The sequence below is a fragment of the Corylus avellana genome, chromosome 3 (genome assembly GCF_965113065.1).
Source record: "Corylus avellana chromosome 3, dhCorAvel1.hap1.2, whole genome shotgun sequence".
Lineage (NCBI taxonomy): Eukaryota > Viridiplantae > Streptophyta > Magnoliopsida > Fagales > Betulaceae > Corylus > Corylus avellana.
The window spans coordinates 34,595,150-34,665,345 of record NC_142492.1 but is presented as its reverse complement, the minus strand read 5'-3'; the positions used below and the strand labels follow the sequence as shown (position 1 = coordinate 34,665,345).

The window sequence follows — 70,196 nt, the reverse complement described above, 5'->3', positions numbered from 1 at the left end:
CTTATAAACAATGAAATACCAGAGTGCATATAAAAACCTAAAACATATAAAATCTGATATAAGGAAAATGTAATTATAACCGATAGACAAGACACTGTTTCTCTTCCTCCTTTTTCTTCTTTCTTTTCAGTTAGGGGTCTTAATCTCTTCTAGAAAGAGCAAAACAAATGAGAATCATGAACAATTATACAATTCTGCAAATGCTTCAATAAAACTTATGCAAATAGTTCACAACCTAAAACATGTACCAGGACTTCAGATTATTCACCTGTGCCTGTTCTACATAATGCCAACCTTTGAAAAGCTCTCATGGTAACTAAAAAAGAAAGGGAAGGTAGAGAAGCAATTATAAAATGGAAAAGAAAAAGAAAAGGAAAAGGAAAATAAAGCTCTAGACCTCCTTCTAAGGAAGTATCTATAACTCTAAATTTAAACGGGAAATTTCCTCAAAAAAGGAGGGCAGAGATTACCCACGAGCCAGAATCCCATCACAACTGTAAATTCTATCCAGAAAGGACTCCACACATCATAGCCGTATCGCCTACACCGGACAACTCAGCATCCCATCACAGCACAATTATACACAAAACTGCCGCATTGCTTTGTGGCTAGCAGGTCCCATTGTGGTGGGCCTTCATTAGGGACCCAAGAATTAAGCTCAATCATCCCTTCACCTAAAGCCCTAGGTCCACCAATAACAATTAACCGTTGTCCACAAGCCCTAAATGCTAATCCCCAACCATTCATTGAGACTGCCTGCTCAGGCAATCTCCCAACTGTGACCCATAAGTTCCTCTCTTTGTCATATCTCCTCACCTCCTTTTGTGCATAATCTGCTGCATACAGCACATTATTTACAACAGCGACTAGAGGAGGTGCCTCAGCTGCAGCAGGTGCCTCATTCACCCCAGCCTCTCCATTTCGTATAAGGAACATGTCAGGTATCACATTCCATTTCTTCTTTTTCAGATCATACACCTCACCACATGTAAGCGATTTTGAGTTGCCAACTCCAATCCCACCAATAACATAAAATTTCCCATCCATAAATACCCCAGAGCACATTTTTCTCGCTTTGTTCATGTTTGGAAGGGTCACCCAAGTCCCTGTTTCTGAATTATAAAGCTCAGCCGAGTCCAAGATATTGCCACGTGGGTCACAACCGCCAGCTAGAATTGCGATTTCCCCAAGGCTGGCAGAACCAAACAAGCACCTGGACGTATTCATCCTCATGCCAGATGACCACGTGTTTGTCAAAATGCTATATCTATAAATAACGTGGGAAGTTATTTCCTTCCCAAAAACAAGAAGTTCGGTTCCAACAGCCAACGACTCCTTGTCCGACCACATGAAGCATTCATTTGAAGGCATTCTAGGCAAATGCATCCAACGGCGGTGACTTGGATCAAATGCCTCCCATTCAAGGAGGCTGCAAGAGAAGTAAACCCAATGCTCAATGATACCCATTTGCTGTCTGAGCCTATACAACTCTCCACTCCGAATCAGAGACCGAAAGCTTTGATTCAGTGAAGCGATTGAGCCATAATCAGACCTAGAGCAGCGCATTAGACAGTTAATTGAGATGTCCCTACCCAGTTGGTGAATAAGTGAACCTGAGTCTGACTGATGCCCTGTGTGCTGCTGGTCATCTGGTTGATCAGCTGGGACAAGGAAAATATCAGGGAAACCCGTAACTGGTCCCTCTACCTCATGAGTATCTGATAGGTTGCATGACTTTTTCAGAGGAATTTCTTCTCCATCTTCCAATCGGCGCTTGCTGTTTGAGAGAGTGTTGCATGAAGTTTTCGGTGGAAGTTCTTCTCCATCTCCCAATTGGCAGTTGCTGTTTGAGAGCACGTTGCATGACTTCTTCAATGAAATTTCTTCTCCATCTTCCAATCGGCAATTGCTGTTTGAGAGCTCAATCACACGGAAAGTATTATAAATCCACTTGCTCTCTTGCTCACATGAGCTCGGCAAGTCCCTCGACACAAGATAGGACGGACCCTCCAACATGTTGTCGGAAATTTCAAATCCGACCACCCAAAAGAACGCCTTCTTTATTACCATCAAAACCAAATGAAAGACCAATCAGTCAATAAAAGGAAATTCATATTTCTCATTTACTCCAGACACAAAAACACCCATCAACTAAATATTTTTATCTTTGAAGAAAATCAAGAAAGCATTTATATCCATTGTTCATGAAAAAGAATATCCAGTAATAAGACCGGCAGATAGGGAATAAAATTAAAAAAAATTAAAAAGGTAATACAAATTCTTGAACCATCTCAATTTTTCTAAATTTGGCAACCTAAAAACCACATGCATGCAACTACAATAAATCCAAAACATATCCATGGCCATCATAGTGTGATACTGGTCCATAACACGCAAAAGAATCAGAATTTAAGCTAAAATACAGCACAATAAAGCTATAGAATAATTCAGCGCTGAAAATGAGAATTAACCATGACAGATCTCAGGTTAATACCAACATAGAACTCAAAAAAAGGAAAAAGGAAAAAAAATAAAAAAACAACACAAATTGATTCTGAATCACATGCCAGACTATACTCAAAATGCTACATACAATTTACCAAATCTGTAAGCATGGTGTTTGAACCTCCAGAAAGATAAACTCCAAAAAAACAGATCCATCTCAAATTTCCATTTACAGCTAACCCATAAATTTCTTTCCCTTTTCCTCACCAGAGATGGTATAAATGACAAACACCCGAAAAATTAAAACAACAAAAAAAAAAAAGCAGAGAGAAAGAGATAGAGCAAAAAGCTTACGAATTGGATAAGAAAATGTTACTTCTTCTCCTTCCTCTTGCTCCTCCACTCTCCAAATCACAACCCCAATTGCTCTCACCCTCGCTCAGATTCTCCCTCTCTCTCTCTCTCTCTCTCGGTTCTGGTTATATTCGCTGTGTGTGTGAGAGTGAGAGAAGTGAGAGAGAAAGCATTGCGTTAATATATTCAATTTATAGTGCGTAGAAATATATTTAAATTTCTTCTTCTTTTTTTTTCTTTTTTTTTTTTTTTTTAACAGAAAGGCAATTGAAGTGGGTCCAACGCGGGTAAGAAAGAGTCGCCGTTTGGGATTGCGGCCAAGCCGACCCGAAACGGCTAACGGCCGTTTCTGCACGTGTTTACAAAGTTTACCTGCACCGGACTGTCCTTTCTTTCTTACAACTTCGCTTTGTAGTTTTTCTCCACTTTTAATTTTTTTTTCTTTCCTCTTCTTCTTTCATTTTTTTGTTTTCTGTTTGTTGATAAAAAAAAGAAATTATAGTCCCCAACAGGTAACTCAATCGACTGAAACCACGTCTTATGAAGTGGATGTCACTAGTTCTAATATCACTCTCCCCTCTTATATAAACATGTCAAAAAAAGAAATTATAAAAAAGGAAACCCTAAATATTTGATATCTTTTTCTTTATCTTAATTTCAATGACAATTTCATTCGATATCTTACACCGAAAGAGTCGGAATAAAAAAAAAATTCTCACTCAAAACTATACATACGACTTTCATATCGCAAGTCTCTTAAGTTATAAAAAGAAATTTAATTACTTTGTTACGATTCTAGTATCTAAGATGGATTAAGTCTAATTTTAACCATGTGTATATAAACTATTGGGCATCATTCCTTTGCAAGCCCGTTTTTAAGGGTAAGTTCTACCCAAAGTTTGTATCATTTAGTATCAAAACTAGTCACCATGTCGAGGGGTTCGAGTCACGAAGGGGATGACCTATAGGCTAAATTAAAATACTGATAAGTAAGTAGAGCTACCAAAGGAAAAATGACTACCTTCGAATCAATGTCAATAGAGTGGGCCGGCGTGGACGTCAGCCACGAAAGCATGACAGTAAGTTACAATCTTAGTGTCATACATGGGTTAAGTCTAATTTTTACCATATGTATATAAACTCTTGGACACCCTTTCTTTACAAGCCAGTTTTTACGAGTAAATTCTACACAAAGTTTATATATACTTCTTCGTGAATGTATAAGATATATAAAGCCGAATACATTCTATTTTTAAAAAGGATTACTAATTCTTAAACTTTTTCAAAAAAAATTCTTTTATCAATGGTTATAAATGACCTATTTTTGTCCATCTTCAATGGAAATAGACCTAAAGGATAGACCCAACCCAAGCCTAACTCCCTACTGCTTTTGCCCCTAGAGTCTTTAATGTCAAATGCAATAAGCAGGTACATGCATAAGATGGGTCCTTTTTTTTTTGTTACCTTTATTTAAATTATTTTGATTTGGTCTTCTCATTTATATCCCCTTTTGTCTTTTCTTATCACCCACGTCAGCCAAAATGGTTTACAGTACTCCCCCCTTAACTCCCCATAAAAATACGTGGACATCTTTACTTTCATATACCAAAAATTTCAACAGCTTTACTTTCATCTACAAAAAAAATCAAGAACATATGTTTATCATTAAAACTCTCCAAGTATTGTATCATATTCTGTCACTTTAAAAGGCTTTTAAAATAGGGCCCACGTTAGGTGTAACAATTCGTATTCATATGTCGGGTTTGAGTCATGTTGAAGCAAGTGTAGAGAATTATTTAGTTTAATCTTAATTCGAACAATTTACTTAAATGGGTCAATCGAACTTCTCGATTAATCTTAACCTGTTAATTTTATATCAAGTTCATATCGAATTCACAGCTCACGTCAAAAAGTTGTCCAATACCCTTATGTCTCATGTATTTACACAACGTACAAAAAAAATTACCAACCCCAACTATCGTCGCACACAAATACTAAATGCAATTGCAATATAATATTTGCATAGTGTCCTTTTCTTTGTTAAATGCGCTATTAACACAGGTGTCCTTAAATGGATGTGGTGGGTTGGTGTATTGTGTATTTATTCTTTTCATTTATACCCTTTCATGTTTTATCTTTGAATCTTTTTTGGCAGCATTTGTTACCTTTATGTGTAATATAAGTTGCCCTTTTGTGCCCTAGTGAGCAAAGATTCTTCAACTTTGCTTCTCCAATAATCCTTCTAGCATCCACACCACCAAAGCAAAGAAATGCTGATGAACATAACCTTTTTCAATTACCATTTTTCTTTCCGGGCCGAAAAAATCGACTATTTTTTCACAATTTATTGGCGCGTATTAGTACGTAGTTGAAATTTAATTAGCATTACTTTTATGTGAAAACGATGTAAGCAACAGCAAACCTACCCATGGTGTGGGATATTGAATAGGATATATCAACCGTTGCCCAATCATGTTCATTAGTGATCAATAAAAAGATGGAGAGAGACGTGGCATAAGCCTAGGCAAACATATTGCTTCATTTTTTAGTCAAAAAATATAGAGTACAAGAACATGGATTTTTGTCGTGATAATGACAGTTGCTTTTATCAATGAGAATATTATTTTTATATATATATAGAATATATAAAGACTATCATCAAGAATAAAAAAGCATTCTTCCCTGATCTCCTTGTTAACATCTCCAAGTGCAACATCTGGAACCAGGGAAACCCTTTTTTCCAGGGCCTTGGCAATTGACTTTACTGAGATTTTAAACAAAATTGCGAAAAGTATTACTTTTGAAAAAATGGCATACACATTTTCAAACCGCATAGTGTTTTTAAAAACGCACTAGCTTTTAAAATCGAATTATAATTTTACTCAACGCTTAACTGTATTTTTAAAAATCACGTTTTTAATATTTTTGTGCAAAGTCACACTGCTTCTCTCTATATATAGAAATTAACCAAAGATAACTTCAAATCGACTAGTTGAGTATTCATATAATGCATTAGTTGTAAAACAAATCTAATCAGCATAAAGCTCGATCTAATTTTGCATTACCTATAATGTGAAGAAATTTATGAGTTGTACTAAAATTTGAATTAGGTTCGAGTAATGTTATTTTTCATACTCAATTTACGAATAAAAAAAATTAAAATTAAAACTAAGACAAGCTTCGTGAACCGGCATAAAATGAAATCAACTTGGTGCCCTGACAATTAACATGAGAGGGTTGGCTTGCGTCCAATCAAGTCTAATTATTGTCTCATGGAACCGGATTCGTGCTAGCAACTTGAGAGGCACACATGCACCGAACGGTGTCTTGTCAATTCGGGTCTAGTATTTCAGTGTGAATTTGTTGGTGATTGTTACAGCAGGCTAGGGCTTGCAAAAATACCAAAGAAATAATTAGCCCTCTTTCTTTCTTTCTTTCTTTCTAGGGTTTCAGGGATGATGGCCATGGCGTACATTCAAAGATTATTGAAAATGCTACTGAATTAACAAAGAACTTTTGATTTTGAATTAATATATGGAGGAATAATATATATAAAATACAATATTGTTTTTCAGCAAACATTATGAATGAAAAATTACTGTTAATTAAAGTCATATAAATTAATGGAATTTAATCTAGTTAATTAACAAGAAAAGAGAAGATGCGCTGCATGTGAAGATGATCACAAACGTCATTGCTTATATATGCTCCATTATGAATTACTATACTTGTCACAATTTTAAGCTTCCACTTATCGAATTTTTAAACAATCTTGGCCAATAATTATGTGATATAAATATTAATATATTGTTTAATAATTTGGCACCATTCTTGACTTTAAGTTGCCACTTGTCACAATTCTAAACTTTACTCTTGAAGGCTTTTTGATTTTATATATATATATATATAAAAGATACGATATATGATGTAGAACCAAGCTTTGGGTTAATTTGTTCTTGGATGAGTTCACAAAGGAAAATGTTAGGTGCTTTCTTAGTTTTCTCTTAGTGTCTTCCTAGTCTTACGTGAATATTATTTAATAAATACCAAGTGAAAGATATAAGAGCAACTTTCTTTTTTATTTTTAAAAAATAATATCCACTTAGGACTAGGAAAACATTAGAAAAACATCAGGAGAGCACCTAGCATTGTCCGTACACAAATTACCTAAGGTTTAACATTAATTATGCCTGCTTTGTTACCAATGATATGCCAATAGAAAAAGTGAATTTAACCATTTAACCAATATTTTAATGTTTTCTTTCAACAACTAAGGTTATATTTAACTAAAATAGAAATAAATCTTCGATTCGAACTCAAAACCCTTGCTTTAATATATATGCATATGCATTTTCCTTCGGCTTTTTCTTTTATTGTGGAACATGGTCTTATTGAAGAAGTTTTTCATTGTATTTCAGATATCATTTTTGTAGAGTGTTGTGCTTAAGTTAATTTATAATAATAGACTCACTCGATATTCTCTTAAAAGAAAAATCTACTTTTCCCGTCCGTATAAATGTTTGGTATATGCCATTATTTTTGAAGGGGGGAAAAGAAAAGAGAAGTTGTAATCAAGCATATATAAGTGCATTACTCACTCGACTAGACCTTTATATCCTTCCCACTAATTATGTTCTTGGAAAGTAACCCTTAGAACAACTTAGAAGGTACATATTCAGTTTGTTTGGAATCAGAAAGTGACAAGGCAAACTCGTAAATTCAAACACCTTAATAGTGATATCTTTCCTTTTGTTTTCTTGGCTTACCAATCATACTCATTTCTCATCATTATAAATAATTTAATCACTTAATTAGCTAGTACTTGTGGAGCTCTTTAACTAATTATTCCCCAAGTCTTAATTAATTAATTAATGATCTCCTATACAAATTAACATGAAAAACTTTTCATTGGATAGTAGTACTTATCTAGAAAAAGCATCATTTGGTATTTTTAAAATGTAATTGCTCAACCTCCACGGGGTTTGAAGCAACTACTTGTTCAATCGGCTGGGAAGATAGCTCGGGTTTGATTTCAGTTGAAATTGGATCGTTGAGATTGGTGCACGTGTGTCTCAATCTCAACGGATCCAAATTGGACCCGACCTGAATCCGTTTGACTATATTTTTGAGAACACAACAATATCTTAAATTTTATTAAGCTAATGGATCTCCAAATTTTGATATGAATAAGTTTCTATCCATTGCCATGCCTATCAATTGAAAGACTATTTATAAGTAAATGGAATATAAGAGACACATTTTTAATCTCCCCTAAGAGCTTAAATTGATAGAAAATGTGAATTTAATTATTTAGTTATTATTTTAACATTTTTCCTCGAGTGAACCAGACAACACATGAAATATTTTGATTGAAATGGAGGGTCGAATTCACGACTTCTATTTTGATACCATATCAAATTACCACGCACATGTACTAAAAACTTAAATTGATAGAAAAAAAATGTGAATTTTACTATTCAATTAATATTTTAACAAGTTCTTTAATGGCCCTCATATTACAAATAGGAATAATTTATTATGTTCAAAATTCTTTTAGCAATTAAAAAAAAAAAACACTTTGTTTAGCAATTATTTTTAAAAAATAATACTAACAAAATCTATGGCTAGCTCTGAGCACGCAACGTGATAAGGATTGGCTGCAATTCGTCAAGCCGTCTTTTGTGAGAAAACAAGTGTGGGGACCACTTGTTTTGGGCAACTGGAAACTTGGAAGTGCATGTTGAACTAATCTCGATCCCTGATTAAGAGTATTCATATATTCCTCAGCAAATTTTAGCTAAATTTCAACTAAAAAATTACATTTTTCTATTTTATTTATCAACTTTTTAAATCACCTATATCACATTTTATATTTTAGCTATCAATTTTCACAATTTTATTAAAATAAACTTTTTCCTTTTTTCACTTACACTATTTGCTGATCAGCTACACTATTCATTAAATTTGTTAAGTACAGTAGCAACTAATCACTTTTAGCTAATTAAAACGGCTAGTTGGATGAGATTATTATTATTATTATTTTCATTTTTACTATAAGACTAACCAAAATAAGCTGTAGCTAGCTAAACAAAAATAATCTGAAGTGGCTGATAGCTAGTTTGATTTTTAGTGCACAGCGTATGATAATCATTTATGCTTCAAAGTTAGTGTACCTAATTTCCTATGTTTGATGCAACAGAAAAGAATTGGAGCTTAACCTAATTTCCCAAATATGGAAATATTTGGTAGCTTCGTTTTATTTATTTATTTATATTTTATAGTTAAGTTGGTAGGACATGATTCATGATGATCCACATTTTTTGTTTCCCAAATCTCCCTGGTCCTTAAAAAAAATCATACAAATAATGTAAATTGTAAAGTGGCTTTAAGAAAGGAGCTTAATAATCTCTTTAAGTAATTTGACTATTTTCTCTAGACATCTCCGATTGTTAATTTTACATAAGTTTTTTTCATTTTGAGTAAGAGAAAATTCCTTCAACCTAGTCTAAAAAACTACCACGTGTTCCTTAACGACGTGATTTTTCAATAAAAGGAAAAACTTTAAAAAAACATTTATGAACTTTCACGCGTTTTAAAATTACCCTTGAAGTTCAAAAACTCTCAATTAAGGGTATCAAATTTTTTTTGCAACATCTTCGTAATTTTTTATTTATTTATTAAAAAATGGGTATTTTGAAAATTTCAACGAGATTTAACAGAAAATCCTAATATAAGAGATAACTGAAAGAAATTGAAAGTCCTATGCTCTTAATTGAGAGTTTTTAAACTTTGATAAGTAGTATCAAAACGAGTAAAAATTCATTGGGATTTGTGAAGTTTTTTCTTAATAAACCTGCTAAAAAAGTGCGTGACAATTTTGTATTATTATTATTATTTTTTTTAAATGAAAAAATTGAAAGAAATTTTTGTCCTTGCAAATTTGCCGAGTCCAAACGGAACCTTTAATGTCTCCAATGATTGTTTTGGAAGTATGCACATGTGGCTTTACGTGCAGGCTAGGGCATGAGGAAGTGTCCAATTGCAATTAATTAGGTCATTTCTAAGTGTGAAAAGGTAGAGTTCAAATCATTAAAGTTTATAATCAAAGCATCTAATTAATTAAAAAAGAAAGCAGCACTAAAAAGTGTTAGTGGAAGGGCGATGAACGATCAGCTTTGATTTTCAAGAGCATAAAAAACGAGGCCTTTGGACGGTGGAGATGGGTTCTATAGTTTCTTCTTATTCTGCCTTGATTTTTTTTTTTTTTAAGGTATATTTTCCTTTCTTGTGTTCCTCATAATGTTCTAGAATTAATCTATGAGAATCACGTACATTTTGGTTTGTTTGGTAATCTTTCTTCTTTCTTTTTTCTTACAAGACACTCAAAAAACAAACATCAAAATTCCTTTTATATTTATATCACATCACACCATAAACACCCCTTAAATGGGTTCTCAAACACCACCTTAAACACTTTTTAGTTTAATAGATTGAATTTGAAAGAAATTCATCCAAAGAAAAACTCAATCCCTTTTATAAAGCAGTGGAAATTGATCGATTTTGTGTTTTTAGCCCAATTGGGCTTCCTATATAGAGCAATCTAAAGATTTTATGTTTAATATATATATATATATATATATATATATGTATATATATATATATTTCTATTCAAAATAAGAAAAACTAGGGGATCGATAAAATTATAAAGGAGGGTTCTTCCTACTATGATGCGAATCAAAGGGAAAAAAAAATTAAAAATACTTCCAAACACAAGGTAAGAAAGTGGCTCATTTAGCAATCAATATGGTATGTAGCAAAATTAGCACATATATAGATTTTCAAAGCCTTCCAATATGAGATGAAAAGCAATTGATTCAGAGAGTCCTTATGAGACTTACTTACCTGAACCGGTCACAAACAATCTGCCCATCTGCTAGGACAGGTGAGTGCTACAAAAAAAATCTCTAAAATTCCAATAAATTGCTAAGAATTCAGATGTACATTAACACCTGCTTATTTTCAAAACAAAAGCAGGTTTTAGTACTATTGGGGTGTGCTATAGGGCAAACCTGCTTATTTCTTGAGATGAGGAGCCCAAACTTTGACAAGGAAGGCCGTTGTTGGGGTTGCTATAGGGACAGATATGTGGGCTTAATTAATTAATGACCAATTCTGAGCCATTTCAATCATTCAATCTACCATTTGACCTAAAGGAAATACACTAGTATCTCAATCTCATGCTCACATAACAAGCAATGTTATTCAAAGCCCAGGGCCCAAGATGGTCATCACCACTAATTCATAAGAAGGATAGGGCCACTTGGGAGAAATCGGTCTGTCAAAGTATGACCTAGTTATCTTTTTCCCCATTTAATTTTGTATTTATTAATTAGGTTACTCTTTCTCCTTGGCTGTCAAGAAATTAAATAGAATAGTAAAAAGATAATAATAATTCACCTGATAAAATTTATTGAAGAAGTGTGTATGTTTGTCAGTTATGAAATATTCTTGATGTCGTGCAATAGAATTGTATTATAGAGTAGCCCATGTGAGTTTGTAAGATTAGTCTATTTGAACTCCACATGTTCGAGTTGTTTGAGCACTTATCTGAACTAATAGGGCTCGAATAGACTTTCATATAAGAACTATTGCAATACAATAAGACAATCATGTTCGGTCAATATGTATTGTAAGGAGGTTGATAATGAAACCCTGAAGGGAAGCCTTGCCATTTAGTCAAAAACTTATTGAATCAAACAAGAGCCCCTTGGTTATAAGGGCTCGACTATATATATGTATCATATCTTATCAAGAATTGAAAATTTTTGCAATTTTTTCCTCCACATATTCTGTCATTCTCTTGCAACCACACAATGCATTTCAATCTAGGGGAGATGAATGTTCCCATATAAGCCATTAATGGAGTTTAATTTTTCACAAACTCTAAGAAGTATATACAAATTGAATATGAGATTCGAGAAAGCCAATCACATTGGATTGCCAGAGAGCATATTGTCAACTTGCATGCAGTTCATATATATATATATATATAGAAATGCAACTTGCAACAAATTTAATCGCCATAAATTAATGGGTTTATGCAGGTAACGTTAGGTTGAGATCCCAAAAGTACAGAAGTTGGAAGCACTACTTTTTGGATCAAACTTAATTAAAACTATATATATATATATATATATATATATATATCAACAGAGAGGCCACTTGTGCCCATAGGCTAGGGCAGAAGATACAATGTTTCCTCGTATGTGTCATTCCACTTGGTTGTTTGCAAACCACGGGGGTTTGAATACAAGATTTACGAGAGCCAATCATATTACATTGTCAGAAAGTATATATATTATCTACTTGTGGCTGTAATTGGGACAAATCCAATATCAGAAAGTCAGCTAGTTAGCTTGATTAACCCACATGATTGTAGTGGCATGGTTAAATAATTTTTAAAATATTTAGTTGAAATGAGAGGTGAATTGTCAAATAACTTCACGTACAATTCAAAAAAAAAATTCCTCATAATTAATTAAGTAGGATATGCAAATCTGTGCTGTGGTCGATGTGATCTAGCTAGACAAGAATTTTTCAAGAAATATTTTGTAATTTCTTTCATGATATTCAGTCTCACACCCGGCCCCTCAGAAAAAACCTATGAATTGCAAAGATCGATCGATGTTGAAGTCTTTTAGTCGTCGTACGTTGTCGCTTTGCATGGCTGAAATCGATCGGTGGAATCATCAATTAATGCATAGTGTTTGGAAATCAATGAAGTTTGATCATCCCAACCATTAATTTGTTCGTATTTGGCATATTTTTGTTTCCTCGATGCATGGAAGGAAGAGAAGATGCTCTGCATGCTTTTAAGTCCTACACGTGCAATGGATGATTATGATTAATTACTTCTACTCATCTACTTCTTTTAACTCTTTCAACCGCCAAATTAACTTATAATCTCCCTATAACCTCGGCCTATTATCCATTTCATTTAAAATGAAGAAAATCGAAGAAGATTTTTGTTTTTATTTTGTTTTAATACTAATATTAAATCACCAACTATCTAAAAAGCTTAAAATAATAAAAAATTGTAAACTTAACCATTTAACTAATATTTTAACAATGAAATATAATAGTCCATTAACCATATAATTCATGAATGTATTCCAATACTACTTTTTTAATTTTGCAATCATCCTTTATTTATTTAAATTATGAGGCTAAGTACTATCCTATAACGGGAATAAGATTTTATCCAGTTCATTATCATCCACTTCGTTATGTTGAAAGGGTACGTATTTTTATCTTATCACATTTTGAGTTGATAAAAATACTGTTATATTATAATGATATTTTTGTATTTTCACTTTTTGAGAAGATAAAAATATCTGATCCTTGAACTGAATAATGTTATATTGAAAGGGTATTTTTGTCTTTTTACTTTTTGAGATGATAAAAGTACCAGATCCTAATTCCAAGTAATACTACTTTTTACAGTCATTTATCATACAAATTTCACACTACTTATTTTCGAAAATGATTCTCTCCATTTCAAATCTTCTATCTCCTCCATTTAGTATATTTTGAAAGGTAGTACATTTGGTGTACTACCATCATTAAATTTTTTTTAGAACACTATCCTTCAAAATGCACTAAATAAAAAAAATAGATAAAATTTAAAATGGAGATCATCCTTTTTCACTTCTTAACTTGACACATTACCGTTAAGCGGTGTAAAATTTAAAGATAAATGAAGATATTAAAGAGTAGCTTTATTCTTGTGCAAATTTATAAACATGGTCGATATTTATTTAATTTTTTTTTTAACGTTGTTAACATTATCTGCTATTTTACGTCATGCGTTGCGATAGTATAGATGGTCTTGTCGGTTGACCTAGGTAGAGTTAAGCTGTAGGTTTGGCCTAGGATACGCATTATTAAACAACCGTCCGTATTTGGTCGGTGTCATTAAATTTGACGGTTAAAATTTATAAGCTGACCTTTCTAAATTCTTCATAACCCTCCTCCTTCGATCTTCACCGACCCAGGGAGCAAAACGGAAAGAGATTATATATATATATATATATGATCTGCAGATTCGAGGATTAATTAATTAATAAATAATTAAAGAAATAATGCGTGGGATTTACACCATTATTTAAAGAAAGTTTATGGTACAGAGTAGTGCAGAGTAGAGAAGAGAGGATCATGAGTGTGTATCTTTCTTGGAGTCAAAAAAGTATAAAAGTATAAAGAAATATGGCTTCCACGTGACTTTGACCTCACTCCTCGCTGTCCATTGGATCAGCCCTCATGTGCTCCGAGATGCACGCTGGTCACCACACCCATTCAAAACTCTTTTTCTTTTGTTTGCGCACACGACCGCCTGATTCGATCTTCTGGTTGTCGACTGAGCCAAACACCTATTCAGATTGCCCCATCGCCATGTGATTTATATTTCTTAACAAACTTTCAGGAGTTTTTTTGTAAAGCTAGCCCCATCAAGGAAAATTAAAAAAAAAAAAACTTTTATTTTCATCCAAACAAGATATAGCTCTAGCTATAGCCACTTGGAAAAAAATGATTAATCTCCATTAATGGCCGGGTGGTGCTGTTTATGGCTCTAGCCATGCATGAAGAGTCCATAGGTCTGTTTGTTAACCCTTGCATTGTAACTTTTTCCACGGCACTGTAGCTTCAACACAACAAGCGAAGCAAGTGGGCAACAGGCATGGCCTTCGGTCAAGCTACAGTGTCCTGGGTATTGGGGTTCGTGCTGGCATTTGCCAAACACCCTCATGCAGAATATTATGATTACATATTAATAATAGAAACAATAACGTTTATTATTCTGTCTGTCACGTCATTAAGCTGTATGATAGATTTTTTAGGAATTTCTAATCAACAAATCTATTTTTCAGTTCTCTATCATGCATGCAGAGTTTCTTTTGTTTTTGTTGTCAATCATTATATATATGCAAAAAAAAAAAAAAAATCTACATAGAATTACTAGTTAGTTGAAACTTTTTGGTTAAGAAAACTATTTTTTTTTTTTTTTTCATCCAGCTTAGTCTAGGGGATGACATTGACAAAGAGTTAATTTATTTAAAGTGATTAAATGTGAAGAAAAAAAGCTACATAATTAAATGAATGAACTTATAGTTAATTAATTAATTAAAACAAACTATAATATAGGGAATGTTGGGACAATGGATTCTTCCATCTTTTGACCATTAAAAAGCAATTGTGTTTGATTTAAGTCTAATTTGGTTAAAACCTTAATCAATATTTCTGTAGTACAACTAAGACTTATAGCCGTATAGCTAGGGACCACTAATTTTCTTATCATGGTTAATTAATTTATTCGAGCCCACTTGCACCTAAGGGGGGATTTTTAAACAAATAAATACAAGTCGATCTTCTGAAGTAAATTAAATATTTTTCAATGATAATTAATCATGTTTTTCTACTAACAAGAACCTTAATTAGAGTAGTTGGTGGGCGAATGTGGTTCAAGCCCTTCTTGGATTTAAATAATTAGGCAAGTTACCTTCTTCAAAATATAATAATTCATCTCTTTATTTTAATGCTTTTTTATGGATGAATGAGTTTGGCTCCAATGGGAGGGATTCATATTACACACATTTAATTATATATATATAATTGATGTTCTGGTTGTCCCTGTACTGTGCAATATAATTGACTGACAGAGTATCAGAAGACTATTTAAAATTAGGCCAATCACATCTAAGATTATATTTGTGAGTGCCATGTTAATCTGGCTACTTGCTTGTTTTAGTAATTAATTAGCAATTAAAAAATTAAACTACAGATTCCAAATCGGGTGCTCTTATAACATTACAGGAGAGCATGCAAAGAAGACAATGAAATATCATTTGTATACTCGATCTTAGTCTAAGAGGATTTGAGAGGATTTTTTAAATTAATGCTCATGAGCATTAACAGGTGGGCAGGCAAAAAAAGACAATTAAGAATCATGTGCACACTCTTTATGTGCCAATCAGATTGCAGAAGAAAGAGATAAATTAATTTAAAACTTTACCCCTTTTGAATTTAATTAACTACTAAAATTCAGCAAAAACACTATATATAGCAGCCATTGTTCTTATAAAGATTATTTATTAGATTTAAAAATAAAACTTTTATCATTGACAGCAAAATCTATATATATATATATATATATATATATATATTATTTCCCTTTTCGGAAAACTTGGAAGCTTTGTGAATAAGTGGATAAAGCTTAATTAAGGGTATGGCTCATAATTTTTTACACAAACCTATTATAAAATTAGTGGATTAGGGTTAAAAGGTTTGACTCGTTTAATTAATGAGTTGGGTTAAGGCTGACTTATACAATCTTATATTCATGTCTCGACACAACCCGCCGAACTTGACATGTAACACTTTTTTGTACACGACCCGCAAACTCGTTACAAACCCCAATACGAAATTAGCGGGCTTGGGTTGAAAGGTCTAACTTGTTTAATTAAATGGGTTGAGTTAATGTTAACTTATATATTCTTATATCCATGTCTCGACACTCGAGAACAAATTGCCGCCCCTACTTAATGGTTTGCTCAAGTACATACTAGTATACTACAAGGATTACTAGGCTTTTACAGCAAACTCCATCGCATATTTCCTATTACATTGAATTTCAAGTAAGAAAAAGGAATTTAGGAAATGGTTCAATTTGTAATGGGTGCAAAAAAGAAAAGAAAAGGGTATACTACTGTTCTTGTGGTCAGTCATGGAAAATGGAATTCAGATTTCAATTCTCACTGAATTTTGATCTAACCTTCCACAGCTTTCGTAAATGAATTGAAATCTTGAACCATAAACTGATTCATTCCTGATCTTATTAATCATCATTGGAATTTTCAAGACTTCGGACATCTACGAGAAAAAAGCAGAAAAATTCCACCCAATTTTTTGAACCCATGAAGCCTAGCTAGGTCATAATGATTATATATAATTAAGGTATAACCTTTTGCATGTGAAATAACCTTTTGCTGTAAATTCGTTGCAGTTAAATAAGCTATGTCCGTATGTTAGGTGGTCTTGGGCCTAACTCAACCCCAAAAGTTAGCTCCAGCCCCTTCCACAACCGATGTGGGATAACCTCAACAATTTCCCTCTCACACATCGGGCCCTGAGTCAGAGGCGCGACAACTTGTTTCTCCCGTGAACTGTTGGGCCGAGACTTGTTGGTAAACCTGAGCTCTGATACCAGAATTAGGTGGTCTTGGGCCTAACTCAACTCCAAAAGCTAGCTCAAGAAGTGAGGCTTTTCCTCACACTTATAAAGTGACCACCAGCCCCTTCCACAACCGATGGGGATAACCCCAACACCATATACATCTTTGTGCATGCCCACCCTTGAAGCTCAAGAAGTAAACAATTTTGTAGCACCTTAATTATCAATGACCAAGAACTTCATGATATAAATACAAAAAATAGTTGAGGCACTATAAATTTTATTATAGTTTATTTATAAATTCACGTTATGGTTCAAATCATCTTAAACGCTCATATATATTTTAGCCATTCAAAAAGTATAATTTTTTACGTACTTTAATGGCTATTTTTTCAATATATGCTCCAACAAATTTAATTTATAGTATCTTTTTAACTTTTTTTAAATATTAAACTTCATTTTTTTTCATTGTATATTTATAAAGAATCAAAACTGATGCAACTCTTAAAATTGTCTGTCAATTTTGTTTTCTTGTGTCCTTTCAAAATTGATACGACTCTTAAAATTATCATTAAATTTATGATAAATTAATATTAAATTTTGATTAAATGATAATTTTAAAAATACTTAAAAAAAATAATAATAATAATAGGGAACAATATTTACTCAATGATTAAGCCAAAAAAGGCAACAGTGAAAGTGGGTCAGTGTACACTTGGGCGTTATGAGGCCGCGTGGCTAGCCGTGCATCTAGTTAAAGGGCGGAACATGGTTTGTTTAGGCTTGACTGGTCAAACCCAAAATCTCACGTACGTAGCAACTTGCCTTGTCCCTATGGATTGATACATATTTCTAAGTTTTGAGTAAACATGATGATTTTTTTTTTTTCAATAACATTATTAAATTATCATTTATCTTAAAGTTTTAATTTAATATTTTAACACTCTAGTAGTAATTGTTCAAACTCTCTTTATTATAGTATAATATTCAATCAATTAACTCACTATTTGTCTTAAAAAAAAGAGTTTAATTAATTTGATAGAAAATCATTAACTTAATATTTTTTTTGCTATCATAAACTTAATATTTTAATAAAGACATGATTAAGGAAAAAACTAATAATAATAATTCCTAGGATTAGGATCTTGCAAGAAAATCAGTTGAACATGATAGAAAAAAATAAATAAAATAAATAACATGCTATTGCGTGTAGACACTGACACACACACACAAACATACACAAACGAAGAGAGATCGAGTGAACGAGAGAGAGAGAGAGAGAGAGAGAGAGACGGAATCAAGTTTATTGAGATACGCCATACTGTCATCCCGATGTGTTTCCCGAAGTTCTCTCCATCTCTCTCTCTCTATCTCTCAAAACCCTATTTAAATAGAGGCTTTGCCCACTTCTTTCTCCCATGCAATTGTCTTCTCCACTCCCCAACGCCCACTACTTTGAGTTATTGTGCACCTCTCTCTCTCTCTCTTTCTCTCTCTCTCTCTACTTCATCTTCAAAGCACCGCCATATCTCTTGTTTCATAACTTGTCTCTGACACTGCTAGTATATCGTTTCTCTTTGGAGTTACACTTCCTTTTGTTTTTCTGACATCCACACATTTCCTTCTCCTTTGTCTCCTCCACTTACAATTTTCTTCTCTCTAACTATTTTGTCACATATTCAACACATTCAAGATATGTCTAGCAGAAGGTCGCGGTCCAGGCAATCTGGTGGCTCAAGGATCACTGATGATCAGATCAACGAACTTGTTTCCAAGCTGCAGCAGCTCCTTCCTGAGATTCGCGATAGGCGCTCTGACAAGGTCATTTTTGGATTAAGATTTCTTAGAATTTTTTTAAAATTTGAGATTCTCAAATTCATAAATTACAGTCGTTCATCTTATTTAAGCGTATAAAATAAGCCATGTAGCTTTCTCATTAAATCTTAAAACATGCATGGCTTATTTTATACGCTTAAATGAGATGAACGGTTGAGATTTATGAATTTGAGAATCTCAAATTTAAAGAAAATTTTAGGGCATCTCAATCCGTCTTTCCATTTTTTCCTTCTTCCTATGGTTACTTAATTACCAAGTTAATTAATTAATTAACTAACTAATTAAGCATCCATTTTTGTGCAGGTTTCAGCAGCCAAGGTGTTGCAGGAGACTTGCAGCTATATCAGAAGCTTGCACAGAGAGGTTGATGATCTTAGTGAGCGGCTGTCTGAGCTGTTGCCAACCACAGACACTGCCCAAGCTGCTATAATTAGAAGCTTACTTATGCAATAGAGAGAGAGAGAGAGAGAGAGCTAATTAATTAATTAAGGGCAATTTAGGAGTTCACTTATGGCTACCTTTCATTTTCTTGTTTTGTACTTCTTCCTTTCTTGTTCTTTACAAGGCTACAATGTAGGGGTTGAGTACCATTAATTAGTCTTTTTGCAATGCTATGTTAAGACGTATAATAAAAAGGACTCCATTAATTAGTACTCATAGATCTTCCCATTCTGCTGATTTCGTAAGTTAATTTCATGGTCAGAACTTAAAGCCACGAGAATATTAGTTGAACCTTTTTAAGTAAAGCTTTCCTCTTTATCAAAATATTCAACTGAGAAAAATATTCGGAGTACTTCAATTCGTACAGCTTTGATTACAATTATCTTTTAAATTTCTTCGGCAGTCAACAAAATTTAACAAATAAATTTAATTGTAAACTTGTAATAAAAATTATAGACTTTATAGTACCTTTAACGCCACTCATCGATATCAATCAATCAATCTAGAGCATATTCTCTAATAACTTTGGGTTGGGAATTAGGATACATGCATGGTAGTATCATATTATAATTGCAATCTAATGATTACTTAATTACCCAAAAAGTTATAACAAGAAGAATAATATCCCCAGTTTTAATAGCTTTTGTTTCATTAGAATAAGTTGGAAAAAAAAAAAAAAAAAATTCTGATCAGAATCTATCAAATTTTACTTTAAAGAATCATGAGAATTTGTTGGATAATAAAAAACAAAAAAAGTAGACCAATATTTGACAATAGATCGATCTGTCAAACTATTGTATCTATCACACTCACCAATCACCATATATATATATATATATAGTTGGCAATATCACAAGCAATTAATAAGCAATTTACTGCGATGAATATTGCATAATTAAGAAAGAATTACAGTATTTCTTTTTTCTTTTTTACCGGAGGTAATATATTCTGATGAGATATTTTCAGTGAAGGTAAGGAAAATAAATCAGGCGGGCTCTCCTTCATGCTGGGAGTATGGGTAGGCCTGACTCACGCAATAAAAGCTGCGAGGAGATAGATAAGCAGCATTGACTTTTTTGCGCGGCCACCACACGGTAACAAATTTGCAATAAAGAAGAGAAAGAAATAATTTTTAGGCACGTGAAGCCATTGATTCTTTAAGGGCTTTCCTCCATCACTAGATTTGCATATTTTTGGGATCATAGTAAGTAGACGCACGATACATTTTTGACTTTTTGTAAATGTTTGACGTAATGAAATTGAGTGCAGGAGAAGAGGGTCAATCATGAATCATGATGATGAGATTAACTACGTACATGCAAGCAACTCATCATTGGTATAAAGTGATCCAAGGGAGCAAGAAAAATGAAATAATTTCTTTAGTCTATATATATATATATTTAAATATACTTATAATCAAACTTATTTTTACAAAAAAAATAGTTGAACATGCTTATGGGCATATGTAAAATGGGCTGGGCCCCCGAATAGAAATTGAAGTCGGGTTCAAGTTTGGAGCTCCCTCGACTAAGATCATGGGTTTTTCATGGGGCAAGAATTGGGCGACGAGATATGCTAGAGAGGCATTAATTAAGAACAGGGTCATGCTAGCTTGTCGAGTGGCAATTATTAATTGGCCCATTTGTACAGCTCAATTGAAAGCCCAATGTCCTTTTTGGCCTTCCATTTTCACAAGTTAAAATCGTTTTTTAAATAAAATTGCGAGAAATTTCTTGTTTACACATGTGAAAAAAATTCACATTCTCAAATATCAGGTAATAGATTCATTTTTAAAGGTCGAATCATAATTTTATTAAATGCTAATTATTGTATTTTTAAAATGAAAAAAAGTAAAATCAATTCATGTGATCTCACTGATTTATAATAAGCTTCTTGTGATTTTTAAATGTTTCGAGGGTTCTCTATAATATACAAAAATTACAAATTAGTCACTATTATCAAATTCCGTAAAAAAAAAGAAAAAAAAAAGACAGATTATGTTAGTGCGCTACGTCAGATCCAATGAAATTACAACACATGTTACACATAATAATAAAAAATAATAAAAAAAAAATGATTAACGTCAATATTTTTCTCATATCATCCTATAAATTCAATAGATCAATCATTAGATTTGTCGAGTCCACCATTAAATTTGTGTGGAGTCCACAAATCTAATGATTGATTTGTAAGATGAGATAAAAAAAATATGAGAAAAATATTGACGTGAATAATTTCTTTAAAAAATATATAAATATATAAAATATAATTGTTATGAACAGTATTTGGAGAGTGAAGAAATTTAAGTATAAGGCTTCTTGAGGGAGATCAAATGGATATTTTGAAGTAATAGTACCAACTTTACATTTATGTTTTGGTATAGTTTTATAATTGTTGTATCTTATTTTGATGATGTATTTCATTAATGGTTGTAAATTGGAAGAAATTGATAGATAATAGAAACTACAAGTATAACATAAACAACCTTGCTTTATTAAGGATTTGTTTAACTAATACATTTATTTTTTCTGATTATAAATTAATGAGTTTTATTAAGAATAAAGTTTATAAACATAATGTTGGCATCATGTGGACATCATGTTGGCATCATCATGCATTCTTCTAAAAAAAGTGTGTGTATATAATCTGTAATATTAATTCTCTGAGTTAAGTTACCCGCCCATTAGGAAGACTTTAGACTTTTTAGTATATGATGCATTACTTTTCATAAAGTAATTATAAAAGCTTGAGTTGGAGTTGTTCTACTTGATCATTACATGGGACCCCCATTAGGTTTCAATTCTTTGAAATTAATTGTCGTCAACTACTATCACCGACCTCACTCAAACAGAGAGCTGAAAAAGTTCATTTCAGACAGCTAGCTATTACACAGTTACAAGCTTATTACGTGGTGTAAAAAATCAAAAATTGCTCCAAAAACCGCCTCAAAAAGGCATAAAAACAGTCACGAAACCTTCACAAAAAAGATAGAGGCTCTTTATTGGTCTCGAGCTAGCGTTACCATAATTCATAATCCATAATCTGTAATCTATTTTGACCATGCAAAAATTTGTATTATTGAATTATATTAGGAGAATATCTCATAAATTAATGCATATGCATGAACTGCATGAAGTGATTAAAAAAAAAAAAAATGGATAAGTGTCAAGAAAAACAACAAAAGAATCCTACAATAAGGAGAGGATAAGCTAATTAATCCCATTTAAAGAATTCAAAACGTTCTTCAAATGATAATTAAAGTGGGTTTTAATAAGTAGCTTATAAAATATAAATTCAATATTAAAAAAAAAATCTTAAATTTATAAAATATAAATTCAATATAAATCATCCCAATCATTATCTTAAATCCATTTTAGAGTGTGACGTAAATTGTAAATTGCTTGAAAAGCGAGTAAAGTTTAGCCTCTTCCAAAAAACAAAAAAGAGTAAAGTTCAGCTGCAAACTAGTCCATAAACCTGCCTAGAGTACTAACAAGCATTGGTTGTTATTGAGAGAAGTCAGAGGTCGTACAGATCCACGTGGATCCTTGGGCCCGCTTCTGCAATTATTTCTCGTATTTGGGCACCCCGGTTCTCTCACAGGAATACCACTTAAAGGCTGATATGGGCACCCTATAGTCAAAAGTACCCTTCCCAAATACAATTTCTCTTCATTTTATCTATTTTTTTTTTAATATCTAAAATGGCTAATTAAAAGTTACTACTTTTTTAGTTTCAAAAATATCATACATATGACTATCTTTTTTTATTTTTTATCTATTATATTAAAATAATATTTTGTAATAAATTTCTATTGTAGATGGGAGAGAAAAGAAATAAATAAAGAAAGATAAAGAGAAAAAATAAAGTAATTAAAAACTTATCTATAAAAACACATTACTTTCTGAAAATTGGGTAAGCGTAGATAAATGTAAAATGCATTTGGTTTAATGAACGGAAGAAAATGTTCTTTAATGATTTGGTTAGTCATTTTACTTAAAAATCTAAGTCGCGTAAGCTAATCATGGATGCTCGTGTATTTTATTTTTCCTATTTAGGAAAAAAAATGGAAGGAGAAGAAACAACAACCAAAAAAACCAAAATTATAAAGGAGGGTCATTGCCACTCCTAATCCTAAGAGAAAAAAGATAAGAAGAATCGTCGGAAATGCTTTCAAACACTAAATAAAAAGTAGCACATTTAGTAACTGAGTGTGCTCGAGAATTGGCACATCTTGAGACATTTGAAGTGGTAAAAGAAAAGGAAAAGAAAAGAAGATAACAGGAAGTGACATTCTTTGATGACAGGGGCACACGGCCGATCAATAAAAATGTGACCTTCATTGAGAGCCAAAATGATGAGACAAGAATCACTTTCAATCAAGGCGGATGAGCGAACATGAGAGGGGGCAAACCGGATACCATGAAAAGTTGCAAGAGCTTCACCAAAAGAAAGATCGAGAGTGGGACAACCTTAGAGTACATGCTGCCAAAATTCAACCTTCTCGGATGCTCGTGTATATTGTCATAGTTTGGCTTGTCATTAATGAAAAAAAATACTAGAAATCTCGTGTAAATATAACCATTAAAAATTACAAGATTAAAGAAAAACTCTTAACTATTTGTTCACTAAAAGCAATCTTGACATGGTGAATATATAACCTTTTTTTTTTTAAAAAAAAGAAATAATAATAATATATACTACGTACACAATTAAACATAACAAAACAAAATTATACAATGAGGGCATTTAGGTAAATTAGAGAATCCAGAGAAGATCCCCGCCATACGAGCGCGTCCATACACGTTTGGCTTTTGTCGTTTTAATTTGTTTTTTGTTTTTCTCATTTCTGTCGCTGCGTCCCTATCTGGCAATCTTTGTGTGCGTTCCCATTCGTACCATAAAAAACCTCGTATTTGGAGAAGAACATGAAGCAGAGGAAGACAGAGAGAGATACAAAACACCACCTAATACAAAAAAAGTTAAGAGAATCTTTGGAAACTGTATTGGGTCTGGTTTCGGAAACTCGTGGGTTTGTATGTTTCTATGGGCAATTGCTTGGGACGTCGTTCCAAGGTGGATAACTCTCTGAGCTCTCGGGCTATTTCTGGTAATGTTTCTGGGCCTTGTTCTTGTCGCTTCTATTACATGCAGCTTGATGATCACTTTATGTTTTCTGTTTTGTTTTTATTGCTGCTGTTGTTGTTCAATCTTGTGTTTTGGGAATGTAGAGCTAAATGGCTTTCGTTACAGCCCTTAATTGGGCTTACAAGTGGGGTTTCTCTCTCGGGTTTGTTGGGGTTAGCTGTATTTCGATTTGGGTATTTGTTTTTGTCGCTGTGGAATTTGTTTTTGAGGTCTTCTTTCATGGCCGAGTCTTGGCAAAACTCTAAAGCTATAATCTTTTTGAGCGTAGTGGGGAGTTTTGATGAATTATGTCGGGGTTTGGTTGTTTTCAGTGAGAGTTTTGTAGGTTACGTTTCAAGAAGAGCATTTAATGTGTTTTTAGCAAAATGTCTCTGCTTCAAGACTTAACAGAATCTCATAGTATTGGGCTTCCCTATGCTCTGTACCTGAACTCTGCTGCAGGATTATAGCTTTCTGGTGGTGAAACGGGCGTCATGAGTGTGGATTTCATTGGGTTCTTGTGGGTTTGGCTGTTTTTTACCTCGTTTTCTTATTTTGGGTGTTTGGCATTTACATCTTGAAAATGTACGGAAATGCTCTTGAAGGATCGTTATATTGAGCATATGCTGTAAATTTTTGTATGTGCCTTTTCTGTTAATTTATATTATGAGTTTTAAGGTTGTAACAGAAAGCCAAAGACGGTGTAAATGTTTTTGATTCCCTATATCATTCAGCATGAGCTTCTTGCCAGTTTTGAGGAATTTGGTTCTCACTGGTGGATTACCTTTCTGGGATGCATTTATTGCATCCGGGAAAAATTATTTTTGTTAGATTCCTCATTCTATTCTTGTATGTCGTATCTAGCTGTTAAACTTGCTTTCTAAGGTTTGTCAGAAATGTTGATCCAAATTCTCATATACCATTTCACTTAGATAATAAATAATATTTAGATTTTGGTAGTTGGTGATGCTCAAAGAGATTTTGTTGTTCATCTAGAGTTGTGCAAATTTCTGATTTATGAAATAGTGTTTTCATCTAGAGTTATCTCCACCATGAAATTACCGTTCTCACTATATAATACCCTATTGTCATTTGCTTGAAATGGAATTACTTTTACCTCTTAATTACTCCAAAGTTCACCTTATCGTAGTTCATTAAGCTATTTAATGTTAAAACAGTCCAAGTTACGATAGAAGAAACTTTAGGAACTTGTTTCAAGGCTTTCTGAGATAATAACAAATTCCTAGTCGGAATGATTAAGATCGAATTTCCTCCAATGATCATAAACTAGTGCCAGATTTGGGATGCATAATTTCCATTTATATGGAAAAGACTGTGGTTGATTTTCAAGTTTGTTGTTTCAATGCATTTCCACATAATTAATATGCCTTGTCCATAATTGATTAAGATAGGATCTTCTCCGATGATTGTAAACTAGCAAGCTTGATTTTGGAATATGGAAATAACTCCGGTTGATTTTCAAGCCTGTTGTCTGATGATAACTTACTGGTAGAATTGGATCAGCTTGTTCACTTTTCTCTTGGCAGACTTGCCATCTTTGAAGTGTAATGAAGGGAATAAGGAGGTGAGGAAAAAAACCATCTATACTTTTCTGATGGTAGAAATCTGCCATCTCTCTAGGAGGAATAAAATGGCACAATTCCTTGTAAAAGTCTTCAATCATTGGTGGTTATGGTAGAGTTTTGCAGTTGTACTATTGGAGTACTAAGTAAAGCTCACAGGAGGTCCTGTTAGGTTAATACTGGTACTCCGATATGCAGGTGGCAATAGTGGCAGCTCTGAAAGTGGAAAGCTGGGAATATTATTTGACATAGCACTGAAAGTGGAAAGCTAAATACTTGAAAAGTTGGATATATCCGTGCCTTTGAATTTGGGGATGGGATGGTTTTAGTACTAAGACTAATACCTATGCACAAAAAGGCACCTACACCCACAAAAGAGGCATGCCAGTTGAGCATCATCCAGTCAAAAACGCATAAGCATAAGAATTTCACTTGGGATCAACATCTTCTGTGATCATCCAGAGATAAACTTAGTGAGGTAGATCCCCATTTTAGTACTGATAGAGGTTTTATGTGAAGCTGATTGGAAGTTGGTATTCTTAGGGTGGAGAACTATGGCCAAGTGGCCAGGATCCTTCGTGAGATCACCAAATGTAAAATAACATTGATGAGTTAAACAAAGAGGTACGCTGAGAATATTAGAATATTTATAGTATTTACGTTAATAAACTGAACTTATGTAAAATGGTGAATATATAATCTTTTGGAGTACCTTCTTTCCTATAATCTTTTGGTATTCTTAGGGTGGAGAACTATGGCCAAGTGGCCAGGATCCTTCGTTAGATCACCAAATGTAAAATAACATTGATGAGTTAAACAAAGAGGTACGCTGAGAATATTAGAATATTTATAGTATTTACGTTAATAAACTGAACTTATGTAAAATGGTGAATATATAATCTTTTGGAGTACCTTCTTTCCTATAAATACTTTGATCTTGCTGATGCTGAGATATAAATTATGTACCAGCATACCTAATTTCCTATTTGGCCATGACGGACTTCCCTTCTCAGTGGCAACTGTATTACCGTATCTTTTTCTGTAGGTATATTGCATATGGTCTGCAGGCATAAACACTGATGCCACATATGAAGGGTGGTTTATGTCTAGAAGTTTCCAACCAAAAATTAGTAGTTGAAAGGGCTTTGCATATTATGGTAAGATATACTAAAAATTTGGTTATTAATGCATATTATGTCAGTGAAGACTTGCGTGTGAAGCCTTGTAGCTTACATTAGAAGGGCAAAAGGTCCGGGGCTACAATGAGCTGAGGGGGAACAACATAATTAAGCGAATGCGTGTAAGCCCAGTCAAACGGGCCATCCACCTTTGAATGGTGTTGGTCCTACAGACCGTGAACGGATTCGCCTGTGGCCTCTGGGCACACATGCACTTGTGTTTGTATCACACTAGAACGACTGCCATTTTTTTTTACATTGCAGTTCCCAATAAAAGAGAAAAAAAAATGGTCTTAAACTAATTCATCCAATTGATGAGCTTGCGCATATGCATTCTTTCTGGAATTTGGCGTTTATATGTGTTTTAGTTTCTGCTGGAGCCTACTCTTTAGTGTCACAAATCATCATACTGCTCTTGCAGGAGGCACAAAAGTTACCAGTAAAAGTGGCCACTCTTCTGTTTCTTCTAGTCTGTCAGTCCCAACACATAGTGACGAGTATACATCTGGAACTCTCCCCACTCCAAGATCTGAAGGTGACATATTGTCATCCCCAAATTTGAAAGCCTTCACATTTAGTGAGCTTAAAAATGCTACTCGAAACTTCCGTATTGACAGTCTCCTAGGGGAAGGAGGATTTGGTAATGTTTACAAAGGGTGGATTGATGAGCATACCCTTAGTCCTGAAAGGCCTGGATGTGGAATGGTCGTTGCTGTCAAGAAGCTCAAAACTGAAGGTTTTCAGGGCCATAAGGAGTGGTTGGTGGGTTTCTTTGTTATGCCTCAATACTCCTTTTGTTTAAATATTTGGTTTGGTCCATCTATTAATTACTGTTGGTTGCAGTCTGAAGTTAATCATCTTGGTCAACTTCATCATCCAAATCTTGTCAAACTTATTGGATACTGCGTGGAAGGGGATAACCGGCTTTTGGTATATGAGTATATGTCCAAAGGCAGCTTGGAGAATCATCTATTTAGAAGTACGTCAATATTTTTGGTCAAGATAACTTTCAATCATGGTTCTTCAAAAATCCAGCATGATATAATGTGCAGCCTGTATTCCTTCATTTACAATTTCACAAAATCAATGAACAAGCTACCAAGAAAGTTATTCTAACATCATTGAATTACTGGTTTTTACCATGCAACAGATAGGTATCTTGGATTGATAACTCTATACCTGTTGTGTTATTTTAGGGGGTGCCCAACCTCTTCCTTGGGCAATAAAGATCAAAGTTGCCATTGATGCTGCTCGTGGGCTCTCCTTCCTGCATGGCTCTGAACAACAAGTTATCTACCGTGATTTCAAGGCGTCTAATATTCTACTCGATTCGGTATGTTGATAGAAAATAGTAGCACTTTGGTGTGGTGAACAGTGGGCTTAAGCCCCCATGGGTGCAAGTCTTGTCAAATATCAATTCGTCAATTTAAAACCAAAGTTTACCAAAGGAGGAAGCAGAAGAAAGAGGAGAAATGGATGAAAGTTTTTTGCTTTTATTTTACTCTGTTTTTTCAAATCAATTTGACATACTTCATTTATGCTTGACCAACTAATTATATCATCATTCCAAGTTTCCCTCATTTATAGTGCCTTTTATGTATGCAGGAATTCAACGCAAAACTTTCAGACTTTGGTCTTGCAAAAGCAGGCCCTACTGGTGATCGTTCTCATGTTTCCACTAGAGTCATGGGTACTCAAGGCTATGCTGCTCCTGAATATATTGCTACAGGTTTTCACCTTATTCTGAACTTTACTGTACCATGCTTTTGTAGCCCATGCTACTGAATTTGTAATAGTTTAACTTCTATGCTTAGCGCTATTCGAGACTAGTTTCTGTGTTATCATCTTTGTGGCCAATGTCATCCAATAGGAATCATAGAATTGTAACTCCACATACTTATTGATTAGTATTTGCATCGAACTTGCCTGATGATAGAATTTGTACAGGGCTTGTAAGGGATTAACATGTCAGTCACTGGAAAATTGAGTAATGCATCTATATGCCTTTATTTTGATTGTATCGTCTATATTTATAATATAAAAGAGTGTCACACATGCAGACTGATGCTGTGCCCTACAAGTTTTGGGAATATGAATATACCATAGCCTCAAATCCATTCCTATACACATATAATAGCACCACTTGACTTCCTACAGGTGCTGGTGAATGATGGGTGTTTCTAGTTTTTATTCTTGAAATTAATTGTTGAAGCACTAGAATAGCTATACCTTCATGTGCTTTTGAGGTATGTAGTTCTGTGCTCTTTATCCAATTGCTAGAACAACCTCAGAATAAAAATTGCTTTCATTATTTTCTTTAATAATGATTCATGTTGGATTATCATGGTGTCAATGTGCTTTTTACACCGCCTTCTTGCTACTGTACCCTAAATACTCCTTTGTTGAGCAGGTCGGCTAACTGCAAAGTGCGACGTATACAGCTTTGGGGTTGTGCTGTTGGAACTACTTTCTGGGCGCCGTGCTGTTGATAAAACAAAAGTTGGTTTGGAGCAGAATCTTGTGGATTGGGTAAAACCCTATTTAGGTGATAGACGAAGGTTATTTCGGATCATGGACACCAAGTTGGAGGGTCAGTATCCTCAGAAACCAGCTTATGCAGCTGCCATCCTTGCATCTCAGTGTATCAGTGAGGCGAAACTCCGGCCACAGATGTATGAGGTTTTAGCCATCCTAGAACAGCTCCCAGCTGCCAAATATGCAAATAGCCCAGCCTCTAGCCCTTTGTTGAAGTCCCCTCTGAGAAACAGTCGCCCTCCACCTCTTAATCTAAAGCCCCAGAGGGTCCCCACTGCCATCATCTCATATGAAATCCCCGCGGGGAAGATGAGCAAGAGCTAAGTGTATTAGATAACTGACTACCGCACAGTAAATCCCTTCGTTTTTGGGCCTTCTTTAGTTGGTAGCTCCATGAGAAAGTTTTGTGGGCTTCTGATGTGACCAAGTATCTAGGATAGTCTTTTACCTCATAGAGAAATTTGTCATCTTCATCTTCATCATCACCATCATCATCATCTCCATCAACCAATCAAGAGCAATGGGCATCATTGGCACCATTATCAACATCGTCATATTTCCCATGCTTTTTACATACAATGTCATGTAACTTATTTAGTTTAGAGAAATGATTTTGTATTGCTAGCCTTTTTACATGCATCAAATGATAGTTTGGCTTCTGATTGTGTGGCGTTTTGCATCCTACATCATGTTTTAACGCATGACACTTATTCTAAGGAGTATCAGCTAAGTTAGATCTTTCACAGGTTTAATTTCTCACGCTTTCCTTCACTTTGATGAGCTCCATTTTCTTTGGTAGAAGATTATGGTATTTGTTGAGTAATGCTATTTAGTAGACTTTTTATACGACTGTCATACAACTAAGATTGACATGAAAATCTGCATTTGGATCTACGAGTACTTGTAAAAAAAAAAAAAAGAGACTGATTTTCACTACCCTTCTTTCAAAATAGAGAACTTAAAAAATTAGTGGCTTAGAACCAGTTGGGTTATAAGCAAAGCCGGAGTGTTTGTCATATATATATATTGAAGTGAATCTACTGACATGTCTAAATAAACCCTATAGGGACTACAAAATGCTGTCTTTGATTGGACAGAACATCTTTGTAGCACGAAAGGACAGATACTTTAGCATTAAACAAGAGAATGGACCCGCTTAAATTATATTCTTCTATTTGTATTTATACAAAATAAACCAAAAAATTATTATGAATAAAACTATTTTTATTATATAAAACTACATAAATATATTAATGACTTTTAGTGTGAACAAAATCAATTAAACACCAAAAAAATCAGTAATTATTTGTAAAAGATATTTTACGTCAAAAATAATAGAATTAAAAAATGGTCAAGTTCGCCAACCATGTTATGTTCTTGTTGGAACCAATAAGTAATGCTATTCTTCACACTAAATTTTTACATTATTCTAATACTAATTTACGTGACGTGTTTTAAGGTGTTAATTTTTTTTGTTTTTATAAGTATAACAACTTTAAATACAAACTTTATGTGAAAATTAATGCGAATAGTAACATTATTGGTATGAAAAGAGATGGTTGGATTGTTTTTGGCCCGTAAACAGTCAACCCGTGTTCGACCCTTACCATATCCAGCCTGATCAGATCAACCCGACGACCCGACCTTTGTGTGCATTTTGTCTTTAGAGACACGTATCAGTCTGACCTGACCCGACCTATTTTTAATCCAAGACTGGAGCCCCGTATACTCCAACAAGACTATGTTTTGACTTTTGATTGCCCCTAAAATAAAACGGAGAGGAGCGTGTTTTCAAGTTCCATGCCAGCTTCTGCAAATTCGTCGATCAACCTGGTAATGATCACCAGCTCCTCCGATCTACAAGTAGTTGTTTTTAATGGATTTTCTCAATTATAATCATCTTACTTTCGTATCCAATCGCGGAATTTGTATCTTTTTGTTAATTTTTTTGGGTAACCAGGCATTAAATTCGGTGGAGGAATGATTAAAAATCTTGATATTTTTGCAGATTTTCGAAGTGGGTTTTTGAGGATGGTTCTGGTGTTGGCCTTGGGGGATTTACACGTGCCCCACAGGGCACCTGATCTGCCTGCAAAGTTCAAGTCCATGCTTGTACCTGGCAAGATCCAGCACATCATTTGCACTGGAAATCTTTGCATTAAGGTATGCTTGATGTCTTCGATCCTGCCAATGCTTTTCTGGGCTTGTCTTATAATCTATTATAATGGGTTTCTGAGTTAGTTTTACTGGGTTGTTCTTTCTGTTTGGTTGCGAAGAAAAAAAGTTGGGGCGAAGAAAAAGGGAAGGAACTAAATTTGGGGTTTTACATTGTTTATGGTAGTCATCTTTGTTAACTGGGACCTGAAAACAAATGGGTCTGTTGAGTTGAGGCTAATATAAGTAGTTCACTTTTTTTTTTGAGCTTATGCATGTTTGGAAACCGAAATGACACAACCATTGAACTCAAGACATTATGTTCTTATCTTTTGCTCTATATTGTAAGGATTGTAAGACTTTCTATACGAGTCATAGGCCATTGAGTGCTTTCCTGCATTTGGTTAATTTTGTGAACGAATGCTTGATGGATATACTTAGGGGCAGCTTTGATGTCTTGTGGAAGTAGTAGAGTTGCTCCTTGGAGCTTTACTTAGGGTTTGGAATGCTCTCCTCTTGTTTTTGTTGGCATTAGATGTATCTGCATATGTTTTTCCGACAGTTATTTAATGTGAGGGAGCTTTATAATTGCTGTAGATGGCCTTGAACGATTGTGGATTTTGGTGATGTTTACTATCAAAGCACTGGCTCATATGTTCAAATGCTACATAAAATACAATGGCTGACTCAATTTAGTATGAGACATACTGAAACTCTGTTAATGAATCGCTATGGAGGGTGGAAACATGAAATTTGAAATTTCTCCTTTGCGCCTACCTGAATCTCTCTGTCTCTTTAGCTGATGTTTGCACGCTTCATATTTTCCAATAAACCTTGTATTCACCTCAAATGTGGGGTTTGAAACTTTTGTTTTTTCTTCTTAATAAATTGATATTTTCTTTATTCACCTGTAGATCTCTTTGTAAAAGACATACCAAGTATTAACATTTAGGTTTTGTATTGGACCTTGCATTGTAGAGTTGCCACATTTTATTGTAACCTGGAGTCAACTTTTGCGAATTTCTTAAATTGGTTCCTGCAGTTGGTGGCAGTTTTCCAGAACGGGTTTTTGTATTATTCCATAGTTAGAGTATCTAAATTTTATTTGTTTGTTTGAGTACTTTTTGATTTCTGTCTTACACCCACTCAACTTGTTTTTACTAGCATATGTAATTTCTTTCTTCCCCGTCTTACTGTCTCAGACACATTTAAGTGTTTATTCTTGTAGTTGTGCAACTGCTGATTCCTACCCTCTTTATTCTTAACGCCCTAACTATACAGGGAGTGTGAACTTTTAAAAGTCATTTTGGCAGTACTTATTTTATGAATATTTGGGCACTGGCTCATAATTTTGCAATGATATTTCCAGGAAGTTCATGACTACTTGAAGACTCTTTGTCCTGACTTGCATATTGCTAGAGGTGAATATGATGAAGAGACACGCTACCCAGAGACCAAAACACTAACTATTGGACAGTTTAAGCTGGGAGTGTGTCATGGTCATCAGGTTTGATTTCCCTTTGTCTCTTCATTGTTCTATAATTTTTCTTCCTATTTCTTCATTCTCTCATAGAATGATCTGAACTTAGATAATATATGAATTTCTTCATTTCCTGCAATCATTCTCGACCTTAAAGCATAATTAATATCTTGGTTTTCTTATGGAAAAGGTGCAAGTTATGTTTGTTTGTTCATTTTAGTAGGGATTACTTCACCTCTTTTATTTAAATTGGTTTAATGAACATTTAATTGGAGTGAAACCACGAACATGAGGATTTATATAATGATGGGTATAGTTGGCAGAAGTTTTGTGACTGGCACCATTTCTTATCTAGAGAATTATTTTTTTGGGACTTATAACTAGGGAAGTTGTATTTGCGGAAAAAGAAAAACTCAATGGTTTTGAGGGTATGTAGTATGTGAGAAACCCGAGCTTTCATCAATAATCTCTTTTTAGCACTATCACTATTGTTTTTCTATCTGGCCAATCTCATTTGTAATGGATGAAAGTTGATTCGAAATGTTGAAGTCTAGAGTTAAAAAATAGAGAAAAATTCACTTACTCCCCATGAATTGACAGGCCATGGCCAATCGGCAAAGGGAAGGATGGCCGATTGGCGGATCAAACAATGGCAGAAATAAAGAGGGCAACGAAGTAATGAGATCGGTGGAGGGAGTAGCAAGATTGGCAGCGGGATCTTTGAGATGTGGGTAGGGGGGTCATGGTGGTTGGTGGCTATGGTGTTTCGTGTGTCAGAGGAAGATGGGAAAATAAGAAGGGTGAAGAAGGGAAAAAAAAAAAAGGCTTGGTAACAACTCATTTGTGCCTCAGGTGTGTTGTGTGTGAATCCTAAAACACTGAAAGAAAAATGCAAATGAGAAGCCAGCTCGCAAAGGTCTCCAGAGATTCTGATTGTGGCTCTTATGTAGAGGTTAGGGAGAATGAATTTGTAAAATCTACCATAAACTAGGGTTAAAACAGACCAAGGAAAGGAAAATTGCCTTTTCATTCCTAGAAAATAGGTAAATAAATTTTTTTTATATAGAGATGCCAAACGCCCCAAGTTGAGCATTTGCATGTATTCTTTTGATTATTTCTGGAAGTTTCCCTATATTTAAGCTGATAGTAATTATTTTATAATTGATTTGATTTATCTAAAGGTTATTCCTTGGGGAGACCTAGACTCACTGGCCATGCTCCAGAGACAGCTGGATGTAGACATCCTTGTAACAGGTCATACTCATCAGTTCACGGCTTATAAACATGAGGGAGGTGTTGTTATAAATCCGGGGTCTGCAACGGGTGCCTATAGCAGCATCACCTATGATGTTAACCCTAGCTTTGTGCTCATGGACATCGATGCCCTACGTGTTGTGGTCTATGTTTATGAACTCATCGATGGAGAGGTTAAGGTTGACAAGATCGATTTTAAGAAGACAACCACTGCAAGTCACTCTGCTCATTGAAAACAGTTTCTATTTCAGTCTTTTAGACCTTTTTCTTTCTTTCTTTCTTTCTTTCTTCCTTCTTCTTTGTTGGGATTCTTGTAAATCCGGTTGGTTTGTGATTTATGGTGATCCCAATGTTTGTGTATGCAAGTGATAGTGGAAACTTTTACTTTTTTAGGATGGACCCCAGGATAGGTTTGTATGATTTTACAGTATCTGATAAATTTGTGATCCATTTATGAACAAATGGTGAGACTTCTTGTTTTATATTGGATAAGCCACAGAAAGTGAAGGTAACTGGGTATTTGATTCAACTGAACATTTAATGTTTCATGGCCCCCTTGCAAATATTGTTTGAGCATCATTGAAGCAGAAACAAACCGGGTAAAAATTTGGTTAAAAGTTTGATGTCGACGCTTTCAAAGTCGAATGTCTAATTCATACTACTAGTAACATTGTTCTTCTTATTAGTAGGTGAACAGAGAAGGTAGGGTTTCTTGGAGAGACTTAAAGAACTTAAAGAGTATGGTTTTGCTGGTAAGATTGATCACTTTTGAATGATTGTGTGAAGCCAAGCAATTAGGTATATTGAGAAAGGAGGACCTACTTGACTATGTAGCTTTGAAATTAAGCACCGGAGCAAGTGCACCAAAAAAGAAAATTGCCCGACCAAAAAATATTAATCCTTTTTCCCAATATAACAATATAGCTTGAAAATTAATGAAATAAAAACCACGATCGAGTAAAAATCCAAGAAAACAACTCCTAATTCTGGTTGTATAAACAGAGTAAGTGACCTCAAGTCCCACGTGGACATCAAAATTTCTGTCGGTTATATATAACGGTCACAGGGCAACTAACTATTTTCTTTAGCTTCAAAGTCACTTCTTTCCTGAATCTGATTGGTAGATTGCTTTTTCTATATATCCATAAATTAAGACCCACTTACCAGAAAGAAAACACATACTTCTTCTTCTTCTTCTTCTTCTTCTTCTTCAAGATGTCTAGCATTACATCCCTTTCCCTTCCTCATCGTTGCGAGGCATGGAAGCCCGAAAACTTCACCGAACCTGACAGTTCTTCACCATATCATGAGTTCTTCATTGAAGTTTTTGCTCAGTTTGAAGCAATGGAGGAAGACGGCCAGAGGGTCACAAGCCCCACGAAATATAAAAAGTTCATCATGCCACGGGACCTTTTGATGAAGGGCAGCACATCATGGTCATCGATATCCAACATGCTTTCCCAGATGGACGTGCCCTACAATTTCCAGCCATTCATGATCCAAAAGATCTCAACTTTTGCTCGCGAGCTAGCCTGTGAGGCTGACAGCATGTGCCGCAAGACTATTCCGATGGTGGTGGCTCTCACCGTTGCACTAGGCACTCAACAACAGGGGCTTTCACCGTCGGTTCGTGCAAGCAAATCATCGGTTGAGGCATTGGAGAAGGTCAAGATAGAAGGTTTTCCAACGCAATGCGTGGTGTGTTTGGAGGATATTTTGATGGGGTCGGAAGCCGCCCGCATGCCTTGCTCGCATGTCTACCATGGAGATTGTATTGTGAATTGGTTGAAGAAGAGTAATCTCTGTCCATTGTGCAGGTTTCAGATGCCTGCTGAATGAGCGAAACAAGAAAATTTGTTTCTTTTTCTCTTGGTGAAAATTAGATTTTTTTTTTTTTATCATAATCTGTAAAGAGTTCAATAAGTTTATACTTATTCAAGCTTATATTAGCTATTTTCTTTTATTGTCTAAGTTCTCTGAGGTTCACATAAACTCAAATTTTCTTTAACCAGATTTCTGTTGTATTTGTTTCTTTGCTGGATCTTTTTCTTGATGGTGGAAAGATCCTCTTGTAACCCCCATTTTCTCTTCTCATCTATGAAAAAGAAGAAAATTTCTACTTCTTTTTCATTTTTTTTTTTTTTTGGAAATTATTGTTCTATGTGTATTGGCCTTTTAGCAGTTGAAAAGGTAATATGGCTTTGTCCAAGAAACCTTGTGACAGAATTAGTTGAAGTATACCCATCACGACTTACCGATGTGTCTATGAAAATGTAACTGTGACAGAATTAGTTGAGGTGGAACTATCATACCTGTAAAAGTATGTTTTCTGCTCTAGTTTGGAGTTTGAGAGACACTATAAAATATGGATTTATTTTTAAGGTTCAATCACATTTTAGTTGGTCTTTTCTAGTTCGTAATACATGCAATGTCCCATTGATGTAGCTGTAGAAATATTTTCAAAATTAGTTATTAAATATTATTTTATGTCTGGAGAATCTTTTAAAATTGAAGGTTTTAAAGAACATTGAATGAAGAGAGTCTCATATTGGAAAGAGAGAAAGTGAAGTTGACATTTATAAGGCTCAACAAATTTTAAGCTATTAAAAAACCTTGGGTGTACTCTAGTATACACTAGTACTTTGCACCGGATGCACACGCGCGTGGGCTGTAGGGCGCTAGTCGTACACTTGGCACCGAAGCTCGGAGCGATCTGATCATGACCATTCATTTTTGAACGATCAAGATCATTCGATCTAGTGATTTGATCTAAACTATAGGATGCTTTTTAAGTAGATCCAGTGGTTGGATTTACTAGACTGTAATTAAAGTTAATTGTAGAATCAAATTAACTTTGATCTAACGGTTGAGATTAAATAATTAATATCTAATTATTATTATTAGATAATTGTTAATCTAACGGTCAGAATTAAGTGTCTGTTGAATAAGCAGTTTGATTTCAAAATTCAAAACAACAGTTTGATTTCGAAATTCAAAACAATAGTTTAATTTTTGAAATTTGAAATTATCTGAGCAGTTGAGTGGATAATTATCTCTGATTATTCAATTCATTTAAAAACTCTTTTGTAATTTATTTTAATATTATTAGAGTCTTTGTCTCTTGATTGGATAGAAAAATATGAGGGTATTTTTGGGTTTAATTTCATTTTTTGCATAACGCAATTAAATATAGAGGTTTTTTGGGCTCCATTGTATCTTAGAGAAATATTTGTTGTTACCCTCTTGCATACCATATTGGGCAAATAATTTATAACATTATAACACACCTTAAGGAACAATTTCGTTTGGAAAATGTTAGGTGTTCTTCTTGTGTTCTCATAGTGTCCTCTCAATTGTGATGTGGCTTTTAAAATTATCGTTGAATTTGAAATTATCATTATTGACTTTTAATCTATTGGTGATTTTGAAAGCCATTGGGAAGACACCAGGAGAATATTAGAAGAACACCTAGCATTTGCTAGAGTGTGATCGAAACATTTGGAATCGAGAATAACAAGGAAGAAAACAATTCCTAATGAGGTAGAAATTGAATGGCATAGGATTACTATCTTATTATTATCATTTATGATTTGTAATCCTATTGTAATCCTATTAGGATTAGGAATATTATTTATTATTAGGAGTCTCAGTAGCATTTAGATTAAGATTTCTATTAAAATTTGGCTTAGGAGTCTCAAGGGTAGACATATTATCCTATACAATTGTCTAAAATTCCTCTAATTACCCTAGTATCTTAAAAGAATTAAGATTTACTGCAATTTGTTACTCAAATTGCTAGTAAGTTGGGAGTTAATGCAAGAAAGCCTATATAAGACCATTTATTTAAATAAATTTTTGGTTGTCCGACTACCTATCTACGTTGGTATGTTCATAAGAATCTCTCAGCCTTGTTTAATTGCTAGCTTAACTTGCCAAGAAAGCGAAGTTTGCCAAGAAAGCGAAGCAAAACAAAACGAGAAGAACCATTTTAGATGGGATTGGCAATTTATATATCTTCCTCTTTTTCATAGACAAAAAAAGCATAAGTCTTAGAAGACCAATGTTACACCAATAATTCTTTTACAACTTGCTAGCATGTGTTTGGAGTCACGTCGCCCACAAAAAAAAACTGTAATACCTTCCAATCACAAGTTAACACATGTCAACAAATTGTTAAAAAATAGTAGGTCTAGCAATTTTCAAAAGAATCATGAGATAACATTTTTGGCTAACAAACAGGAAAATGAGAGACCAAAGTTCACTATTATTGCCTTGATTCCTAAAAAAAATGTTCTAGTGAGCCGTGAATCTATAAACCATGACATGCTTATAGGTCTGTCCCGGATTTACAATCTGCGAAGGGAAATTGGGGTTATTAACAGAGTCAGGGAACCCCTGTGTCTCCAAGCAAATTGCAGCATGCTGTAAATATTTGTAACCACCTTTCCCCTTCACATTGTGCAACAAATTACCGCTGTAAAACTGTAAACCAGGTTGATTAGTCCACAGCTCCATTCTTCTGCCTGATTTACTGTCATTTACCACGGCCGCCTTCTTCAGGTGAAAATGGCTTTCACTGTCTAGGACATAGTTGATGTCATATCCATTAGATAGCTCATTCAACCTGCTGCCAATCTGCTGGGGTTCCAGGAAATCATATGGTGTTCCTTTGATGGGGATAATTTCTCCGGTGGGGATGAGTTGGGCATCCACCGGAGTAATCTTTGACCCGAAAAGCTGGAGACTGTGTGACAAGATGTTGCCACTCGCTTGGCCACCAAGATTCCAGTAGGTATGTTGAGCTAAGTTCACTGGTGTGGCCTTGTTGAGAGGCTGGGCTTCCATTATTACGGCTAATTTGTTTGTCTGAATCAGCCTGTATGTCACTGACACAGAAAGATCACCAGGAAAGCCTGCATAAAGTCAACACAGATCTCAGAAATGATGAATTATATATATATTCTTCATGCCCCAAAAAGAATTTCCAATCAGTAAATTTGACACAAGCCCAACACCAAAAAGTTAGCCGGTTAGGACTAATCTACAGTCTAATAGACATGCAAACCCGACACACAAACATGAATTGTTATCCCTAGTGATAAACAGGGACCAATGTGATCGATTGAATATTACCATCTATATTTAAGAAGAGGAGAAAAATAGAAGAAGAAAATTATATATACCTTCTTCACCATCAAAGCTGTGATAGGTGAATGTGACATGACTATCTGCTTTATAGCTCTCTACAGTCCATATAACATCACTATATCCTTTGGGGCCACCTGATATTAAACACCAGAAATTAATTATTCCAATAATAAAAAAATGTAGATCCCAAAGAGGATTATATATGTTTGAGATTACAAACAAGGAAAATGATGAATATTACCATGGAGCATGTTCTTTCCTTCATTAGCAACTAATTTATACTTGGTGCCATTCAAAGTGAATTGAGCCTTTCCAATTCTGTTAGCAACACGTCCAACAATGGCTCCAAAGTAGGTTGTATCCTTCTGCAAAAGTCATTACAAACTCTAGCAAAATATACATACACAAGAAACTAATAAATTGCAGGCAGAGAGAAAGTAAGCTGACGAATTTCACCTTGTAACCCTTCACTGAGTCAAATCCTAGAACAACGTCATCTAGCTTCCCTGATAAAAGAAAACCAATGAAATGATGAGGATTTATCTTATCACAAAAAAAAAAACAAAGAATTTCCATACTGTCTAACCATGAGCTGCCATTTAACCTAAAACCAATTGGTGATAAGGGAGACAAAAGAAGTGAGCCAACAATCCCTCCCTCATGATAACACTCTCCCTCAACTCGACCCCATAACTTTCTTGTTCTAATACCATTTGTTGGACCGTGAGCTACCATTCAACCTAAAACGAATTGGTTAAGGGAGATAAACTCAAGTCTTTTACAGACTTCAACATCATGCCTAGTAGATAGGGCCGGCCCAACCCTTAGGCGGGTTAGGCTGCCGCTCTAGCGCTCCCAATTTAATAAGGAGCCCAATTAAACAAAAAAAATTCAATAAAAAAATTTTAAACCATTATTATGGTTCATATTCTTTCATTAAGGCCCCCTATTCAGAATTTTGATCATCTCTAATTCATTTGAACTGGAGAATATCAAATTAGTTATAGTGGAGGAGTATTTTTGTAATCTCAAAAAGTGAAAAAAAAAAAAAAAAACAAAAATACCCTTCTACAATAACTAATCATTTGATCTAGTTCCCCTAATCATGATAAATAAATAATTTAAAAAATGGCCCCAATTTAAGGCCCCCTACTTAATTTTAAAAAAAAATGCATTAACATCATTTGATTCTCCAACATTATGAAATAAATAAGGCTTAAAAAATCGAGAACAATAAATATGGGAATCAAATCATAATCAAATATTCAACCCTAATTACGTGTAATTATGTTAAACATGTCCAGCCAAAGAAAAAACAAATCTAGAAGATTGTGTTAAACCTTTCAAAATCAAATGGGGAAAATAAATAAATGCTAGAAGGTTGAAAATGAAGAGGCCATTAAGATCGAGAGAGAGGGGCAGGAACAAACCGAATTTGTCAGGGAGAATAACAGACTGCACAACTGCACCATAGTTAGTGAGCTTCACAGAAAAATTTCCTCTCTTCAGCTCATACACTCCAACTTTCACCTTTGCCTCGGAGCCATTAATATTAACAAACAAAAGAAACAAAAGAGCCACCAGAAGAAAGAACCACGACAAAGGAACCTTGGCATCCATGTGTAATAATTGTAAATAGATAAATGTTATAATAACTAATGATAATAGTTAATTGTTTCAACAAATGCTGGCTGGAACCTCACCTTTATATGGGGAAGGGGAAGAAGAGGAAGGAGATTGAGTTGCAGTAAAAATAGTCAAAAGATTTTCGGATAAGGATCTTAGAAAAGTTATCGGGGGTACACGTACGTAGCAGAATTCCAAGGATAAGTACTATATATTTAATCTGTTACGATAACATTAGGCTAGCCAACTAGGTACACGTATACGCGAGGCTGTCGAATCAGATAAATTTATTATATCACATGTAAAAAAAAAAAAACAAATAACGTTGGCAGCCAACTAGCTAGGAAAACGCCGCAATGCACGTGGATGCATGCATGATCTAGCTTATGCGCTAATTTTGATGGTGAAATTATTCATGACTACTCTATAATCTTCAAGAATTACAATATATTTGAAATTCTTCATTATAATTTAATTTTAAAATTTAAATACATCTTTATTAATAAAAAAAGATATACTATAAAAATATATCTCACATTTTTTAAAATAATTTGGCTCTTCAAAACTCACTTTATCTAGTTTATCTAATGAATTTTTAAAAGTTTCATACATCAGATTAGCTATATTTTTATCTATATCATTTAAATATTATTTTTTTACTCTTTATTGGGAAAAAGAGAAAATAGGTGAGAGAAACAATAAAAAATAAAATGGCTCCCTTGAAAAGTGTTACTACATTTAGCTTTTGTTTTTGGCTCTTTCAATCAAATATCCATTTTGCGATTTTTTTCTTTTTGGCTAATCCAATGTACGTAAAGGGTTTTTAACAAATCTGATTAGCTATTTTAGATAAAAGTAACATTCAGCTCTTCTATTGTGAAAGTTAGAGATTTAATGCTCTCTCATTAAGGTTCAAAGATGGAATAAATTAAATGCTAAAAGAAGAAGATCATGGAAAGTCTGGAAAGTATTAAAGAGGATGGAGTCTTGTTCACTTAGAAATCTGTTTGTAACTTTCCACTTTTCTCTCTCTATTTCTCCTCCTGAAGTCTCATTCAAAAATTGATATCTTCTTCAGTTTCATGATTTTCTTTTGCCTTGACTGCAATTCAGGTTCTTGAATCAGTCATTCAATATATGTTTGTTACAATTGCTTTTGCAGAAAAAAAATAAAAAAAATCAAAATTAAAATTGATAAAATCCTACGCAATGTCATAAGAAAGATTAAAAATGGATTAACCATATTATCAATTGAAAAAAAGATGAATATAAAAACTTAATTACAAATTTTGCATCCCAAAAAGTAAGAAAAATGATTTTCTTTTTTAGTTAATTAATATATAAATATAAGAAAATGCCTCATTTAAATTTGTCGCCTACGCCTGAAAACCTATCAAGTCAGCCTTGTGCGCAATATATGGGCTGATAAAATAAAAAATAAAAAAAATTGACTTTAAAAATGATACGACTTTGATTAGTTTCTGTAAAGAATGTATGTATACAACTATCTAAACCAAGTTCCCCAGGAGAAAAGGAAAATAGAAAAATCAAGTATACGATGATATGGTAACAAAATGATCAGCTGCAAGCCTACTATGAATACCAATCCAGAGATAACAAGTAACATGGAATTATCGATGAACAAATCGGATGGTCATGACCACACGTTGAATGCCTGCGCCCCACGGGCAACCTTGATGAAAACATCTTCCAATGTGGTGTCAGCCAGACCCCATGCAAATACTGTGAACTTGCTCTTTGCATTCTCCACTGCATGGAAAACATCAGCAATTCTGATCTCATGTTTAGGAAGCTCAAACTTCTGGGTTCCAGAGAGGAGGTATATCTTGTTAGCATTTGGGGAGAGATGCTGCACCATCTTCTCCACATCTTCCTCGTGATCCGGAGATGTTGTCATGGTAAACACATAAGATCCTCCATATCTACCTTTAAGCTATCAAACACAATTGGAAAACCAAGTGTTACTGAAAAACATTCTACTTCAAATTTGGCTGAAATTGCTAAAAACTAGCTCTGAAGAAAATTTCAACTAGAAATCAACAAAATTTTACATGAAATTGCTTTAGTACAGTGCAAATAGGTTTGGTTACTACACTTTCACCCACCTACGTGCAATACTAGTTTAAATGATTTAACAAATCACCTACATTCAATTAGTAAATGCTGAATAATGAAAGACCATATGCATTTTGTCAAGATTAGAAAAGTAGATATTAATTTTTTCACACTATTTCACTTCCCATTGTTGTTCCATGTTCCCTTTTTTGGGGGGGTTGCTGCATCCAAATCCTTGTCCCTCGTTAAAACATAGAATTTTGTCCCTTTACACAAATTATTGGAAAATGCTCCACTAAAAATCGTTTGATGGGAAAAAAAGAAGCAATGAATAGAGCACGCCTGCAGGGAAGGAGGTGCACAAGATATAGCCATGGTGGAGTTATCAAATTTGATACAGTAACTTTGTTCAAATATATTAGTATTTATTCCTCATGTTCATTATATTCATGAAATAACTGTTTCGTCTTGCTTTCAGAAAGATTTCTTTTTCACTTAATAGTAAGGATTTCAAAACAATATGTAGAACTAGGCAATACATATCGTATTTAACCTTACGGCAATATCCAAGTATCTTGCACAGTCTTCAATGTACTCATATATCGAAGAAATCAGACATGCTAAAATTTTTACGCACCATTCTTTTAACAAGAGAGGTCGCAAGAGATCTCATATATGAATGATGCAAAGAGAGCCCTTTGCATGTCAGAGGATATAAATAACATGAAGAGTACTTGAAATGAAGCCAACACAATATGGAGGATATAATATTGAAGTTAAGATACCTCTTTAGGATTTCCTATGCACTGCAAGCTGCCATCTACAAAGATTCCTAATCGATCACACAAAACCTCAGCCTCTTCCATGGAATGTGCTGAAAATACAAAAACAATTTCTATCAGTAAATTAATGAGGTAAAAAGTGATGTTATGCTGTTCTCTCATAAAAAAATGTGCAGAATTTAACTAGGATGGGACAATATATAGCCACTATATAATAGGTTATTTCTGGTGATTCAAATTCTACAATTACAGAGAGAGAGAGAGAGAGTTTTTACTGGTGAGAATGATTGCCCGATTTTGCTTTGCGCGCTTCACAACATTCCATAAATTGTTTCTTGAGGCTGGATCTAATCCAGTACTGGGCTCATCCATATAAACAACCTTGACAAATTTCCAAGAATTAGACCACAAGTAGAAGAACAGAGCTTCCCTATCCAAAAAAATTCTCATATGGTGAAGTAGATTGAACAGAGATGAAAACGTACTTTGGGATCACCAATCAATGAAATCGCAACGCTAAGCCTCCTCTTCATACCTCCACTATATTTCCCAGCTTGTTTGTCAGCAACCCCTCCGTTAAAAAGGTTGACACTCCTTAGAGATTCTTCCACTGCCTGCAGCAACAAAATGGCAGTAGAAAATAGGAAGTCAAGAGTTCTGCAAAAAGGTCTACAAAACTTTTTTGTTTTTTGATAAGTAAAAGGGCTACAAAACTTAAGGGTTGCTTATTCTGTTCCTTAATGACCTTTTTAAGGATAATAATCAAAACTACAACTTATAAACTAGTTTCAATGATGATTTATCAAATCAAATATTTATTTCTAGATTTTCTAAAAACAAAATCTACAAGGGCGTGCTAAATTTTCTGAGTTTCAATTGCTCTCAAATGCAAATGAACCCTCTCAAGACAATATCGAATCAAACAAGACATCTACTTACTCGTGTTAAGGCAGAACCTTTGAGGTTCTTCAGTCTACCATAAAATAGTAAGTGCTCCCTTCCTGTTAGAGTTTCCCAGAGCAGGCTAAAATTGCCAAAGAAAAAATATATTAGGAATTTTACATTTAAAAGAGAGAGAGAGAGAGAGAGAGAGAGAAAAAGAAAGAGAATTGCTTCCTTGACATGGAGGAAACTAGCTTACTCATGTTGTGGACATACACCCATACTGGTATATATTCCCTCCATATGAGTCAGTATATCCAGACCGTCAACATATGCTGTTCCAGAGGTTGGCTTTGTAAGACCAATCATCTGTCAATGGACACATGTAGATTCTTGAATAACTCAGAAAGAAGACGAGAAAATGTATAACTAATATGGCAAGAAAATATGCCAAAACATGAAGATTAACCCCATTTGACAAACCTTCACAGTGAAGACTGGAAGGATGTTATAGAGAAGCAAAAATAAGGCAAGGGCAACCAATTAAAGATCACTACTCATTTATTAAAATAAGTGACCAAATCGCCAATAAGCATTAAACATTTGATGGATAGGATGAAATGAACTGCATGCTTAAAAACAAAAAATTTCAAAGCATTCTCCTATTTTCCTTTATATTATTTCAGGGACCAATATGGAGCTTTGATGATCCCACTTATAAGAAAACATGAAGAAACTTTTTTGAGAATTGTGTATATAATTTGAAGAGCAAAAGAGCATTTTGTACTAACCATACTAATAAAAGTAGTCTTGCCAGCACCGTTGGGGCCAAGCATACCAAAGCACTCCCCTCGAGGCAAGGCAAGAGATAAACCTCTCACTGCAAATTTCGCTGGGTTACCATCCTTTCCTGGATACACTTTTTTGAGGTTGTCAACAATGATGGCATGACTTGAGTTTGGTTCGAGTAGCAACTGCTCGACCTTCTCCCTCTACAGAAAAAAAAAAAAAAGTGAAAATTATTAATATTGTGTAGTAAAGTAGTTAAGCCCACATCAATTTGAGAAACATTAAAATCATAACTTGGAAGACATAAGAGATGTAAACATCACATAAATTTACCGATATAATAGAAAGATATAATCCAACTCAAAAGGAGCCTAGAAAGTTCTCATTTAATCAACACTTAATATGGTAATCTTCCTTTCTATCACACTGATTTAAATCTTGAAGAAAAGACAAGCATCCCCCATGAAAACTAAGGGACTTGTAATACAATGCCAGGAGAACTATATCAATAAATGAAAACTAAGTATATAATTTAGAAGAAAAAAAATATCCACCTCTTGACTGACATCGGGTTTATCCATTTGAACAAAAACCTTAGATCCCTGCCGTTGCAAACTAGGCCTCCGAAAAGATGGATGTTTCTTTCGAAAGTTTTGCAAGAAAAATAGAGGACTTTTTCCACTTCCTGAAGACACAACTTGATCTATATAATATGCAACAAGAAGCACCACCAACCACTCAACAACCATGATAATCAAGACCTCTTTCATCCCATTTATGCTATTACTCAAGTCTCCCCACCGCATTCCATGAGTTCCCAAATAGTTTCCTGTGAAGGAAGCTTGTGAAAACTCATATAACCCACGATATAGAGAGAAGCCAGGATATAACTCCATCACAATGATCCACCCTCCTACAATGAAAAATAAGTTTCACAATGAGAAGACAAGATAGAAAAGAAAGAAAGAAAAAAGCCACAAGACAGCATCAAATACTGGCTTTTAAGGTGCCAACAGGTTGACAAATAGATATTACAACCAACATTTGGTCAGTGGCTTACAGAAAACTATTACAATTGATTGGATGATCATATCCTCCACTTCTTTATATAAATCTGAGAGAATAATTACAGCAATAATAAATGTGATATGGCAAAAATCTCTGCAATAGATCCTGTAACCTTGCATGCCAAGCTTATCTTCATTACTTGCTCATTTTTGGGAAAAAAGAAAGAAAAAGAAAAGCGTCTCCTTATTTTTCTTTTCTATTTTCTTTATTGGGTGAGAGGAGAAAAATGTGCTTCTCTTCATCTTGACAGAAAAGGTGAAAAGAACTATCTTCTCAGCTGTGGTCATCTACAAATGGAATACATACAAAAAAAAACCATCCTAAATTTTCCTCATCTTGGAGTGGCATACGTTTTAACCAGTTATACCAACTCCACCTAATTCCTATAGGCTATAGTTGCCATCTTATTACAAAAATTTATAGAGTAACAATTAAGCATATAACCTTTTGGGGTTTAACTAAAAAGGTCTAGGAGGAACGACCTATTGCAAATCAGCAGGACAGTCAGTGGCAGTAAAGCCTTTCAAAAAATGTGGAACATGAATCTTGGATTTCAGTCCCCCACCCCCCGCGTAAAAAAGAAAGAAAATAATAAAGTTTTCATTGTTAGAAGATAGATGCACATATATAACCCTTAAAAAGGCATGCATCCATATGCAAAATACAGTAATTTTTTATTTTTATTTTTATTTTTATCATTGTATGTGACAGGGACCAGGGTCTGGCAACACATACTTGTGTTGGCCAGTATCATCCTCCCTTGGATTGATTATGCTTGGAGAGGGCAGGGTCAGCATGGCACCCTGTTGAAAATCTTCTTTGCCACCATTCATTTCCCTCAGTCTAAATAAAATCAACACTGCTTGGAGAGGGAAAAACAGGCTTTCCTTTTTTTTTTTAAATTGAGTTTAGCTTCATTGAAAAGCCACCCAGTTGAAAAAATAATCCCATCCAAACATAGTTATTGTTGAATCTTATAAAAATAAAGTATGTCTGAAAACCCTCATTACCAATATGACAGATAATCTATTTCAAAAATCTACCACTTACTCGGGAACGATGTATCTTGAATAAAGAATTGGAAAAGAAAGCCTCCTAAAAGCCCAGTTCCAAAGACGCATATGTAGCCAGTAACTGTTATAAAAAATATTCAAACATGACATGCATGTTAGCTAACAATCCTTTACAGAAAAGCAAAATTTCAACCAATATCAAAAATAAAATCAAGTAGCTACGACCAAACCTGCAGCAGTCTTAATATTTGAAAACATTGCAGCCACAAGAAAGGCCAGCGAAATTTGCAAGTTTATAAAGATGAAATAAAACACAAATTGGAGGCTGTAGTCATTCATTGTGAAGAATTTTAAACCTGCAGCAAAGTGAAGTGCATTAAAGAACTTGAACCAGGATCAAAACAAGATGCAGTTAACCGGGTGTATTAAGTAGATTACCTATGACTGACCCAAATATCACAAAAGATAGCATGTAGATCAAAGATAATAGAAGAAAATAAGCGTAAGAAATCATCCAGTAAGGCCCATCACCAAGCCCATGCATTTTCATCATTATTCTCAATTTCTGTTGTTTCTCATAAACTAATGAGTTCAAAATGACCTACATCAAAAAGCAGAGTGATAAGCAAAAAGATAACTCTAAAAAAAAAAAAAAAAAGTATAATATTCATATTATACAACAATTATTAGACATAATCATTGAACTTGGCTATCAGAACACTTAAAAATTCAGCTAGTGATCATTTTCCCCCAAATGGGTTAACACAGTTGCAGCCATCATGCACCTCTGATCCTAGGGTACAAGGAAGTCATACAAGTAAACCATTATAGAGGTATGTCTTACAAAGAAGCTGATAAAGAAATCAAACTTCAGGAAATTATAACACATTTAAGAAAGGACAAAGTTTTCAGGAATTTCCTTCAACCTAATCTATAAAAGTGATATGTGTCCATTTTTTTTAATAATATGTGAGATGCACATGAGTTTTTAATATAATTTATTTCAACTTTGCCCCTGCTATTAAAAAAACATGTGTATCTCACATGTTCAAGGGATACGTGTCACTTTTACATACTAGGTTGAAGGAAATTCCTCTTATTTAGTTTGGAAGAAAACTCTGTCCTTTAAGAAATTAAACTTAAATGAATCTTGTGTTCCCCACAAATAAGGTATTGCCTGACCAAACTAGAGCCATGTCATTTGAAGATAGGAGTTGAAGACATCACCAATTTGTAAACATTTGTTATTGCATACATCAAGTTTTTCTTTCTGCAAACAAAGATAAATTGCACTTTCATTTCACTTCTACTAAGCTATTGAATGTGAAAATTAATTAGGTGTCTTTGTCAAGCCATGACTAGAAAGTCCAAATAATGGTTTAATACTCAACAAAAAAGACTTCACAAAATTTATCAAGCATTTGTCGGATCATGAGGAATTATGATTAGTTGGAAAAAGTTATATAGCTATTTGTAAATGTTTACTCATGCAGCCAAAAAGATGATCAACTGGGTAATAGGTGCCATGATTTTTACAAAGTTTGCAACATAAAGCCTTAAATACATTTAAAAATTCATGTAAAGAAAAATACACATAAAAATTCAAATAATACTAGGACAAATGACTTAACATACTTACAGGGAATAGCTGTAGAATGACCCATGTAAAGAAGAGTGTACCAAGAAGAGAGGACAAATCCAGCCTGAGTTTTGTTTGAGGTTTAGGCATTTCTTTGAGAAACTCAAATATCATTTTTGTACCAGGCCCTTGCGAAAACTGAAGGTAGGCATTGGATGCCTGTAAATGTATGGATTGACAATGTTCAGTGGTTGTCATAGTTTCTCATTTGATGCAGCTAACTTACAAGTTACCAACAAAGTCACTTGATGCAGATAAGTAGATAAATGTACAACAACATAATACTGGAAACCAATGAAAAGTATTTGAATACCAACACCACCCCCCCCCCCCCCCCCCCCCCCCCCCCCAAACACACACACCTACCCACCAAAACTGCCTCCCCCTAATTGTACTAAAAATGCATGCAGTTTGTCAACTATAGGGAAAGCCATAATTGAACTAAAAAAGGAGCTCCTATTTTTTGCCTTGTCAATGTTCCTACACTTCTAATTGCTAAGTAAAAGCTACTTCCTTAAACTAAGTGTTTGCTCACAAATGCTAACAGCACGAGAACTGTTACTTCGCATTGCATCTGAGGACTAATATGATATGTAACTTTAAAATGACACCCTAGCGAAGTTTTCATTTAATAGCCGACCTAGATGGAACAAAATATGTAATCTCCCTTTGGATAAAAATCTAAATAAAATGGAAAGAGAAAACAGGAAGGCGTGTATATGGAAGTGGAACAAACTGCACTAGAATGCTTGAAATTCAGACCATAAACATCTAGAAATGAGATAGGAGACTGGGTTTGGCAAGCAGAACTCTAGGATGGATTCCCTTTATGCAGTCAATCTTTCTTTTATCCCCTTGATTTGTAACTAACAAGGAGGCCATTCTTTAGTGTCCGCAGATTTTATTGTTCAACAGCCATTCACACTAGATACAAATGTGAAATGTCATGCACAAAGTTTCTATGAGTAAAGCCAACCATGTGAAAAATCAATATGTATATTAGTTACTAGCATGAAAGGAGGAAAACCCAAACAAGTTCACAAGTTCTATGTATTTACCAGATTCACCGAACGTGAAACGCGCGCCAATGCAATTGATGTTTGGCCCGTATCATTCTTATAGGTTGAATTGTACCATATGTTGACATTAAAGCTATTCCCATTCGAGTTTAAGAAATCATAAGCTGTGAAAAAATAAAGCCATAAGTGTTGTTCCCTACATGATACTACTCCAACCACATCAAAATATTCAGCCAAAGATGTCAAGTAGACCAACCTGCAATGATTTCATTAATCTTCCTCTCCAAATTCCCTTTTCGGTAACCTTTATATAGCTCATCATTAATCTCAGAAGAACTATTGCGCCACAAATGTAAACCTTGGACGCAACTGACCACTAGATTCAAGGAAAAAATGAATGACTAAAAGTTATCTTCGATTACAATATCAATTAAAGTGATAGAGAATAAAAGGAGATGCAGACTTTGTACATGGAAGTATACAGAAGGTAAGCGCATATAGGAATAAAGGAAAATAAATTAAAAGGAAAAAATAACAAATCAAAACAAGGATGTAAATCCTAAAACAAAGATTTAGAATATTCAATGTAAACAGTTTTATGTGGCATCTGAGAAGGAGTACAAATCAAGTTGAGAATATAATATTAACGACACCAAAATTACCATGGTGCACATGCAGTTCAATCAACATTAAAAGTCCCAATTGTAGGTTTCTGACATGTTATATAAACCGTGCCTGTGTGTCAATTAAATTATGAGCTCTAATTTGAGAGCTTTCCTGAACTTTACAGTCCATCAATTAGTTTTTCTAGCATAATACAATACAATACACAGATGCTTAAGCTTGACCAAGAAATGTCACGTTTTAGTTGATCCAAGTGTAGCTGATAGTGGGAGTCTGAGCTGGACAAAACTGATTAGTGGTTACTCACAGCAGGGTTTATGAACTGTGCTTTTACTTGTGTGTAATTTTAGGTGTGTGTAAACCCTTGTTTGTGCATAAGTTTCATAATTGGTGCCTTAGATGGTTTGCATGTGGCGCCCAAAGTTCTCGGTATGGTGTTTTTTAGTTTGTACCTGGTCATCATGTCTGGTAGCACTTGTGAGATATGTTTATTACTAGCAATTTAAGCACATTGAATTCCTCAATTCGAAGTGCTTGCTTAGTTAGTACTGGAGATGGTCTTTTACCCTATAATTGGGATAATTGTGTTGTTATAAGATTGTGTTTGCAACCATTCTACAGACCCACTCATGTTCCTCAGTATATTATCTCAGATCTTTAACACTTACCGGGGATTGTTTCTGTTAGATGGATGGGACTAGAAGGTTCTAGGCTTGTAGGTGAGGCGTCCCATTAGCTGTCAATTCATGAGTTGTTTTGCATTGTTGTATATATTGAATGAATGAATGCAAAAGAGAGCATCACCCCTAATTTCTCTTTCATTTTGCCTATTCCCATAATAACTAACAGTTTCTATCCTTGATGAGGAGCATGACAAACTACAATGGTTTCCCAGCATGTTCATCAAAGAAATCTTGGGTTAAGAATCAGGGCCCCCCCTTTTGATAATCACTTCTATTTGGCACGTGCAAGGCACATTCTTGTTCTAAGTCCACATCCAGAACCTGCACGGGAGTGTGATACAAATTTGGCCCATCTCTTATCAACTTATTTTGATTAGCCAATATAAGCACCAATATTTGGATGAAGAAAACAGGGTCCCACCAAATACAAAACAAATGTGTCTAAAGTCATGTTAACTCTGTTTCAAGAAGTCATAAGCACATCAAGAGACCAATCTATCTGAGAAAAAATTTAAAACACTATTAAAAAAAAAAGATGCAGATATATAGGTTACATCATAAAAAGGATTATAATAGAATTAAAAGAACACTTTGTACCCTAGTTTTTAAAAGGTTCATAAAACTGAATGCCTTATGTGGGGTGGCTCCCTCCTTTTATATTGTTTTTCACATTATGTTTGTTGGGGAAAACTTCACTTAACCTCCCTGAACTTTCAGCACTTTTGCAATTATTTCCCTAAACTTTAAAATCTCTCAATTCAGTGTATCCAACTTTAAAAAATTTGCAATGTCACCCCTACTATTAGGGTTTGGGGTTAAATCAGACGAAGTCTAGGTGAAATGTCCCTTATACCTCTGTATTTAAAAATTATTTAATTTTTAAATAATTAAAAATTCAATTAATAAAAACATGGAACCCATGGCTTGGCTGTGGGTCAATCCGGTAACAATTTTTTTTTTTTTTTTGTTAAAAAAAAAAAAAATTGACATGGGTATTTTGGCATCCTTATTTAGGATTTAACAGAAAATCCTAACAGAGGGGTGAAATTGCAAATTTTTTGAAGTTGGATACACTAAATTGAGAGTTTTTTAATTTGGGGGAATAATTGCAAAAGCGTTGAAAGTTCATGGTGGGTTAAGTGAAGTTTCTCTTATTTGTGATATTAAGTAAGTGCAATCAACGTGTGTGTAATTATCTACTTTCATTACAAATTGCCCTTTTTTTTTTTGATAAGTAACAAAGATTGCATGAAGGAATGTAGTTTGCTAACTTGAATGAAATAAAGATATTAAACTTCTATATGCGCACACATACACACAAGTGCCACACTATCTTGCTTGTCCATTATGTTCATGCCCTATATGCCAACAATTAATGTGTCAGCGTGAGCTTTCATGTCAGACTTTATGCCTGTAGGTCCATTCAATAAAGAACGTGCACCTTATATTTTCTGGAGAGATACAAGAATTTACTGAGGAACTAAAAATGCAAGGGATGTATACCTTCTTGCAGCTTAATGAATGATTGCTGAAGGGAAACAGAAAATGTAGAGTTTGATGAGCACTGGCTTTGCACATTATAGATGGGTTCATCCGAAACAAAAGCAGGATCAAGAAAATTGTCTGTCTGAGGATATGAAGCCGAGCCCTGAAACATTTTGAAAAAGACAATTAGCAGCATACCTGGAAACAATTATCAAGAAAAAGAAGGCAACCCAATAATACTAGATGACAATCTTGGTCGTAACGAAGCTGGTGAAAAGCAAAGAAGACTAGTGAAACATCTTACCGAAACATTAGTGGCTATACTGTCAACTAAGTCAGAGGCATTCAGAGTGAAAGAACTTGTGATCATATTTCCAGCCAAAACTAAATATATGAAGATTAAGGTCAATACAAACAAAATATTGATAACCCCAGTAATGAGACAACAAAAATTCAAATGTTAACACACAGAAGAGAGAGAGAGAGAGAGAGAGAGAGATACTTTCTCCAAGAGACTGATTATTCCCAGTGAAAAGGAAAGTTGCCGGACAGGACCCTGAACTTCTGCATGACTCATTTGGCAAGTCTGTAAATGGAATAAAATCAGTTCTCACCGCACGATATTCAGGAGCTGGTATTTGTAACAGAGGAGGCCATTCTGGAGGGTTAGGAATTGAACAAGTTCCTGCTTGGTCCAAATCTGAGTATTCTAACCCACAAACTTGCTCACATTGTCCATTTCCCGTTTTATCAACACAAGCACAGCCACAATTATTTGAAGGCTTATCCAATTGACTATTGACAAATGCTTGAAGGAGAACAAGCAATAAACAAAGGATAAAAGGGAAAGCGATCAGCTTAATATTTGTCTTCATATTTCGTCTCTACAAAAAAAAAAAAAAGAAGGGATAATAACAATATCATCAGAAAAAGTCAGTGTGCTTTTAAAACTCACTAAGAAAATGTTCTCAATATGAAGCTGATTAGTGTAAACTATAAAAGCCCACCGGCGAGAAGCACACAAACATATGGACAGTTGAACTGTTGTTGCTTTCTAATAATAAATATAACCAAAATAAATAAGCTAAACAAATCGAAGCCCATGCGTTTTTTGATAACCCAATAAAAAAATCGTTTTAAGAAATAAGCAAGCCGATGTATTCAGTAAAATACATCCATTTGAAAGACAACCGTCGAAGGGACCAATATATCCACCAAAAGATTCCGATATTCACATAATCAAATAGAACCCAAAAAGCAAAACAACCAAAAGATAGATATGCCAAAAGATAATTAACAAAAGAGAGAAACAAGCATAGAATCACCCCCCAGAATAGTCAACCATTTTCATTTCTCTCCAGAATCTTAGAACTACTCCCAGAACTCGAAGAAAGAAGAGAGATACCTGGTAGATGACGTTCTTTCTGAGCAGAGCATTAGCCTGGGTCCAGAAGCTGGGAGGACCAGGTGATGGGTCCGCCATTGGAGCCGAAGCAAAGGATTCTCAAGCCACAGAGAAATTCGACCGTTACAAACCTCCCTCTCGAGTAATGGAAATTCAAAACGCCCGTCAAAGATTCATTGCAAGGTCTTTGAGATTGTTGGCTTTTTCTCTTTTGCTCTGCTCCTGAACTTTGAGCGTTTAAACTCTTCGGAATTTGAAGCGCGTATATATGCGTTTCGTCGCACGGAGGAAACCACCGGATTTAGTCCTAAATGACCAAGTTGTCCCCAGTCTTTGATATCTTCGGAAATGGTTTTGTACTCGGCTCCACTGCGACATGTTTCTCTACCGAAACTACCCTTCATCAAATGACCGTGCTGCCCTTCACGCGGTTTGACTCTTTGTAAAACTCAAGGTGGCAGTGGTCCATAGATACCCCCTACGATTGACTTTAAAGTAAAGAATATATTTTAGGAAATTACTAAGAAAATACAAGTAAAAATATTTTGTTTATTTTTAAAATTAAAATACTTTTTTTTTTTTTTATCGAAACCATTAGCAAAAAATTTAAAATTCCAAACACTTTTTATATATAAACCCACTAAAAAAACATTCTCACATTTATATCAAATCAAAATACATTTTAAAATCATTACCCACCATTGGAAGCATGTTAACTTTTCTTTATGAACAGAATGAAGAAAAAAGAAAGCCTGCTTTTACCGTCTCTTTTAATGACTCTAAAAGGAAATTAATGGATACACTAATCTCTTGTTTTTAAGTTTAATATTCATTTTGTCTTCAAGAGATAGCTTAATCGGCTGAAACTATGCCTAATGAAGCTGAAGTCACTAATTTGAATCTCCTTCTTCCTCTTGTGCGGACATGTAAAAAAAAAAAAAAAATTACATTAAACCCTTGAATTTATTAGATTTCACATTTTATCAAAACCTCTCTTATCTCTTAGTTATATATATATATATATATATATATATATATATATATATGGGTGATGCTAAACATCACGTCCGGCGTATTGCACGCCAGGGTGATTTATTATTTTAAAATAATAAAATTTTATTATTTTATTATTTTAATTATTAAAAAAAAAAGCCTGGCGTGCATGAACAGTCATGCACACCGGGGTTCTTAGAATCATGACCCTATATATTTTGTTTCTCTAGGGTTTGTCTTACTCCCATACTACATAGCCAATTAAAGAGCATAATCTAAAAAAATAAATAGTATTCAATTTTTCACAAAAAAAAAATGAATGGTATTCAATTTTTCAAATGAAATTGAGAGTATCCTTTATCTTGTTCATACAAATAAAGAAAGGCAATTAGTACCCTTCCAAATATGCTCATAAGTCTGCAACTCGGAGTATTTAATGTGGCCACTAAATCAAATGAACAAACAGCCAAATCTCACCTACCTAACCCAACGAATAAACAAGACAATATGACCTGGTCTTCAAAATATGGGAGGAAACTACATTGCACATGCACCCTGTAGCATCTCTGAGTATCTTCTAATTAATAGATGTTCCCTATAAACAATTACATTGTAGGTACCACCTGATTTCTTCTAACGAATTAAAGCATATTGACTGGCCTTAAAAAATAAATAATTCATCCTTGCACAGTTCCACATGATCTTAGATCATTGTGGATGACCACGTACTCAAATGAAGGAAACTTAAATGAAATTTAAAGTTATGTAATCTGCAGTTTAATAAACTGATATGTAATTTTCAGGAAAGCTTCCGGGAAAATTGTGAATTCTCAGAAGACTAATGGCTCAGTAACATCATCAAAAAGATAAGGACGATAGAGACCAGAAATATAATCAGATTTAATTATATCATAACCCTCAGATAATTAAGCTGCAAGAAATTCTACGATGGGTTGAAAGTTGAAAGTGATACCTTTGGACCCAAGACTGTGGACAAGCATGGCGGAGAGTTGTTAGCACCACGTCAAAAAGATAAGGTCGATAGAGACCAGAAATATAATCAGATTTAATTATATCATAACCCTCAGATAATTAAGCTGCAAGAAATTCTACGATGGGTTGAAAGTTGAAAGTGATACCTTTGGACCCAAGACTGTGGACAAGCATGGCGGAGAGTTGTTAGCACCACGTCAGCACTCACACACGTCAAAACCTCAAAGCAGCTCAGTTACTTCCAGTTTTGGTCATGAAACTATCTAAGAGAATATTATTAATAATTGAAGAAACAAAAAGTCAAAAACCTTACACACAAGTAACGTATGGAAAAAAACAAATAGCAGGAGTCATTCCATGCATAAACATTGAATACAAAAAATTCATAGAAGATAATATAACAAATCATACTTTATAACATTAGAACAAATGCTGGTCAATCTTCTTAAATCCTTAAGGTCTAAGGCAAATACATTGGGCATATTAAATAACAGTGTCTAAGGCGATTATGAGTTTTTTTTTTTTTTTTTTTTAAATGACGATGAACCCCTTCAAGGTAAGGCCACTTCGTGTATCCACTCCTGTTAGGTAAATCTCAGACCAGTGTAAAGTGTCTCATTCACATGGATCGAGTAATACTCTGAATTTGCCGGAGAGCTAGCCCTAAGAAATTGTTTGCATTCAAAGGGATTCGAACCTTAGACGCAGCTTGGAGTGTTCAATAAGTGTAATTAATCCTTAGTATTTAAGATTTTTTTCCCGATGGCTCTTAACCATTTCAAAGATAAACTCGTTATTCTGATCTCTTATATTTAACAAATCTATTGATGTTACATGACATATTATCACCTTTGAACTAAGATTACAAAAATCTCCTGACAAATAAAAAATGAAATCTATAAAAAGCTGAATTTTCCGCAGTCTCCATGATCAAACAATAAAAAAAAAAAGTAGTTTCTTGGAAAGAGCTTTTTCCTTTTTTTTGGTGGGGGAGGGGGAAATTCGGACCATCCAATCCATAAGTAGGCGCAGTGAGATGTAAGCCTAAATCTAACAATTTCTGAGAAAACATCAGTCACATAAATATGAATATAGAACTGATTGCTTGCTTCTGAAGCACATTACGATAGAAGCAAACAGAGGGAAATAATCATTTCATACACCCAGTGGATTGACACGTCATATATTATCACATCCAATATCATGCTGCATATCATACTGTATATCATGTGATGGTTTAAGTGGGAACAGGTCAAGTTTGTTGCAACATGCCAAATAAAATTTAAGCAGTAAAATAATTGAGTTCCAGTATGTAAGTTCTACCGTTGACATTTGCGAGAAACATAGATATAATATTAACAAAAAAATAAAAAATAAAAAAATTGCCCCAATTAGATGATGGAGCAATCCATTGCTTTCGTATGCTTTGTAAAATTCCTAGAAACCATCTAATCTGAAGCCACCACGCCAAATCAGCCCAAAATTAGAAAAGGTAATTCAGCTTTGCAAATGATTTCCATGAGGTTGTTTCCACAATTAACCAAAAATTTGATAAGTTTGAATACTATCACAAATATGTCTTGAAAGGCCAGGCAACTGGAAAATTCCAGTCTTTTCAGTGCATTATTGCCATTTAAATCAAGATACAACATAAGAAAGAAAACAGGTTACCGTAACTTTTCTCAAACATCTTTCCTTTTGTTTGGACCACAAGAAAGAGAGAAGGATGTCCAAGCCCAAGCTGAGATTTAAACTGAGGTCTGTGGTAATAAGCTCCACCGTACTTCTCCAACTGTGTTAGCAGGCATTTACTGGTTTCTACTATGAACATCATCAAAATTCTAAGTCAGAATTTAAATTATAACTTGCCGTAGTCAACTGCATCGCCAGCCCATCAACAATGCGATAAACCTCATTAGATCTAGCATGGGATGTGTCGCCAACTAAAAACTTATGCACTTTATTATCCATTTCTATCCAACTACATGCAGTGGTTTTCTGCACTCTGTTAATTTTCATCAAATTCCGCACCCTCAAGGATTCTTGCCATCTGCCGGCACTTGCATATATGTTCGAAAGAAGGACATAGTTCCCAGAGTTCTCAGGCTCGAGCGCTAGTAACTTCTTGACTGAGAGCTCTGCAAGCTTTGCATTTGAATGGATTCTAGAAGCACTGAGTAAGGTGCCCCATATCACAACATTAGGCTCCACTTCCATTATACATATGAACTCATAGGCCTCTTTCAGTCTCCCAGATCTACAAAAGAGGTCAACAATACAAGCATAATGTTCTATAGTTGGTGTAATATCATAATCCATTTTCATGCTTCTGAAAAACTCAAGCCCCAGTTCAACAAGGCCTGCATGGGTGCAAGCAGTCAATACCCCCACAAAGGTAATATCATCCGGTATAACTCTAATTTCTTTCATTTTCTCATAAAGATTAATCGCATCTTCAGCAAAACCATTGGCTGCCAGACCTGCAATCAATGAATTCCAAGTAACAACATCTTTGTGAGGCATCTTATTGAATATTTGACGAGCTTTACTAATATTCCCGCACTTGGAGTACATATCCAATAGTGCAGAGGCCACATAAACATTGAAGATAAAACCTCGACTCTCTACATAGTTGCCGATGCGCTCACCAGCTCCCACTGAGCCCAATTGAGAGCAAGCAGATAGAACACTAACAAGTGCAACATCATTAGGTTCAATTGGTTCATTTTTCATGATTTCAAAGAGCTCCAAGGCCTCACTCGATTTCCCATTTTGGGCATAACCAGCAATCATGGCACTCCAAGTAACAACATCTCTTCTATCCATGCAGTCAAACTCATGACGTGCATCTTCAATAGCCCCACATTTCACATACATTTCCAACAATGCAGTAGATACTATCATATTCAAATGAAAATTGTTCTCGTCAATAAACTTCTTAACTCTCAACCCCGTTTCCAAATCCCTAAGCTTAGCACATATAGAGAGCACAGTGGTTACACTGATTTCATTGGGGCTACATCCCTCAGCCTGCATCCTCTCGAAAATACTCAAACCCTCATGATAATACCCATTGTTTGCATAGCAAGAAATCATAGAATTCCACGAAACAACAGTTCTCTCGGACATCTCATCAAACAGCCGCCGTGCTGCTATAACATCACCAGACTTGGAATACCCGGAAATCAAACAATTATAACAGATCGGATCCTTCATAAAAATCCCATCAAAAACTTTCTTTGCTGATTCTATATCACACGTTTTAGCATAAAAATCCATCAAAGGAGTCTGAACAAAAACATCCGAACTGAACCCACATTTTACGACCAATGAATGAATTTCTTTCGCTAATTCAACAGCCAACAAAGAAGTGCACGACTTTATAACGGGTGCAACTGTGGAACCTACCACCCGGGTACCTCTACCATGCATCAAAACAAACGCTTCTAAAGCGTTTTTGTTCAATGAAAGCTTGGAGTATGTTGAAATAAGGTTATTATAAAGAACTTGATTTGGGTGAGGAATCTTATCAAACACGTTGCGAGCATAGACGACAATAGACAAACGAAGTAAACCCTAAACGAAATCTGTAGTAAGAGTAGGATAATTTATGACAATCAGGGCGTGAACCTGCTCGATTTGTTTTATGTGCAGGGTCGAGTGAAGTAGATTTAACAAATGGCGTTCCATTTCCATATATTTGGGTACAAATGTTATTGCATCTATGTGTACTCAAGGGCCTTGAACAAAAAAGAGTAGCAGCATTTATCAAGAGCAGAACGAAGGGTTTGGCATATGCCTCTTGCCTCTTGGGCTATAGGCTATTGGAAGCTAGCCGTTGATAGTGGCGGGAATTACTAAAAGGTAAAGAGAAGAGTATTCGTACCCCTCAACTACCATCCCTCTCCATGTTCCTCGCATTATTCATCGAGTTAACATCCTCTGCTACTAAAATCAGTCATTCCTCGTACTATTCATCGAGTTAACATCCTTGCTACTAAAATTTGTCACACGGTTAAGAGCGGTGGTTTAATAGCCCAATAAAAATTTTAAGTAGTTAAGGCATCTATCAGAGCATGGGTTCGAATATTTATAGCAGATAATCTCTACATATGCTTATTAGTATTAGCTACTGGTCCAAACCTTTGGGTTATGGATGTAAAATTTATCCCAGCTTTCGAGTCGAGGAGGATGAGTATCAGCTTGTGGATTTTGCTCTCAAGGCCGAGAAAAAAGTATCGGCTTGGGGGTTTTGCTTTTAAGGCCGAGGAATAAGCGCTACCTATGCATTAGATGGTGTCTGTTTGATGCAGATCTTAGTTTTCAACCTGATATTTAGTCATAGGTTAGCGGATGCTGTGTTTTGGTTGATTTGGTCTGTTGTTGATGACTGTATCTTTAGCTTCGGCTATGATTTACTTTAGAACTTTTTGCTCTGTTTGTAAGAGCTTTAGGCTCGCAACTTTTATCAATGAATGAGTATGATATGTTTCAAAAAAAAAATATATATTAGTATTAGCCGTCTTAAATTTTTATTGATATCCTGGTGGGACTGAGTCAGATTATGGTTCAATCGAACTTAAGAGAGCACATGCGGTTCTCCTTACCCTTTTGCTTAAATTTTTTTTTAAAAAAATGTCAATGTCCCTTTTAAGGGAGGGAAAAATATAAAAATGAATCAAATGATGGAAACAAATTTTCAATGAAATAAAAATATTCTTATAAATTAGAAGAAAAAAACTTAAAACTTAAAACTAAAATTTAAATGGTGCAGCCAACTGTTATAAACTAAAATTAAAATTAAATTTGAAAACAAATGGGGTGGCCCTAAGGTCATAGCGTGGTTTAGGCACTTCACTTGGTCAAAGGGTGATTTTTTTTTTTTTTTTAAATAATAATAAAGTTTAGGATGTCCGACTACTTACTTAAACTGTTAAACAAATAAGTTTTAAATAAGATCTCTGTTTAAATTATTAGTAATTCAAACAGCTAATTATTGCGATAAGGACATGGTATTCATCAACAAGTTAGCCACCCATTCAAGGGTTTTGAAAAAAGAGTAATATTATAAAGAGAAATAAAGTCCTTCTAAATATAACGTGACTTGACTTTTAAAATTATAATTCAATTTAAAATTATATTATTAAATTTTAATTTATTAATAATTTTAAAAGTCAAATTACATTCTAACTGGAAATAGCATTACTTTTAAAAAAGTATTTGGTTACCAACTTCCGAGAAAATGCAGGGCGCCAACCAATAAGCTAAAAAGATTATTCAATCCTCTGTTAATACACATTTGTAAACTTAGTGATGCCACTAATTCAACCCACATAATCGACAGCAAAATCTCCGAAAGCTTTCCCCAATAAAATGATCATGCCACGTCATAGCTTGCCTAGATTTCCAGGTTTTGAGTCTTTTGACCCACCACGGCACATTATTTAGTGCCAGTGCAATCCGGATGACCAATTTGCCCTTCATCCTCTGCAACTTAATTGACGAAAGTACCCTTTTACATGTGAAAGTTCACATTGCCCCGAAATGAACCTCCTTTTTCATCGATCTGAACATAAAAAATCACGTCTCATTAATGGGTCCTTATGGTGACTTGGTGAGCTATTTGATGCTGGTTGACAATTTCCATAAAAGGAGAATTATATAATTACACGTCTTTCTCTTAGAGTGGCGTGTTTTAAAAACGCACAATTTTATAGTTTGGACCGCTGTTTTATCGTTATGTTTTCATTAATTACATCTTCAAATTGTTATTTTTTCAAACAGTATTGTTTGAAATTGAAGGACTCAATAAATGCCCACTTGGCCACTTAAGTTAAGAAGAAGGCCTACAACTCATATCAAGCCTAATAAGTCTTTGACCCGACGTGCTTAAGCCACCATGACCCCTCTAACACACCCCATAAAACTCTAAGTCTTCAAAGGCTCTATATGCATGTATATAAATTTAAGATACACAATTTTACTTACATATTGTCATTGATACTCTCAATATTATCAATGGTACTCTCCTTTTCACTATCTTGGGGTTGTATTTGGTAAATCATTTCATCATCTCAACACTATTCACACACCATTTTTCCAAAAAAATTAACAACAAAATTTTTATTTTTATTTTTTTTTTCATTTCTTATATCACATCATTCACTTTTTTTATTATTATTCAAATAAAAAAAATCACTATAAAATAAATTTTTTTACATTTCAATACAAAAAATTTAAAACTTTCTACCACGTCACTTGAGCTTCAATAACAAAAGCAAAACGTGTGGTTTGCCAAACACAAGCTTTAAACGAGCAGGCACCGATAGGCCAGCTACTTCCCGGAAGGTGGGAGCTTTTCAGATTCCGGGAATTCCTGTAGCGAGTCAACTTGTCTAAACAACGAACGTAGTGGCATACCTGTAATTCCCTTAAAAACCAGCCCCAATTCCCCTACCACCAACCTTCCATAAGGAACACAAAACCGCGCCTTTTCCAACGCTCTCCTCTTCTTGGATCCCCGGTATAAATTCCAGCCCATAACGTTCCAACTTCCAATTTCCCCTCCAAAAAAAACGAATTCTTGAAAGCCAAAACCCGTGAAAGCATGAACTTACGGCGCGGTTTTCTGCTGCTCTGGCAGCAATACGCCGCGCTTCTAAAGAAGAACCTCCTGCTGTCGTGGCGGAACAAGACGGGGACATTCATGCAGCTCTTCTCGTCCTTCTTCTTCATGTTCCTCATCTTCGCCATCCAGAAGGCCATCGAGGCTCGCTTTTCCACCTCCACGGCCTATAAGAGCGTGACGGACCCTAAGCCCCTGCTCTTGCCGCCGATCCCGCCATGCGAGGACAAGTTCTACACCAAGCTCCCCTGCTACGACTTTCTGTGGAGCGGGAATGCGAGCCCCGCGGCTCGGAGGATTGTGACCAACATCATGGCCAATAACCCTGGCAGGCCGATTCCGGAGAGCAAGGTAGGTGGTTCTGTTTGGTTGCTGAGAAAAGGAAAAGGAAATGGAAGTGAAATAGTTGAGAATTGCGTGTTTTAAAGCTTTGGTGTTAAGATAAAAAGTGGATTTTATTGAGATTTAATCGTGTTTTGTATGCGGAGAAACCGATCGAAAAGAGAATTTCGAGTGCTTTGGTTGTGAAAGTTTTGGAGTTTTTTTTTTTGGCTTTAAATTCATTGGAAAAAGAAATTTTAATACTGACTGAGCCAGTTGATCGTTAGGAAAATAAATAAAGGAAACAAAGAATTTTGAGTCTCGTTGGTGGAAAAAAAAAGTACAATTATCGAATTGAAAATCAAGAGAGTTGACCAGCCAGATGCGAATAGTTTAAATTGATTTGAGTTTTTTAAAAAAAAACAAAAAATTTGTTTGGTTGCTGAGAACCCCATGGAAAGGAAAGAGCAAATGAAAATTGTTCAGTCCTATCCTTTTGCTGTGGTACGAGTGGAAATTTGAATTCTCGTTTGAAATTGGTCCTAAATTTAATAAATACAAAATCTTGGGTTTGGTTAGTTGAGGAGGGTGGACGAAAAAGGAAGGATTTTAGGATGATTCAGAATGGGAAATTATGGTGTACCCATTTTCAATGTGCCTATTGATTATTCAGGTTCAATCATTTGGAACGCCGACTGAAGTAGATGCATGGCTTCTTAGTAATCCGATGAGGTGCCCAGGAGCTTTGCATTTTGTAGAAAGAAATGCTACTGTAATTAGCTACGGCATACAGACTAATTCAACTCCAGCTTCAGTGCGAGGGAATTATGAAGATCCCACATTTAAATTTCAAATACCACTTCAAATTGCCGCAGAGCGTGAGATTGCAAGATATCTAATTGGAGGTATTAAATTCTAGTTCTTGTTTTCTGTCGTCTTGTTTGGAATTTTCTAGTCACGTGATTTTATATGTGATCTCCGTTTCTGCAATTGAATAAATGTACCACTATTTGATGACTCTGCATGTTCAGACCCAAGCTTTAGCTGGAATGTGGGGTTCAAGGAATTCGCACACCCTGCAGTGCAAACTTTCTCTGCGGTGGCTGCTGCAGGACCAACCTTTTTCCTTGCAGCTGTCATGTTCTCTTTTGTGATTCAAATCAGTTCTTTGATCACAGAGAAAGAGCTTAAACTTCGCCAGGTATTGACCTTCTGCAATCTAAAGTTAAAAAATAGGATTGACATTGCCGTCCCTTCACAGAATTGTTCCATTTTTCATTTTTGGTTTTTATCCCCACAGGCAATGAATATGATGGGTCTTTATGATTCTGCCTACTGGCTCTCATGGCTCACATGGGAGGGATTTCTTACGCTTCTCTCCTCGCTTTTCTTAGTTCTCTTCGGCATGATGTTTCAGTTTGATTTTTTCTTGAACAACAGTTTTGCGGTTGTGTACCTTGTGTTCTTTCTTTTCCAACTCAATATGGTAAGAGTATATCCTGGAAGTCATATAGGTCATTGTTTTACTTTATGTTTATTCATGATGATTTTGGTTCTTAATTAAGCCAGCCATTTTAAATAGTCACCTTGATCTGTCTAACTGTCTTTCTAACTTTTGATGCTAGATTGGCTTTGCCTTCATGTTGTCATCCTTCATTAACAAGTCATCTTCATCCACGACAGTGGGTTTCTCCATATTTATTGTTGGCTTTATGACGCAGGCAAGATTCCCTTGCTAAATCTCTATGATAGGAGTTATCGGTTCACTTGTACTAATAAGTTTCTATTTTGTCCTTGCAGCTTGTTACAATATTTGGATTTCCCTACCGTCACAACTTCTCTAGTAACATAAGAGCTATCTGGTCGTTGTTCCCTCCTAATCTTCTTGCTCAAGCTCTAAATCTGCTTGCTGATGCAACTTCAACCCCTCAAGATGTTGGGGTGAGCTGGAGTAGGCGGGCCAAGTGCGCACCAAATGATACGGAGTGTGTGATAACGATTGTATGTGAAGTCTTCGAGCTCAAAACCCAATATTGACAATACATAGATCACTATATACATTCTAGTGAAAAATTGCTTATGACACCTTCCTTCCTCTATGTCTCCCTTTTGTATGCCTTATTCTTTTTCTCTCTTTACGTTACTCGAAACTGAATCACTTCCATTTTAGTTATTTTGCGTTTATTGTATTCTTGACAGGATGATATTTACAAATGGCTTGTTGCTACATTTTTGCTGTGGTTTGTATTGGCTATCTACTTTGACAATATAATCCCAAATGCATCTGGTGTGAGAAAATCATTGTTTTACTTCCTAAACCCTTGGTATTGGATGGGGAAAGGTGGAAGCAAAGTGAAAGGTAATTCAGTTTGATCTTCACTCTGTGCTCATGAGTTCTCCCCTTGCCTGGAATTATGACTGATGCCCCCCCCCCCCCCCCCCCCTCTCTCTCTCTCTCATCATAGAGGGTGGCATTTGTAGTTGCATAGGTTCTGTCCCGCAGCAGCAGCATATTACTCCAGATGATGGAGATGTCCTTGAAGAAGAAAGCATAGTAAAACATCAAACACAGGAACGCATGGTTGATCCAAATGTTGCTGTTCAGATACGTGGTCTTACAAAGACATATCCTGGGAATCGGCAGTGTGGTTTCTGTAAATGCAAGAAGACTCCACCTTACCATGCCCTTAGGGTAAGGACCTCTTTCCAACTTTAGTTTTGGCCAAGTTGAGGGAATCAAAGTAAGCTTTGTTTTTTTCATATCTATCTAATCATGTAGTTGCTATAAGTTGGTGGAGGATCCTAGTGATGGATGGTTCATAATGACGATGGTTTTATGAAATTGACCTAATCAGATATCTTATCTGTTCAATGTACATGCTTCTGTTTTTCCACCTTTAACTCTTTCATTCTTAGTTTATATATCAGTCAGCGCAGGCAGAGCTGCGTAGACTACATACATAGATTATGAGTACCAATCAATATATTGATTCTTGGCCTATGGGGTTGTCGTGGAGAATCTATAGTGGTGGATCCTGCTATCCATCACTCTGGTAGTTATACATTAGGTGTCTTGAGGAGCATTTATTCTCCCCCAGATTTATGTTCTTTTTTGTATCACTATCATCAATTATTTTTTTCTTCTCAGTTTTTTTTTTTTTTGTCATCAAGCATCATTAGGCATAAGATGACCATAATGATGCTGCCGTGGGTAGTATTTATGTTTTTATGGATTTAACTCTGCTTATTTGCAACTTTCCTTCAGGGCTTATGGGTGAACTTTGCAAAAGATCAGTTATTTTGTCTTCTTGGACCTAACGGAGCTGGAAAAACTACGGCAATTAATTGTTTGACTGGCATTACACCAGTGACTGGTGGAGATGGTGATTCTCTCTCTCTCTCTCTCTCTCTCTCTCTCTCTCAGCTTATCCTGTTGAAATGAAGTCAGGAAGGATGTAACAACCGAATCTGTGTTGTTAACAGCAATAATTTATGGAAATTCAATCCGAAGTGCAGTTGGCATGTCAAACATTCGAAGAATTATAGGAGTTTGTCCCCAGGTGACCTCTACGTGTGTCTGTTCACAAATGTTGATTGCCACATGTTGTCAATTATATATAACATTATTTTCAATATCAATGACCCAGAAAAGTTGTGTGCTAATCTTGAATTTTGCATCTTTCAATAGTTTGATATCCTTTGGGATGCATTGTCTGGTCAAGAGCACCTTCACCTCTTTGCTAGTATCAAAGGCCTACCCCCTGCTTCTATTAAATTGGTATGTAATATGCAAGCAAAATGGTGTATCACCTACTTTCTCCTTACCTGTTTCTGAAGATTCAAAACATACTCTATGATCCCAGACGGAGTATCCTATTGCATTTACTTGTGATGATGATAATTTATTGTTGATGCTCATTTTCATTCTTCTTAAGATTAACAATTCTTCTCAATTGCAGGTTTCTCAGAATTCATTGGCAGAGGTGAGACTCACTGAGGCGGCCAAAATGAGAGCTGGGAGTTACAGTGGAGGAATGAAACGTCGCCTCAGTGTTGCAATAGCCCTTATTGGCGATCCAAAATTAGTCATTTTGGATGAGCCGGTACGCAGATAGGAATATTGTTACTCAGATATTTATTTACTTGATATATTTATGAGAAGTTTCAATTTCCCCTTGACCGGCAGACAACTGGCATGGATCCAATAACGAGGAGACATGTATGGGACATAATAAATGATGCAAAGAAAGGTCGGGCCATTGTCCTAACAACACATTCAATGGAAGAAGCTGATATTTTAAGTGACCGCATAGGAATCATGGCCAAGGGTAGGCTTCGCTGCATTGGAACCTCTATCAGGTTGAAGTCACGGTTTGGCACTGGTTTCATTGCTAATGTTAGCTTCCTTGGAAGCAATAATGGACAAACTCCACAGACTAATTCTCCTCCCGACAGAGCTGCAGTTTCTACAATTCATCAAGAGGCTGTGAAGCAGTTTTTTAAAGATGTATGTGAAACAAGTAAATTGATTAAAGTGTTTCATAAACATAAAAAGAGGTTGGTTTCTGACTAGGGGAATGTTTTGACAGCGATTGGATGTAGTACCAAAAGAGGAGAATAAAGCCTTTTTTACTTTCGTGATTCCTCATGATAGAGAGGCGCTTTTGACGGTATGGATCTTTTATCTTGTATTTTGTTTTCGATTCTATTACATCTGTCCTTTGTGATCTTTATAAATCCTAGCTTTGGGTCAGAACCTTAGCAGTAGGGATATGGATTTAGTATCTGGAGCAGTATTGCATTTCCACAGATGCAGTCAAAATTCTGAACCTTCAATCACATAATAGCATTGCCTTCATAATACAATTGGTAAACATTAATGATATTAAGTCTGTGCATGACTAAATCAGCATTCTTTGAAACGATACGCATACCGAGTCATTGGAAAGTTCTGGAAATACTTCTGGAAAGTTCTCATTGCCAATTTTGTTGCTCAAACTTTCAGAAATGTACAGAATTTTCATCATTACTAAAATAACGAAGTTATGTCATTTATAGTTTTCCTTCTTATTGTGTATGGAAAATACCATTTCTACATGATTTGGTAACTTCAACAGTTTCCATTATAGTTTCTGATGAAATGTTTTTAGGCTCAAGCAATAACAAGCCCTTATATTTTTCCATTCATTGGATTACCTTCTTATATGTTAATCTTTATCTATTAGAATAAGTTAGAAACAGTTATACTAATCAATTTTTGGTTTACTACTCATCATGTCTTTTTTCTTTTGTTTTGTTTTGTTTTTTAACATTTGCCAGTTTTTTCTTTGGTACTCCTAATCCTAAACAGAAATTTTTCGAGGAGCTCCAAGATAGAGAAAAGGAATTTGGTATATCAGACATCCAACTGGGTCTTACAACACTGGAAGAAGTTTTCTTGAATATTGCAAGGCAGGCTGAGCTGGAGAGTGCGGCAGCTGAAGGGCGGTTGGCAACTTTGACTTTAACGTCTGGAGCTGCAGTTTCGGTAAGTGGATTTTTTTTTTTTTTTTTTTTTCATTTATTGTATTTTTTGGATAGCAAGTACATAAGAGGAAAAACTTAAAAAGTCATTTATGTGCACTCCCCCATCTTATCTCTTACAATAATTGCACAGATACCTATGGGAGCCAGGTTTGTGGGAATTCCTGGAACAGAATCTGAAGAGCATCCTAGAGGCATTATGGTAGAAGTGTACTGGGAGCAAGATGATTCTGGAGCCCTTTGTATTTCTGGCCACTCAACTGAGATTCCAGTCCCCCCCAATGTTCAGCCAATGCCTTCAACAGTGACTTCTCAAAGAAATTTCTTCGGCCGGTCCGGACTTGTTCATGGAGTTGTATTTGATCCAAACCAAATGAACATTACTGAAAATCAATGAACATTTACTTTCGAGTTGTATACATGTATACTAGAACATTGAAAAACTTTACGTGATTTTGCTATATACCTCAATGATTGATTTATATATTTTTACATTGTTATGTAAACTTCTTTTCTTAGTTCAGCCAAATCCTTGTGTTAATAAAGGTTATAATATTATCTGTTAAATTTGTGGGTCTAATTCCAATGCATAGTTGATTGCCGTTGCTCTTAAGGGCTTCTTGTTGGATATTTTCTCTTTCGGAGTAATGCCATAAAAAAAACTTTTATTTTACTTGTATCTCAATTAACCCTTAGATTGTGAGGTAGCTAATTCAAACTGTTATGTTAACATTGTGAGATAATTGTAGAATAAAAATATGATATATAACATTACTCTTTAACAAGAGCAGATTTGCAAAGTAACCACAAATATCCTACAATGTTGACGTAGCAACTCTAACTAATTTTTGAATCAATTTTTGTTTTTTTTTTTTTTTTTAAAAAAAA

The 70,196-nt window shown here is 34.9% G+C and overlaps 8 protein-coding genes and 1 pseudogene across 11 annotated transcripts; 5 read left to right on the top strand and 4 right to left on the bottom strand.

The window, feature by feature from the left end:
* Window positions 1–184: 184 nt before the first annotated feature.
* On the bottom strand, window positions 185–2,955 carry LOC132174647 (Galactose oxidase/kelch repeat superfamily protein). 2 transcript variants are annotated; one of them, XM_059586283.2, is made up of 2 exons: window positions 2,800–2,955; window positions 185–2,058 (listed from the first exon to the last, which is right to left on the bottom strand). In XM_059586283.2, the coding sequence occupies exon 2, from the start codon at window positions 2,014–2,016 to the stop codon at window positions 556–558; it is 1,461 nt and encodes a 486-aa protein (XP_059442266.2). In that variant the 5' UTR covers window positions 2,017–2,058; window positions 2,800–2,955; the 3' UTR covers window positions 185–555. The 2 variants fall into 2 exon arrangements, with proteins under 2 accessions (XP_059442266.2, XP_059442267.2); XM_059586284.2 differs by having other exon boundaries at window positions 185–2,055.
* A 15,507-nt stretch (window positions 2,956–18,462) lies between these two features.
* LOC132176182 (transcription factor PRE3-like) lies at window positions 18,463–19,423 on the top strand. Its single transcript, XM_059588319.2, has 2 exons — window positions 18,463–18,847; window positions 19,166–19,423. Exons 1-2 carry the CDS (start codon window positions 18,722–18,724, stop codon window positions 19,313–19,315), a joined length of 276 nt encoding a protein of 91 aa, XP_059444302.1. The 5' UTR covers window positions 18,463–18,721; the 3' UTR covers window positions 19,316–19,423.
* A 4,740-nt stretch (window positions 19,424–24,163) lies between these two features.
* LOC132175123 (putative serine/threonine-protein kinase PBL3) lies at window positions 24,164–30,464 on the top strand. Its single transcript, XM_088514172.1, is given in 7 exon segments — window positions 24,164–24,413; window positions 27,613–27,953; window positions 28,035–28,170; window positions 28,388–28,524; window positions 28,797–28,920; window positions 29,602–29,981; window positions 29,983–30,464. Coding segments are annotated over 7 exon segments (1,239 nt in total). The 5' UTR covers window positions 24,164–24,349; the 3' UTR covers window positions 30,040–30,464.
* A 996-nt stretch (window positions 30,465–31,460) lies between these two features.
* Window positions 31,461–35,096, top strand: MAG1 (Calcineurin-like metallo-phosphoesterase superfamily protein). The gene is made up of 4 exons (XM_059586961.2): window positions 31,461–31,559; window positions 31,735–31,889; window positions 33,250–33,387; window positions 34,542–35,096. Exons 2-4 carry the CDS (start codon window positions 31,758–31,760, stop codon window positions 34,845–34,847), a joined length of 576 nt encoding a protein of 191 aa, XP_059442944.1. The 5' UTR covers window positions 31,461–31,559; window positions 31,735–31,757; the 3' UTR covers window positions 34,848–35,096.
* An 88-nt stretch (window positions 35,097–35,184) lies between these two features.
* LOC132175124 (uncharacterized) lies at window positions 35,185–36,503 on the top strand. The gene has a single exon (XM_059586960.2). It carries the CDS (start codon window positions 35,830–35,832, stop codon window positions 36,451–36,453), a length of 624 nt encoding a protein of 207 aa, XP_059442943.1. The 5' UTR covers window positions 35,185–35,829; the 3' UTR covers window positions 36,454–36,503.
* Window positions 36,504–38,858: 2,355 nt separating this feature from the next.
* Window positions 38,859–41,521, bottom strand: LOC132173781 (Galactose mutarotase-like superfamily protein). Of its 2 annotated transcripts, none has more exons than XM_059585386.2 (5): window positions 41,193–41,521; window positions 40,219–40,268; window positions 40,004–40,127; window positions 39,798–39,896; window positions 38,859–39,527 (listed from the first exon to the last, which is right to left on the bottom strand). In XM_059585386.2, the coding sequence occupies exons 1-5, from the start codon at window positions 41,380–41,382 to the stop codon at window positions 38,908–38,910; spliced, it is 1,083 nt and encodes a 360-aa protein (XP_059441369.2). In that variant the 5' UTR covers window positions 41,383–41,521; the 3' UTR covers window positions 38,859–38,907. The 2 variants fall into 2 exon arrangements, with proteins under 2 accessions (XP_059441369.2, XP_088370761.1); XM_088514635.1 differs by lacking the exon at window positions 41,193–41,521 and adding an exon at window positions 40,367–40,684.
* A 1,314-nt stretch (window positions 41,522–42,835) lies between these two features.
* Window positions 42,836–55,310, bottom strand: LOC132173778 (ABC transporter A family member 7). The gene is made up of 18 exons (XM_088514245.1): window positions 54,854–55,310; window positions 53,951–54,332; window positions 53,753–53,832; window positions 53,467–53,611; window positions 50,913–51,032; window positions 50,696–50,820; window positions 49,638–49,796; window positions 48,437–48,599; window positions 48,229–48,354; window positions 48,036–48,119; window positions 46,472–46,830; window positions 45,920–46,120; window positions 45,388–45,497; window positions 45,186–45,270; window positions 44,732–44,860; window positions 44,522–44,627; window positions 44,250–44,338; window positions 42,836–43,342 (listed from the first exon to the last, which is right to left on the bottom strand). The coding sequence occupies exons 1-18, from the start codon at window positions 54,929–54,931 to the stop codon at window positions 43,043–43,045; spliced, it is 2,841 nt and encodes a 946-aa protein (XP_088370371.1). The 5' UTR covers window positions 54,932–55,310; the 3' UTR covers window positions 42,836–43,042.
* A 3,036-nt stretch (window positions 55,311–58,346) lies between these two features.
* Window positions 58,347–60,529, bottom strand: LOC132175999 (pentatricopeptide repeat-containing protein At1g08070, chloroplastic pseudogene; annotated as a pseudogene).
* A 2,639-nt stretch (window positions 60,530–63,168) lies between these two features.
* LOC132175719 (ABC transporter A family member 2) lies at window positions 63,169–69,800 on the top strand. 2 transcript variants are annotated; one of them, XM_059587741.2, is made up of 16 exons: window positions 63,169–63,815; window positions 64,459–64,690; window positions 64,817–64,986; window positions 65,086–65,271; window positions 65,411–65,506; window positions 65,586–65,786; window positions 65,985–66,144; window positions 66,251–66,477; window positions 67,051–67,168; window positions 67,269–67,345; window positions 67,474–67,563; window positions 67,745–67,888; window positions 67,972–68,292; window positions 68,375–68,455; window positions 69,136–69,312; window positions 69,442–69,800. In XM_059587741.2, exons 1-16 carry the CDS (start codon window positions 63,447–63,449, stop codon window positions 69,703–69,705), a joined length of 2,913 nt encoding a protein of 970 aa, XP_059443724.2. In that variant the 5' UTR covers window positions 63,169–63,446; the 3' UTR covers window positions 69,706–69,800. The 2 variants fall into 2 exon arrangements, with proteins under 2 accessions (XP_059443724.2, XP_059443723.2); XM_059587740.2 differs by having other exon boundaries at window positions 64,817–65,271.
* The last annotated feature ends 396 nt before the right edge of the window (window positions 69,801–70,196 follow it).

What these genes read in the sequence shown, in the direction of transcription:
- LOC132176182 (XM_059588319.2), top strand. Translation starts at nt 18,722, where the DNA reads ATGTCTAGCAGAAGGTCGCGGTCCAGGCAATCTGGTGGCTCAAGGATC. An exon ending in GCGATAGGCGCTCTGACAAG is followed by an intron (nt 18,848 to 19,165) that starts GTCATTTTTGGA and finishes ATTTTTGTGCAG; the next exon opens with GTTTCAGCAGCCAAGGTGTT.
- LOC132173778 (XM_088514245.1), bottom strand. Translation starts at nt 54,931, where the DNA reads ATGGCGGACCCATCACCTGGTCCTCCCAGCTTCTGGACCCAGGCTAAT. An exon ending in AGACTACTTTTATTAGTATG is followed by an intron (nt 45,498 to 45,919) that starts GTTAGTACAAAA and finishes GTCCATTGACAG; the next exon opens with ATGATTGGTCTTACAAAGCC. An exon ending in CATTGATTGGTGATCCCAAA is followed by an intron (nt 44,628 to 44,731) that starts GTACGTTTTCAT and finishes AAATTTGTCAAG; the next exon opens with GTTGTTTATATGGATGAGCC.
- LOC132173781 (XM_059585386.2), bottom strand. Translation starts at nt 41,382, where the DNA reads ATGGATGCCAAGGTTCCTTTGTCGTGGTTCTTTCTTCTGGTGGCTCTT. An exon ending in ACTCAGTGAAGGGTTACAAG is followed by an intron (nt 40,128 to 40,218) that starts GTGAAATTCGTC and finishes TGACTTTTGCAG; the next exon opens with AAGGATACAACCTACTTTGG. An exon ending in AGGAAAGAACATGCTCCATG is followed by an intron (nt 39,897 to 40,003) that starts GTAATATTCATC and finishes GTTTAATATCAG; the next exon opens with GTGGCCCCAAAGGATATAGT.
- LOC132174647 (XM_059586283.2), bottom strand. Translation starts at nt 2,016, where the DNA reads ATGTTGGAGGGTCCGTCCTATCTTGTGTCGAGGGACTTGCCGAGCTCA.
- LOC132175719 (XM_059587740.2), top strand. Translation starts at nt 63,447, where the DNA reads ATGAACTTACGGCGCGGTTTTCTGCTGCTCTGGCAGCAATACGCCGCG. An exon ending in CACCTTACCATGCCCTTAGG is followed by an intron (nt 66,478 to 67,050) that starts GTAAGGACCTCT and finishes ACTTTCCTTCAG; the next exon opens with GGCTTATGGGTGAACTTTGC. An exon ending in TTATAGGAGTTTGTCCCCAG is followed by an intron (nt 67,346 to 67,473) that starts GTGACCTCTACG and finishes ATCTTTCAATAG; the next exon opens with TTTGATATCCTTTGGGATGC.
- LOC132175124 (XM_059586960.2), top strand. Translation starts at nt 35,830, where the DNA reads ATGTCTAGCATTACATCCCTTTCCCTTCCTCATCGTTGCGAGGCATGG.
- MAG1 (XM_059586961.2), top strand. Translation starts at nt 31,758, where the DNA reads ATGGTTCTGGTGTTGGCCTTGGGGGATTTACACGTGCCCCACAGGGCA. An exon ending in CTGGAAATCTTTGCATTAAG is followed by an intron (nt 31,890 to 33,249) that starts GTATGCTTGATG and finishes TGATATTTCCAG; the next exon opens with GAAGTTCATGACTACTTGAA. An exon ending in GAGTGTGTCATGGTCATCAG is followed by an intron (nt 33,388 to 34,541) that starts GTTTGATTTCCC and finishes ATTTATCTAAAG; the next exon opens with GTTATTCCTTGGGGAGACCT.